At 43.4% G+C, this 71,182-nt stretch overlaps 3 protein-coding genes across 12 annotated transcripts; 2 read left to right on the top strand and 1 right to left on the bottom strand.

The window, feature by feature from the left end:
* The first annotated feature begins 7,448 nt into the window (after positions 1-7,448).
* mgarpa (mitochondria localized glutamic acid rich protein a) lies at positions 7,449-28,316 on the top strand. 4 transcript variants are annotated; one of them, XM_024382921.2, is made up of 7 exons: positions 7,449-7,710; positions 10,597-10,697; positions 10,933-11,038; positions 12,153-12,173; positions 18,169-18,540; positions 26,336-26,384; positions 26,637-28,316. In XM_024382921.2, exons 1-6 carry the CDS (start codon positions 7,635-7,637, stop codon positions 26,353-26,355), a joined length of 696 nt encoding a protein of 231 aa, XP_024238689.1. In that variant the 5' UTR covers positions 7,449-7,634; the 3' UTR covers positions 26,356-26,384; positions 26,637-28,316. The 4 variants fall into 4 exon arrangements, with proteins under 4 accessions (XP_024238689.1, XP_042159019.1, XP_024238690.1 ...); XM_042303085.1 differs by lacking the exons at positions 26,336-26,384; positions 26,637-28,316 and having other exon boundaries at positions 7,451-7,710; positions 18,169-19,818; XM_024382922.2 differs by lacking the exons at positions 18,169-18,540; positions 26,336-26,384; positions 26,637-28,316 and adding an exon at positions 16,866-17,310 and having other exon boundaries at positions 7,452-7,710.
* A 333-nt stretch (positions 28,317-28,649) lies between these two features.
* On the top strand, positions 28,650-34,794 carry LOC112220936 (ETS-related transcription factor Elf-2). Of its 3 annotated transcripts, none has more exons than XM_024382924.2 (9): positions 28,650-28,984; positions 29,662-29,745; positions 30,041-30,263; positions 31,151-31,264; positions 31,469-31,585; positions 31,718-31,807; positions 31,971-32,163; positions 32,404-32,628; positions 32,840-34,794. In XM_024382924.2, the coding sequence occupies exons 2-9, from the start codon at positions 29,671-29,673 to the stop codon at positions 33,630-33,632; spliced, it is 1,830 nt and encodes a 609-aa protein (XP_024238692.2). In that variant the 5' UTR covers positions 28,650-28,984; positions 29,662-29,670; the 3' UTR covers positions 33,633-34,794. The 3 variants fall into 3 exon arrangements, with proteins under 3 accessions (XP_024238692.2, XP_024238693.2, XP_042159020.1); XM_024382925.2 differs by having other exon boundaries at positions 31,154-31,264; XM_042303086.1 differs by lacking the exons at positions 28,650-28,984; positions 29,662-29,745 and having other exon boundaries at positions 30,116-30,263; positions 30,627-31,264.
* Positions 34,795-43,668: 8,874 nt separating this feature from the next.
* Positions 43,669-56,623, bottom strand: nocta (nocturnin a). Of its 5 annotated transcripts, XM_024382930.2 has the most exons (4): positions 48,138-48,569; positions 47,880-48,005; positions 47,302-47,613; positions 43,669-44,934 (listed from the first exon to the last, which is right to left on the bottom strand). In XM_024382930.2, exons 3-4 carry the CDS (start codon positions 47,603-47,605, stop codon positions 44,039-44,041), a joined length of 1,200 nt encoding a protein of 399 aa, XP_024238698.1. In that variant the 5' UTR covers positions 47,606-47,613; positions 47,880-48,005; positions 48,138-48,569; the 3' UTR covers positions 43,669-44,038. The 5 variants fall into 5 exon arrangements, with proteins under 5 accessions (XP_024238698.1, XP_024238694.1, XP_024238699.1 ...); XM_024382926.2 differs by lacking the exons at positions 47,880-48,005; positions 48,138-48,569 and adding an exon at positions 55,978-56,623; XM_024382931.2 differs by lacking the exons at positions 47,880-48,005; positions 48,138-48,569 and adding an exon at positions 48,971-50,135.
* Between the last annotated feature and the right edge of the window lie 14,559 nt (positions 56,624-71,182).

Raw genomic sequence — 71,182 nt, forward strand, 5'->3', positions numbered from 1 at the left:
ACTGGTAAGTGTCTTCATGGACATTTTCAACCTCTCCCTGACCGATTCTGTAATACCTACATGTTTGAAGCAGACCACCATAGTCCCTGTGCCCAAGAAAGCGAAGGTAACCTGCCTAAATGACTACCGCTCCATAGCACTCACGTCGGTAGCCATGAAGTGCTTTGAAAGGCTGGTCATGGCTCACATCAACTCCATCAACACGGAAACCCTAGATTCACTCCAATTTGCATAACGCCCCAACCGATCCACAGATGACGCAATCTCAATCGTACTCCACATTGCCCTTTCCCACCTGGACAGAAGGAACACCTATGTGAGAATGCTGATCATTGATTACAGCTCAACACCATAGTTCCCACAAAGCTCATCACTAAGCTAAGGACCCTGGGACTGGGTAAACACATCTGCCACGCTGATCCCCAACACTGGGGCTCCTCAGGGGTGCGTGCTTAGTCTCCTCCTGTACTTCCTGTTCACCCACGACTGCATGGCCAAGCAAAACTCTAACACCATCATTAAGTTTGCTGACAACAACGGTGGTACATTAGGCCTGATCATTGACAATGATGAGACAGCCTATAGGGAGGAGGTCAGAGACCTGGCAGTGTGGTGCCAGGACAACAACCTCTCCCTCAATGTGAGCAAGAAAAAGGAAATGATTGTGGACTACAGCAAAAGGAGGGCTGAACACCCCCCCACTCACATCGACAGGGCTGTAGTGGAGCAGGTCGAGAGTTAAGTTCCTTGGTGTCCACATTACCAACAAACTTTCATGCTCCAAACACACCAAGAATGTTGTGAAGAGGGCACAACAATGCCTTTTCCCCCACCGAAGGCTCGCTGTTTATTATCAATGCATAGTCACTTTACCCCTACCTACATGTACAAATTACCTCAACTAACCTGTACCCTCGCACATTGACTCGGTACCAGTACCCTTTGTATATAGCCTCGTTAATGTTTTTCATTGTTACTTTTTTTATTTTAATTTGACCCCCTTTTTTCTCCCCAATTTCATAGGATCCAATTATATTAGTAGTTACTATCTTGTCTCATCGCTGCAACTCCCGTACGGGCTCGGGAGAGACGAAGGTTGAAAGTCATGCGTCCTCTGAAACACAACCCAACCAAGCCGCACTGCTTCTTAACACGGAGCGCATCCAACCCGGAAACCAGCCGCACCAATGTGTCGGAGGAAACACCGTGCACCTGGCGACCTTGGTTAGCGTGCACTGCGCCCAGCCCGCCACAGGAGTCGTTGGTGCGCGATGAGACAAGGATATCCCTACCGGCCAAACCCTCCCTAACCCGGAGGACGCTAGGCCATGTTACAGTACTTTTTCTTAAGTACATATTTTTGTATTCTACAATTTTTTTGTGAACTACAATTCCGACACTGTATTTGAACATTTTAGAAATGTCAATCATTGCTTGCGAAACAGGTTTCCAAACATATGCTGATATTCCCCTTATCGTTCATATCAGCGAGAAAGAATCTTTCAAATAAAGATACAGTTTTGCGCAGATCCATACGCTGTATGCCTCCAGTTGACAAACTACATTTCCTCCCCAGTTACGATTGCACACGTGTTCGGCATGCTAGACAGCTAATTAGCACAGGTGGCCGCTTATGTCTTCCGTAAACAAGTGCTGTTCAGTGGCGACCCGTCATTTAGTGCAGGTGGGAGGTGGGGGGGACTTGCCTGTTTTGCTTGTTATTGTGGCATTAATACGTGTCACATATCAGTTTTCAAACAGTATAAAAATATATATATATATATCATTGAGTTAATAAAGCCCCATACAAACATGGTCTCTTTTTTGTTTTCTTGAGTAAGGGAGCTCCAAAATGCAGGTGTTTCAGCCTAACTCAGTGCTTTCTGTGGTGGTGAGGCAAGCCAGCAGAAAATACGGAGCATTAATCCGTGATTGGATAAGTGTTCTGTCACTCAGGGGGACAATACTTCACCGCCAAGTTTAAGGGTAGAGCTAAAAAATGAAAGCCTCTTGGTTGCTGCCATAGAGTTAGAAGTGCCCATCCAAGAAGGCTCAAGGTCATTCGCCACAGATAAAATGACATCAAATCACGTTATATCTACAGTATCGTTGATTGGACTAATCATGTCAACATCATATTTTCCAAATCTTAGCTAGCAGTCATGATCATGAATCAAGTCTACAATCTACCTTTTTAATCCTTGTCATATGAAGAGAAATGATAGATAAAATGTATCGGTGCTCATCGGCCATTGGACATAAACATTGCACAACAAGTTGGAAATTGCAAATTCAGCAATGAGTCGTTTGGATGGAATCAGTTGCTAACTGTAAGCATTGCACATTGCAAAGCAATCATTAGCCTGCTATTCAGTGGAGTAGCTGTGTAGTCCCAAGTCTAAGATTAAGGATCTCTTTTCCTAGTTTAAAATGATAAACAATCAACATCGGCCATACTGTCAATGAAGCATGATTTCTGCCGCGCTCAAAACAACTTAACTCGGAACTGCAAAATCTGACTTTAGTGAGTTCAAGACAACTGGGAACTCGGGAAAAACGAGCTATGACTGAGAAAATACATTTTGAACTTTATTCTAACTCGGAATTGTTAATCAGGAACTCGGCCCTCTTTCTAGAGTTACGACCTGAAGATCACTGACGTCATCATGATTCAACCTTTTTCGAGTTCCCATTTGTCTTGAAAGCACCATAAATCCAGAGAATGGCAGACTTTGATGACAACATTTGCCCACGAAGGACCTCCGCTCCACCTTCCTGTTCAAGTGAGTCCAAAAATGTCTTGTATGCTAATGCATAAATTATGTAATATGCCAGAGAGATATGTATACTGTAGCAAAGAAAGTATTTCTAAGTGGATGTTGTGTAGTAAGCTGTTAATAACCCATGTGCCTTACCCTAATAATTTGGTCTATTTACCCTGCTTAATTTCACCTATTGTTCTGATTTGGTGGTGAACAGGTAGCCTATAACCTGTTTTTGAGAAATGTAATAATCTAATATTGTAAGAGCTTTCATTGTCTGCTTATATGCCCCCTTTATTTATCCTACAGTTCTGAATTGGTGTACAGGGAGAACACTGTAAGAACAGTCCATGTTCTGAATTCTGCCGCTGTAAATGCTGAACAAATAGTTATATTGACTACGTTCATCCTAGCTCGCTCATTAATGTCTTAAACGAAATTACGGATTGACGGTTATCCACTTGTCGTACCCTTATGCCATAGTTTGTACATCACAATTGTAAGAAGAAACCACATTTGTTTAAGCAAGTCAGCCACATCAGCTATGTTTTTTTAAAGGCAGTAAATGAGGCTTAATGAACTGTTTCATTGCCAGACAAGGCTCATCTGAAAGCCAGGTGGAGCAGTGGTAAGGTTTGTGGGCAACAGTTTGTCACCATTATAGTGCAATGAATGTATTGTTTAGTGTTGTGTTGTGTAGTGGCTTTGCTGGCATGCATCCCACATGTTTTGTTTACATGCTAAATTCGCCACTGGTGCAGTTACATGGAGATATGGCTGTGTTGGAACACTACACAGAACCCTATAAAGGTGTGTATTAATTTAACGCCTAGTGTAGGGTTGAGAAGCTACTGGAAGTCTTGTTGAATCCAATGAGTTGCTTTACCATTAGCTGAGGCCCAAAATGACTGCCTCGCCTGGTTCACCAACTACTTCTCAGATAGAGTTCAGTGTGTCAAATCGGAGGGCCTGTTATCCGAACCCCTGGCAGTCTCTATGGGGGTGCGACAGGGTTCAATTCTTGGGCCGACTCTCTTTTCTCTGTATATATCAATGATGTCGCTCTTGCTGCTGGTGATTCTCTGTTCCACCTCTACGCAGACGACACCATTCTGTATACTTCTGGCCCTTCTTTGGACACTGTGTTAACTAACCTCCAAATGAGCTTCAATGCCATACAACTCTCCTTCCATGGCCTCCAACTGCTCTTAAATGATAGTAAAACGAAATGCATGCTCTTCAACCAATTGCTGCCTGCACCCGCCAGCCCGCCTAGCATCACTACTCTGGACAGTTCTGACATAGAATATGTGGACAACTACAAATACCTAGGTGTCTGGTTAGACTATAAACTCTCCTTCCAGACTCACATCAAACATCTCCAATCCAAAGTTAAATCTAGAATTGGCATCCAATTTCGCAAAAAAGCCTCCTTCACTCATGCTGCCAAACATCCTTGAAAACTCACTATCCTACCGATCCTTGACTTTGGCGATAATAATTTACAAAATAGCCTCCAACACTCAACTCAGCAAATTGGATGTAGTCTATCACAGTGCCATCCGTTTTGTTATCAAAGCCTCATGTACTACCCACCACTGCGACCTGTATGCTCTCGTAGGCTGGCCCTCGCTACATTTTCATCGCCAAACGCACTGGCTCCAGGTCATCTATAAGTCTTTGCTAGGGAAAACCCCCCTTATCTCAGCTCACTGGTAACCATAGCAACACCCACCCATTGCACACGCTCCAACAGGTATATTTCACTGGTCATCCCCAAAGCCAACACCTCCTTTGGCCGCCTTTCCTTCCAGTTCTCTGCTGCCAATGACTGGAACGAATTGCAAAAATCACTGAAGCTGGAGTCTTATATCTCCCTCTCTAACTTTAAGCATCAGCTGTCAGAGCAGCTTACCGATCACTGCACCTGTACACAGCCCATCTGTAAATAGCACACCCCGTATATATCCCCATATATTTTTTTGTTGCTCTTTTGCACTCCAGTATGTCTACTTGCACATGTATGACGCCAGTGTTAATGCTAAACTGTAACTATTTTGCCACTATGGCCCATTTATTGCCATGTGTAACTCTGTTGTTTGTGTCACACTGCTTTGCTTTATCCTGGCCAGGTTTGCAGTTGTAAATGAGAACTTGTTCTCACCTGGCCTACCTGGTTAAATAAAGGTGAAATAAAAAAATAAAAAATAAAACGCATCTTAACATGCAAAAACATGTAACACTTTCATTCAATACTCTCTCAGACACAACTAGACCTTCATAAACGGTTTTATTTTATTGCAAAACGTTACAGTAACTGGTTTAAAGTTGTACTTTATTTGAAGAACGCAGACTCTCATGTCGCTAAATAAAATCATACCGGTTTGCAATCGATTGTTCTGTGTTCAATTACAATTATACTAGGCGCTAGTGATGGGTATTCCGGTGCTTTTCAGTGAGCCGGCTCGTTTCAGTGAGCTGGCTCACAAAAAAAGAGCTGCTCTTTTGGCTCCCAAACGGTTCTTTAAAAAAATATATGTTCTGTATTTTTTCAAGTCAGAAAGTTTGCGTTAGTTTGACTATGATTGGTGTTAAAACAGTTCTAATTAAATTATTAAATGAAATCATACTCTACCTTAACAAACCAATGCATTTTTAAATACACTGTGGTTATGAAAAAGAATGCTATTAAACATTTGCATTTAAAGTACTTTTGAGTGTTTTATTTTGAATGTATATAAACAAAGTGAATATAAATATAACCATTCAAAACGAATACAATATGAACAGCATAATAGAATATTGCACCATATCTAAGAAAAATAAATGTGCATAACTGCAGCATCCCACGAATTGAAATGTAGAAAAGATGCTATTACATATGTGCATTTAAAGTATAACTTTAATGTACATAAACAAAGTGCATATAAATGTAACAATTCAAAACGAATACAATCTGAACATAATAGAATATTACACCATAAAGAATAAAAAATTATGTGCAAACTGCAGCATCCCACTTAAAACATTAAACTAGTCCCTCTTTTCTCTCTGTTCATTATTGCCATGCTATAACCAGCAGCACACAGCAATGCTGACCATATTTTGCTTTTATGAGAGATTTGCATTCAGAAATGCAAGCTGCCTCACTTTCGAGGGGCTGATGCGGTTTCTTCTCTCAGTAATTATTGGTCCTGTTTTCGAGAAGACACTCTGAGAGAACAGATTTGGCCACTATGCAGTGTCCTTGTCATGACTTTAGTAAGCCGTGGGTAGACGGAGGCCTTGTTCTTCCACCAACTCAGAAGATCTGCAGATCTTCTTCCTGTTTCCCTGGTGCCTGAGCCAGCGGACTGCTGGGGCTGTCCCTCCCTGCAGCGGTGGTTATTCTTTGAAGTGCCTCATCAATCGCTCTGGCATCACTGAAGGCTAACTTCTTAAACCTGTGGTCAAGTGCAGCAGGTTTTGATAGCATGTGATTATATTCCATTCTGTGGAACTTTGTCTATTGATGAACATAGGGTGTCCATCAAGTCTGTCACATGTCGAGTGGTTACATTTGCTTCTCTCTGGCGGCTGGCTGTGATTCGCTGCAGACCCTTACACAGGAGTATCATTTGAGGATGTCACATAGCTGAAAAGAGAGAACAGTAACTTATTAGTTCAGGTTTATGTTTGTCTACTGATACTACATTCTCATCTACATGTATAATACTGGATTAAATTATGTAGTAATAACTGCTTACTGTACCTCTCTCCACTGATCTCCACAGTGACCTGCTCAAAGGGTTCCAGGACTCTGTACACCTCCTCCTCCACCTCCCATTCCTCTTGGGTCAGATCATCAACAGATGCATTGACAATGGTCAGGGTAGAGATGATGGCATCCTTTGACTCAAGAAACCGCTTTAACATATAACATGTTGAATTCCACCTTGTAGTGCAGTCTTGTTCAGGCTTCAGCTCAGGCATCCCCATCTGGCTTTGTGTAGACTTTAGTGTTTCAGCACCTACTGTGGTCCTGTGGAAGTACTCCACAGCTGCTTTCACTTTGTCCACAGTGGTCTTCACCTTCAGAGCATCTCTTACAATCAGGTGGATTGTGTGGGCAAGACATGGATGATGGGTAAATTGTAAAATGTCCATGGCTTTGGTTATGTTAGCTGCATTGTTGCTAACACAACAGACCTCTTTTCCATCTACTTGCCATTTTCTGGCCACTCTCAACAGTTCCTCTGCCAAGTTCTCTGGTGTGTCTGTCACTGAACACAAAGCAGTCCAGAAGACAGCTAGACATCAAAATCTTCAATGAAGTGACATGTAACCGACAGGTACGAAGTGGTTACCCTTGATGTCCAGCAGTCAGTGGTAAGGCAAGCTGCAGTAGCTTTTTGGACTATTTCCCTCACTGAAGCCTGTGTGCTCTCATACAGTTGTGGAATAAGTGATTTTGAAAGGGGTTTCCTGCTTGGAATTGTGTACATTGGATTTAGACTCTTGCTATAATTTCTAAAAACTATGTCCTCCACGATCGAAAATGGCTGGAAATCGGTGGCAATCGTTTTAGTCAATGAATTAGTTAATTATATGAATGTAAATAATTGATTGTTTTATATTTTTTTATGAATAGATTCGGCACTTCTGATATGCGAGCCGGCTCCCAACGTTCACCTACAAGAGCCGGCTCTTAGAGCCGACTCGTTCACGAACGAGCCATCACTACCACACATCCAGTGCTAAGCACAAGTGAGATAGGGCTCTGCTTCGTTCATCACAGGCTCGCACACCCTGTCATCTCCAGCCATTCATTCTGCCCTCCCTCGCTTCGGCGCACGCTGCATTCCTCTGGTAGCTTTTGGATAGCGCATAGCGATGTTTCTCTGCAGAACGGCCTGGCAAAGATGTGGGCATTTGGCAAGGAAGTCAGCCTACCAGTTATCTAGAGATGGTGAGTATGACAAAATCGGTTCAAATTGATAGCGAAGTCTTACCACATTAAAGTTGTAACGTTACATGATACAAGATGGCAACTGTGTATCCCTGTTGGCTTTTCTTTCCTCTGTATGTACAAGCTAAGGGTAGCCTATGGGTAGAGGAATATTCGTACATTTCAGAATATAACATTTTGTTCTCATGTGGTTTGGCTTTACTGAAACCGTCTCATCCCAAATTTGAAAGATGGCACCTGTTTTACAGTACAAGGGACGTGAAGGTCAATTGGAATGTTGGCCAATTAATTATGTTCTAAATCTTTTCATTGTGTTAATTTTGATATTGGAGCGTTAAATTGTTACATTACACGTTTTAAAGAGACACTTGTTTTCTCCATGTCCAATCCACTCCCTCAAATTATCCAAACCAAACAAGATGGGCCCATGTAATTTTCTTACGAAACGAAGTGCAAGTGTTACTATGCAGACTCCGTGGTGGACTGTGCCAACAAATCTTTAATCCTATCCAATCGTGAATTACTTTGTTTCTTTGTCGGTACCAGCTTGTCACTTTTGTCGAGGACGATGGCCTAGGTGTGCATATCATACATTTTAACTGTAGTTACGAACCACGAGCTTAGAAGGTAACTGGTTACATAACCTTATTGTTATTAAACATTATTAATATTTGACCTTAACTAAATCGGAGGTGGCATACATAAGGTTCCTACTTTGGCTCACGTGGTAGAGAACGTGTCACTGGCGTCTCAATGTATGGACTGGGGAAAAAAGCACGCGTCACCATACAGCGCCCTCTGCGGGACCACGCACCAATGAACTTGCATTCTTCTGAACAGAAAACGGTAACTCATTGCATTTCGACGCCGCTTTAAACCTTAATATAAAAGACATTCAATTGGCATAGATTCAAGAAATCAGACAACCATATGCTGTGCTGACAACTACAGGTAACTGCCAAAATCACGTAAACAAGCTAGAACTGGGCGTTTTTATTCGTGACCTTAAGCATGATGGGATGTAAATTGCTTAATTAACTCAGGAACCACACCTTTTTCCAACATACTTCGCATTAATCAAGTGTTTATTTTTATTTTGGTAGTTATTTACAGGTAAGCTTCTGAGAGAAAAACATACTAAATGATCAACCCCCCCTAGTTTCCCTGTGTGCTTTACCTTGCACTATTTTCCTTCACCTTTCAGTGGAATCTACACACTGTTTGTTGGTACCATGGCGTTCCTCATTCTTTGCTGTAGCCCCTGCAGAAACTGGTTTAGCTACTCTTAGAAATGGCCCAAGGGCTAAGCAAAGATCGCAACATGACATGCCTTGTGCTTTTGCTCCAGCATTCTCCCCACTGACACACACACACACACAAATATGAGCTTGTCCGATGTCCTGCTGCCAAACACCATTGGAGGCATTTTAGGAGATTACGCAACACTGGCCCCTGATTTGCGTTTGTACAGCATACAACTCTACATGCACAAAAGGGACTCCTGTTATCGCAGTGGGACCCTGCCTGTCCACTCCCCTCCCTTGACCAGTACTGAGCCACAGAGCGGGTATCATAGCTTAATCCTATGACATTGATCCACGGCCACTTGTGTTATCACAATCCCACGCCACTATAACCCTGGGACTGCAGTGGGGGTTGAACAGATTAGCTGGTCTAGAGCCTTGTTACAGAGGTAGGGCCACAGTGATTGGATTACAGGGATGAGAACTTTGAGGGTTAAAATTCCCCTGCAGTGACACTCCCTGTTTTATCATTGTGGTGTTCCTTTTTGAAAGGAGAACCTACTGGTGCTCTTCCAATGAAACTAGTTATGTCTAGACTAAAATCTAGACTGAACTTAATTTGAGCCTAAATAACTGGTCCCCCACGTATGCTCACTCAATGTGAAAGGCTTGCAGGCTCTCCTGTTCGTTTGGGGTGTGCTTGTTTGCTGTACAAGTGAAACCGGGGAGTGACTACTGTACATTGTGTCCTCAACTGTAGCTACTTGACACATTTTTATTTTCACCGTGGCAAAGCTGTGACACTGTTTTTGTGCAAGTCTGTCTGCACGATAGCTTTATATGCATGTCTGTCTTCGAAGGGTTTTGTGTGTCCGTCACAAAAACAATCGTCTAGAGGTGTGTGTTTGTGGTGTTCTAAGTGGTGTGTAAGATTGTCTGCGTCTATGGCGTTTGTGTGCCTGTCTGCCAATGAGGGCAGGGCACTGACCAGCAGCATTAGGAAGAAACGCTGACTCTGGTCCAGGTCTTGGCGTAAGTAAGCAAAGCGCCTGGCTACACTGTTTTTTTCTGCCGATGACTGTGCTTTCCCGGAGAGCCATTACAAAGTGAAAGAACTATGTCAAATGACAAAGCACCCCCTTGTGCTGATTATCATAAAAAATATGCTGCAGGAGAAAGATGAAAATTGGTGGTGGGTCATTTGACCTGCTGTTGAATATTGCTATTGCACTGACCTTCTAGGCAAATTTACGTTAGCTCGAATTCGACTAAACATTTGTTTTACACCTAGCCTATTTCATTTTATTCCTTTTGCCTAGTGTTAGTCTGGTTGGCGTTCTACCAGCCGAGCACTGTTTTTCAGTTGGAGTCAAATGAGCTCTGACAGGCATATTCCTGGACACCTAAACCCATTCCACCTAATCCAATAAAAATCCAGGGCTCATGCTTCAACAAATCCTCTGTCCTCATGCTTCCCTCTCACTGCATTAGGTCTGTCCTATTGTAATCTTTTTAAACCAATCTTGTGGGGTCAAGATCAAATGTTGAATATCCTGTGACATCTACCGTGTTTCCTGATTACCTCTGAAGGCCGGGTGACCTTTACCTAACTGGTGACCTTTATTGTTTTTTGTTGTTGTAGTACTGCCACGGCGACAGATGTCGTCGCTCCCCGGTGGTACTGGTGATAACATCATCTATGCCCTGCTGTGTGGTGGGGCCTTCGTTGGAGCTGTCGCCTATGTGAGTCTACACTTGTCCATTTTTTACTTTGATCTGTTTGAGTTTAGATGACGTAGCTCATAGGGGGAAAAACAATACCAGACTGGCCTTTTCCCATAAACCTTGAACTTTATAATGTGCTCTTTTATTCTGTTACATGTCTAAAGTTGCCCTCAGAAGACTGTTATAATGTGTTTCATTGGTAGAGGAAAATATGTAACTATTTTGAGCATTGATCTTCTGTTTCCTCTAACAGACGTACAGCACTGTGACCACAGACCACGCCAGATTCACCGACCGTGTAGCGGATATCAACGCTCGTCCCAAGACCGAGTGGGTTCCCAAACCATGGCCCCCCAAGAGTAAGTCTCACCTCACCCATTGTCTTACCTCACAACCTCACCCATAGTCTTACCTCACAACCTCAACTAACCCCTCGTGTCATTCACCTCCCAGGTTATTGGATTAGACCCTGTTTGGTATGGGGTCCAACGACTGTGACCCCCCTCAGTTCAGTGGCCTCAGCTCTCTCTATTCATGAGTCATGGTTGGCAGTGCAGCTCGACGCCTGTCTGTGTGAGGCAGAATTCCAAGCTAGGGTTTGTGGGACAGCAGGCCTGGATAATCCTCTACTTACGACCAAGGAATGTCACTGAGTGACCACGCACCCCCCCCGCCTTTCTGCTACAGTAGACAGCCTGCTGAGTTCATTAGAATTCACACACACACTGATAGTTGTCTCCGGCCTCCCCCTTTCGTTGTCATAGTTTATTAATAACTGTTGACACAGATGGGACAGCCTAGTCAACTCTGTGTGCTGTGTACTCTGTGTGCTGCAATAACAAGCAGGCAGTACTTTTGGCCAGACCACCATTGACTCTTAGCCAAGCGGGCCAGCCAGCCCCCCCCCCCCACGTTCTCTGGTCATTGCTGTCCAGGCAGCTGTCAGAGCCCTGTATATCGTTCTCAAGTCATCCCACTATCACTCCTCACTTTTGCCATAATCACTTCCTGAAAACACAAACACACTCTCGTCCAATACCATTCTATTTATATGACCAGCTATTATGTCATCCAACAGTAGCCAGGCAGTTAGGTATTAATACTGGGAGAGGTCCATAATTGACTACTTCTGCTGTATAAACAGTTGAGATAAGATGTATAATTACAGTACCTTTTGTTGTCCTGTGGTAATGGATGTTTACTTTGGCAGGCTACAGCATAACCATAAACTCCCAACTACACAGCTTTCACACAAGCGCACGGCTGTCACGCTCATACAAGTGTGTAAAGATAAAACCCACCATGTCTGTATCATATATCATAACTGGGTACAGATCAGACATGCCTACTAAGACAACCAACCTCATTCATATACATACACCATTTATACACGTATCAGCCGGGTCACTATAATCATACACTCCATATAATCCACATGTAAACCTGTGACAATGCGTTTCTGTCTGTTTCCAGGCAGGGATGAGGAAGAGGAGGGTGAGTTCCTATGTGTGGCTTTTATAGCTATAATGTCCTTGATTTATTTGAACTCACAGCTTGTTAAATAACTCTTTCTGAATGACCAATGAAATGTAGTTTTTAGACTGACTAAGCGTACCTTGGCATGGATTTGATTGTTTTTTCACTCTCTCACTGATTGCCTTGAAATGTATCTGTTTCTCTATAGTTACACTCACAAACCTAGGTTTTCCTCTTGACACGTTCAGAAAACGCATTCTGAGAACCAATGTTGGCGAAAAGGAGTGGATTCAGAAATGGGTGGAATCTTCACGTATTGCATTTCAGTGATTTAAAAAAAAAAAAATGCTGTGAAATGCCACGATAATCTACTTTATGGTTATTAGTGACGTCTCCACTCATCATAGGGTTCCTTAATCCTCATTGGTTATTCACTGCGGAGCACCAATCACATCGATTCTTACACCCACGCTAGAAGGTCTCCCTGTTCTGGTTAATAACTGCCTGAGCCATTTGCCTCATCTGATCAATCTTCAGTCAATTAATTGATCAGCAACGAGTTCTAAGTGCTTTTAACCTTTTTAGTCTTTAATGTGTAAATAGGATAACTGTCTGAGATTAACTCATTTATTTGAATGAAACCAGGTTCTACTCTATTAGTTTTCTGGAGTTGCTCTTGGCTTTCTGTCATTAGCTAGGTTTCCATCCAGTTCGCAACAGTCTGCAAAAATATCATTTGGATTTTCCCACCAGAGATGTTTCCATGGGTTAAATTCCCATGTACAGACAAGTTAATTGGGTTTCCATCGCTTTTTCAGATTTTTTTGTGTATATATATATATATATATATATATATATATAAAAAATCGCGCATGTTCCCTCTCTGGTATTGGCATGTGCGCTCTAGTCAACCGCTCACAGATACAGTGCTGGTATAGCCTACATGAGATTATTATGGACAATAGAGCAAGATTATTTTAATTTGTGAAACTGCAGCCTAGCATCAATCCTCATGTCACCAGAATAAGACCCTCAATATTTATTGGAAAGGAGCATCAAGGTCATCACCTTGCACTTTCACCACCCTGTGAAGTTCATAATATATTTAATCTGTAGCCTAATAAACTGCATGCTTTCCCGAGTCGTAGTGGGAGGACCTCACATTTAAAACATTTTTACTTCACCTTTATTTGACCAGGTAGGCTAGTTGAGAACAAGTTCTCATTTACAGCTGCGACCTGGCCAAGATAAAGCAAATCAGTGCGACACCATCAACAACAACACGAGAGTTACACATGGAATAAACAAACATACTGTAAATGACACAATAGAAAAAGTTTTGCATTGTAGAGGAATTGTTAGTGTGTGCAAATGAGGTAGGATAAGGGGGTTAAGGCAATAATAGGCCATAGTGGCCTATTAAAATAATTACAGTATAGCAATTAAACACTGGAGTGATAGATATTCAGAAGATGAATGTGCAAGTAGAGATACTATGGTGCAAAGGAGCAAAATAAATAAATGGCAGTATGGGGATGAGGTAGTTGGATGAGCTATTTACAGATGGGCTATGTACAGGTGCAGTGATCGGTGAGCTGCTCTGACAGCTTGTGCTTAAAGTTAGTGAGGGAGATATGAGTCTCCAGCTTCAGTGATTTGTATGTAGCAGCGACGAATATGTAGTGAGGGCCAGCCATCGAGAGCATACAGGTCGTAGTGGTGGGTAGTATATGGGGCTTTGGTGACAAAATGGATGGCACTGTGATAGACTGCATCCAATTTGCTGAGTAGAGTGTTGGAGGCTATTTTGTAAATGACATCGCCGAAATCAAAAATCTGTAGGATAGTCAGTTTTACGAGGATGTTTGGCAGCATGAGTGAAGGATGCTTTGTTGGGAAATAGGAAATCGATTCCAGATTTAATTTTGGATTAGAGATGTTTAATGTGAGTCTGGAAGGAGATTTTAGTCTAACCAGAAACCTAGGTATTTGTAGTTGTCCACATATTCTAAGTCAGAATCGTCCAGAGTAGTGATGCTGGACGAGCGTGCAGGTGCGGGCAGCGATCAGTTGAAGAGCATGCATTTAGTTTTACTTGTATTTAAGAGCAGTTGGAGGCCACGGAAGGAGAGTTGTATGGCATTGAAGCTCGTCTGGGTGTTAGTTAACACAGTGTCCAAAGAAGGGCCAGAAGTATACAGAATGGTGTCGTCTGCGTAGAGGTGGTTCAGAGAATCACCAGCAGCAAGAGCGACATCATCGATGTATACAGAGAAGAGAGTCGGCTCGAGAATTGAACCCTGTGGCACCCCCATAGAGACTGCCAGAGGTTCGGACAACAGGCCCTACGATTTGACACACTTGCCAGCCGTAAAGAAATTCTTATTGAAATTCTCAATTATCGTGGATTTATCGGTGGTGACAGTGTTTCCTAGCCTCAGTGCAGTGGGCAACTGGGAGAAGGTGCTCCTATTCCCCATGGACTTTAGTGTCCCAAAACTTTTTTGGAGTTTGTGCTACAGGATGCAAATTTCTGTCTGAAAAAGCTAGCCTTTGCTTTCCTAACTGCCTGTGTATTTTGGTTCCTAACTTCCCTGAAAAGTTGCATATCGCGGGGGCTATTCAATGCTAATGCAGTATGCCACAGGATGTTTTTGTGCTGGTCAAGGGCAGTCAGGGATATATCTGTTCCTGGTTCTACATTTTTTGAATGGGGCATGCTTATTTAAGATGGTGAGGAAAGCACTTTTAAAGACTAACCAGGCATCCTCTACTGACGGAATGAGGTCAATATCCTTCCAGGATACCCGGGCCAGGTTGATAAGAAAGGGCTGCTCGCTGATGTGTTTTAGGGAGCGTTTGACAATGATGAGGGGAGGTCGTTTGACCGCAGACCCATTATGGACACAGGCAATGAGGCAGTGATCGCTGAGATCCTGATTGAAGACAGCAGAGGTGTATTTGGAGTAGAGGTCGACCGATTAATCAGAATGGCTGATTTAATTAGGGCCGATTTCAAGTTTTCATTACAATCGGAAATCGGTATTTTTGGATGCCGATTCTGCCGATTTTTTTTTATTTGTATTTTTTAATTTAAAAAAAATTTTTATTATTATTTTTTAAATTTATTTTTTTACACATTTAACTAGGCAAGTCAGTTAAGAACACATTCTTATTTTCAATGACAGCCTAGGAACGGTGGGTTAACTGCCTTGTTCAGGGACAGAATTACAGATTTTTACCTTGTCAGCTCAGGGATTCAATCTTGCAACCTTACGGTTAACTAGTCCAACGCTCTAACCACCTGCCTCACGAGGAGCCTGCCTGTTACGCGAATGCCGTAAGAAGCCAAGGTAAGTTGCTAGCTAGCATTAAACTTATCTTATAAAAAAACAATCAATCAATCATAATCACTAGTTATAACTACACATGGTTGATGATATTACTAGTTTATCTAGCGTGTCCTGCGTTGCATATAATCGATGTGGTGCGCTTTTGCGAAAAAGGACTGTCGTTGCTCCAACGTGTACCTAAACATCAATGCCTTTCTTAAAATCAATACACAGAAGTATAGATTGCATAGATTGTAGGATGGCCGGGGTGTCAAGCACGTCTACGTTTAGGTCACCTAACAGCACGAGCACTGAAGATAGATTGGGGGCAATCAATTCACATATGGTGTCCAGGGCACAGCTGGGGGCAGAAGGTGGTCTATAGGAAGCAGCAACGGTGAGAGACTTGTTTCTGGAAAAGTGGATTTTTAAAAGTAGAAGCTCAAATTGTTTGGGCATAGCCTGCAGAGTTCTGTCTTACTATCCAGGTCTATCTCTGCAGTAGATTGCAACTCCACCCCCTTGGCAGTTCTATCTTGTCAGAAAATGTTATAGTTAGGAATGGAAATTTCAGGGTTTTTGATGGTCTTCCTAAGCTAGGATTCAGACACGGCTAGGGCATCCGGGTTGGCAGAGTGTGCTAAAGCAGTGAATATAACAAACTTCGGGAGGAGGCTTCCAATGTTCACATGCATGAAACCAAGGCTTTTACAGTTACAGAAGTCAACAAATGAGAGCGCCTGGGGAAGGGGAGTGGAGCTAGGCACTGCAGGGCCTGGATTAACGTCTACAACACTAGAGGAACAGAGGAAGAGTAGGATAAGGGTACGGCTAAAGACTATAAGAACTGGTCGTCTAGTATGTAAAAGGAGCAGGTTTCGGGGCACTGTAGAATGCATGTCATCGCGTGACTCCCAAGTTTACTTCCAATATGATGGTTATTATATCAATATTTGCGCATAAAAAACATTTATCACCATTTCTCTAATTAATTGTACAGACACACAAAGATCCCACCTTGTCTAGCGTGTTTTGTCGACATTTGGGAAGTTTAGACTTGCTGTTTCATTCAGGCCTGTCAAACTAATTCTGACATGTACTTAACGTGCATAAAAGGGTTGACTGGAAACCTGGTTAATGCCAGAAAGATTTTTAGGGGACCATAAGCATCTGGTTGGTGTAAAACCTACTGTTGATGGTAATATTTGGAAGGACCTGTTCGGGAATGAGTTTGCCTGCACAAAATATTTTGGTTTCTCAAGATGGTAAACTTAAGACTAATGCTGTTGATGACTTTGATATATAGATTTTATTGGTGATCATTCTGAAAGGAAACTCTTTTTTTTTTTTTTTTCCTATCTGATCCCACCCCACCCAGCTTCTCCCATCTGACCCTAACCTATCCTTTTGTCTGAAATACCTGTTAATCAGAACAGGGGGTCCCCCTCCTTGACACTACTCCTTTCCTATTGGACGATCCATCCCAAAACATGTCCCCCTTCTCTTTCACTTTTAATCCTCTGTCTCCCCTTACCTCTTTAAAACCTGTACCTCTTTATTAGAGGCTCTTTATTCGCTACCAAACAGAGACAACAGGTGATGTCATCTTAGTGCGCCCTTAAGGGGGTTATGCACCTAGAATGCTAACGCACTGTTCACATTATCAGTGCATTGCACAAGCAAGAGAATCACATAGGGAATTGATTATCATATTCTTGGATGTTGAACTTGAATTTTCAATAATGGTGAAATTTTTCTGATTTGAAAGTTATTTTGGTTAAAGGTTCTCTTCCTCCCTTTCCGCTAACGCTCCTATTTTTACTCTTTTCAGTGTAAAAGTAAATTGCCTACACGTCAGGGGACTTTATAGCCTACTGGACTGTTTGGATGAATCTGAAAAGGGGGAAATCTCTTCTACTTTCCTGCTACGTCCCATACATTCAACTATTGTCTGTTTCTGAAAGTTTCTCTGCTGGATTTCTCTCTTATTTCCCCATTTTTGATTTGATGAACTCTTGTATGTGGCCTCTTCCAGGATGGATTAATGTTAATGGGTACATTTTCAAATTAAATGTGCACAAACCACCTTGGTTGTCTCTGTGTTATTGTTGGAATTTCCAGGTACTGGTAGCTTTGATTGGATGGTAAGATTTGCCATCTTTATCCTCTCACCCTCTAGCCTCTGACCTGACCCTGTGTACCTTCACTATGTCACTTTAATTTTGCCTGCCTCCCTCTGTCGTTTTTATTCTTCTTTCCCTCCCTTTCTGTCTTTGGGTTTGCATGTGGTTCTGTCATGAATTCTCCTCTGCAGTGATTTGCTTTGCTGGGGTTTCCCCCTTCTAGGTGGAGTGTGGTATGAGCCGGAGGTGTGGTAAGAGGAATGGCATGGGCATGTGTGACGTGGTGTATGATTGAGTGTGTAGTTGTGCACACGGCAGCTCAGGATACAGAACTAGATCAGAGCTGTACAGATCAGATATGACTTAGAAAAATGACTTTATGTGAATATTCTGTTATTGTAGGTGTTATGTAGGGTAATTCACATGCTCTGTAAATCCACTTATTTCTTTGAGTATTGTGTTGTAGAGCATGGCTTACTCGGGCAGTGTGGTGTTGGTTCCCTTCAAAGATCGATGCCATCTTTACTGATTTATACATTTCCCTCCCTCCTGTTTCAGGTGAGGAAGCAGTAGCCGATGGAGAGGAGGAAGCAGAGGAGGCGGCGGCTGGAGAGGAGCCTGCAGCTGAAGAGGCTGTAGAGGCGGAAAACGTAGCAGAACTTGCTGAAGAGACCGAGGCAGTCTCTGAAGAACCTGCTGTGGAGGCAGCAGTAGAGGAAGTGGCTGTAGTAGAAGCAGAGACTGTGGTGGAGGAGGTCGCAGAGGCTGTCGCCGAGGCTGCTGAAGAGGTCGTTGAGGTGGCCATGGAAGTAGAGGCGGCAGCAGAGGAAGTGGTCATAGTGGCCGAGGCCATGGAGGATGCTGCAGAGGCCATTGCCGTGCCCGCCTTCCCCGAGGAAGCAGTTGCTGTGGTAGAGCCAGAGAGCAATGGTACGGCCACACAGGAGGAGGTAGCCCCCGAGGCTGCTGTTACTGCGGTGTAACGGGCGCGTACACTGTCCTTCACCACCAGCCCAACACGCATACACACTGATAGACAAGCAACTAGAGGAAGGTTAGGTGTGCACTATTTACCCACACCATATAATACAGTACCACCTAAAACTGATCCCACCTTTTCCAAAAAACACTTTAGAGCTTGACTCCTGAGATGTAAAGGTTCTTCTCTGGAAAGAACACATTTTATTTATTAGAGTTTATATAGATGGCAGAGGTGTAATTAATGATATGACTGATTAAGTTAAAGTGAGAAGACTGAGTAGAATATTGTTATTCCCCCCTTCACACTAGAAGCTTCCAGACTTTGTGGGGTTTGATTACTTTATGTAGTTCAGTCTCTCCTGGCTGTGTACAGTATAGTTGTTGTGATTCCTGGAGATGGTAAAAGCACTAAAAAGCTTTCATTGCTGAGGCTGTGTTTTCCTGAATTCCCAATCCAAACAACAGCAGATCGCCACAGTGAGAACCTTTAGGAAGTGGCAGTGATGTCATCAGTGCTATCTCTTGCACAGTTAAGGATGTAATGGTTTCAACCTTGTGTCATTACAGTAAGGATACAAACACACAGCTGCAAATCACTTCTCCCTCCAAACGACCTTTTCACCCTTCTCCCTTCCTCTCAAACATGGCCCACTCATCTTTCACCATTCTGTTTATGATCTCCACTGACCTAGCGTATCAACAATCTTTAACCTCTCACCGCATGCAACCAAAAACAGGAAAACACCTCAAATGAGCCATTTGATTATTCTGTTTGTAATGTGTACGCCCAGTCCACGGCTAACCAATCACTACTACTCAGGGTTTATTTGGGAGATATTACATTTACTGTACTTTTTTAAGCCTCTTTTAATATGCTTCTCTGCCAGATATCACTGAGTTGGTACACGCCGACGTAATGATGAAAGCTTTGTTTAAACCTAACCCGCTGCACATCTCGTGCAGCCGTGTGATAGCTTCTGCTAGTACAGACAACCCTACCTGTGCACGCTCTGTGACTGTAACACAACAAACTGTTGCCGTGTGTTTTATTCTCCACTGTCAAACTGGAACTTTGAGGGAATGACCTCGTAAGGTTAACTTGATGAACTCAACCATGTGGTCATTCAGATGTTGCTCTTTAAAAAAAAAAAAACTGGTTCACGCAGTGAGTAGTTGTGTAATGGGACTTCATCGAGCCAAACAATAAAAGTATTGAGAGACTGGAAAGATCCCCTCCCGTGTTTAATTTGTCTGGATTTGGTTTGCTTGCGCGAATACGCTACGCTTGTAGGGCTTTCGGCTGCAGAAAACCAGTGTCTTTCCAAAACAATGGTTTCCATCACAAGGTCAAATGACAAGACAATCTGCCTTCAGAATGTTAGAAATGTGATAATTGCGTAAATATCAAAACACCTTTAACCAAACGTTCTAATATATTTTTATATAATATACTATAGTTTTACCATTTAAGGACCTGGGGATAAATCCACCACACTGACACGAGTTAATTCATCTCTGCACTGTTGCCCCACGAGTGGACAAATGATTTACTCTAGAGCAGCACACACATCCGAATCTCCCTAGTTGTGAAAATATGTCAAGACCAATGTGTTTCAAATCAAACCATTATCCCATTTGGTGTGTGTGTGTGTGTGTGTGTGTGTGCCTTTGTGATATTTGGCAGGAAGGCATTTTATTTGAGGTGGCCTCTTTTTATAAAGGGTGGTTGGCAACATGCAAAATGATGGTCTTTTACATGTATATTCTGATACACTTATTTTAATGTCTGTATTCACATTTAGAAATGACTCAATCATACTTCTATTCTTACAAGGTATTTTGTGCTGCGTACATGCACTATGTGGAATTTTTATGCTCAGTTAAATGCTATTCCAGACACTAACTTCATCACTTTCTGTACCCTCATCTGCTCAATGGAACAATGTAGTGGTACACGGCAATGCCTTTCTTTGCTATGCCTGCTATCTGCACCCATGTCACTGCTGGTTGGAGGTGCTATAGCAGGACTTGCTCAATGGAATGGAGTCAAACGTGGTTTCCATATGTTTGAAACCATTCCATTCATGCCATTCGGACCTTAATGATTCTGCACCTGTAGGCTCCATCCTAACCCACTCAATACCACCCATTCTCCTGCGGTCACTCAGTGCTCTGGTGGGTACATTCTTTCCATTGTCTGCTAGCCTGCCTTGGTCAAATGCATTTCTGCTTTGCATTATTCACCAAAAATGTGCCCCTCCCCCCAAAAATGTACATGTCTTAGTTGAAATGTGGGAGTTTTGGAAAATGAGATGAATGCAATAGAGGTCAATGCCACTGCATGGTGAAGGTCTATATTCACCTCCAACTGGACAATATAGATGCAAATGCAAGAAATGGTCTCAACCCATTCGGATTGCCTTTTTCTCCCTGTAGAAGCTCTAGCTAATGCCTGTCTTGTCTTTCGTTTTTGCAAAGATTTTTTACTTTATTTGTACAACTCAAACTACCCTTTTCGGATTAGTCTCACTGAGTCTTTCAACTAGCATGGCTTCCCTGTAAGTCATTGACTTCTGTCTGGCTAATGGCTAAGTGGTGTTTGTCTGCACTTGCTCGTATTCTCCCTAACCCATGAAGTCAAGTGATTGTAACGTTTCTGGTTAAACTGCACTTTTCAAACAAGAATGTGTGACCATCTCTTGGGATTTGTACACAAAATACTACAACTTCCATGTTGGCATGGCTAACTGCTTGTGTTTTTCTCGGTCGCCTTTTTACACATCACATTGGTTGAGTGTGGTACGGTGACTTATTCCACATTTTGTTATGTTAGTCTTATTCTGAAATTGATTTTTTTTTTAATGTTAAAAATCTAGACACTACCCCATGATTAAAAACAGGTTTAGAAATGTTTAGAAATGTATTAAAAAATAAACTGAAATATCACATTTACATACAGTACCAGTCAAAAGTTTGGACGCACTTACTCATTCCAGGGGTTTTCTTTATTTTTCCTATTTCCTACATTGGAGAATAATAGTGAAGACATCAACTATGAAATAACACATGAAATCATGTAGTAACCCAAAAAGTGTGAAACAATCAAAATAGATTTGAGATTCTTCAAAGTAGCCACCCTTTGCCTTGAAGACAGCTTTGCACACTTTTGGCATTCTCTCAACCAGCTTCATGAGGTAGTCACCTGGAATGCATTTCAATTAACAGGTGTGCCTAGATAAAAGTCAATTTGTGGAATTTCTTAAATGGTCAAATAAGAAGAGAGAGGACAGTCCATCATTACTTTAAGACATGAAGTTCAGCCAATCCGGAAACTTTCAAGACTTAAAGAGCAGTCACAAAACCTGTCAAGCGCTATGATGAATCTGGCTCTCACGAGGACCGCCACAGGAAAAGGAAATCCAGAGTTACCTCTGCTGCAGAGGATACGTTCATTAGAGTTGACTGCACCTCATATTGCAGCACAAATAAATGCTTCACACAGTTCAAGTAACAGACACATCTCAATATCATATGTTCAGGGGAGACTGTGAATCAAGCCTTCATGGTCAAATTGCTGCAAAGAAACCACTACGAAGAAGTGACTTGCTTGGTCCAAGAAACACAAGCAATGGGCATTAGACCAGTGGAAATCTGTTCTTTGGTCTGATGAGTCCAAATTTTAGATTTTTGGTTCCAACCGCTGTGTCTTTGTGAGACGCAGAGTAGGTGAACGGATGATCTTATGTGTAGTTCCCACCGTAAAGCATGGAGGAGGCGGTGTGGGGGTGCTTTACTGGTGACAATAGTAACCAGCATGGCTACCACAGCATTCTGCAGCGATAAGCCATCCCATCTGGTTTGCACTTATCATTTGTTTTACAACAGGACAATGACCCAAAATACACCTCCAGGCTATGTAAGGGCTATTTTACCATGGAGAGTGATGGAGTGCTGCACTAGATGACCTGGCCTCCACAATCATCTGACTTCAACCCAAATGGAATGGTTTGTGATGAGTTGGATCACAGAGTGAAGGAAAAGCAGCCAACAAGTGCTCAGCATATGTGGGAACTCCTTCCAGACTGTTGCACTCCTCATGAAGCTGGTTGAGAGTGTGCAAAGCTGGCAAGAGTGTGCAAGGCAAAGGTTGGCTACTTTGAAGAATCTGAAATATAAAATGTATTTTGATTGAACTTTTTGGGTTACTACATGATGCCATATGTTATTTCATAGTTTTGATGTCTTCACTATTATTCTACAATGTAGAAAATAGTAAAAAATAAAGAAAACCCCTGAAATGATTAGGTGTGTCCAAACTTTTGACTGGTACTGTAAGTACCTTTTGACTGGTACTGACCCTTGACTCAGTACTTTGTTGAAGCACCTTTGGCAGCGATTATAGCCTTGTCTTGTTGGGTATGACGCTACAACTGCCGGTTATGGGGCCAACCCCCAGGACTTTGGGCCTCTTGTCTGACTTGCTCGCTCCCTCCAGCACCACGACAATGTACTCTGTATTACAGAGAATAAGACAACAGTATTTGGGGAGTTTCTCCCATTCTTATCTGAAGATCCTCTAAAGCTCTGTCAGGTTAGATGGGTTGTGTCGCTGCAAGCTATTTTCAGGTCTTTCCAGAGATGTTCAAGTCCCGACTCTGGCTGGGCCACTCAAGGACAATCAGAGACTTGTCCTGAAGCCACTCCAGCGTTGTCTTGGCTTTTTGCTTAAGGTCGTTGTCCTGTTGTAAGGTGTTCCTTCACCCCAGTCTGAGCGCTTTGGGGCAGGTTTTCATCAAGGATCTCTCGGTACTTTACACCGTTCATCTTTCCCTCGATCCTGACTAGTCTCCCAGTCCCTGCCACTGAAAAACATCCCCACAACATGATGCTGCCACCTTGCTTCACTGTAGGAATGGTATTGGCCAGGTGATGAGTGGTTCCTGGTTTCCTCTAGATGTGACACTTGACATTCAGGCCAAAGAGTTCAATCTTGGTTACTTTTGACCAGAGAATCTTGTTTCTCATGGTCTGAGAGTCTTTTAGGTGTTTGTGGCAAATTCCTTGTGCCTTTTCTTGATTAGTGGCTTCCGTCTGGCCACTCTATCATAAAGGCCTGATTGGTGAAGTGCTGCAGAGATGGTTGTCCTTCTGGAAGGTTCTCCCATCGCCACAGAGGAACTCTGGAGTTCTGTCAGAGTGACCATCAGGTTCTTGGTCCCCTCCCTGACCAAGGCCCTTCTCCCCCGATTGCTCAGTTTGGCCAGGCGGCCAGCTCTAGGGAGAGTCTTGGTGGTTCCAAACTTCTTCCATTTAAGAATGATGAAGGCCTCTGTGTTCTTTGGGACCTTTAATGCTGCAGAAATGTTTTGGTACCCTTCCTCAGATCTCTGCCTCGACAGAATCCTGTCTCGGAGCTCTACAGACAATTCCTTTGATCTCATGGCTTGGGTTTTCCTCTGACATGTACTGTCAACTGTGGGAACTTTTATATAGACAGGTGTGTACCTTTCCAAATCATGTCCAATCAATTTAATTTACCACAGGTGGACTCCCAAGTTGTAGAAACACCTCAAGGATGATCAATGAAAACAGGATGCACCTGAGCTCAGTTTCGAGTCTCATAGCAAAGGGTCTGAATAGTTATGTATTTGTTTTGTATTTTTAATATATTTGCTCATCGCTTTGTCATTGTGTGTGTTGATTGAGGATTTTTATTTATTTAATCCATTTTGGAATTCGGCTGTAACGTAACAATGTGGAAAAAGTTGAGCGGTCTGAATACTTTCCGAATGCACTGTATGTTGATTGAGTTGGAGATATTGAGTCTTTTTGTAACATGAGTGTGAGTGATGTATCGGCGCTTGGTTTTATTTTTCAGTGGCACCAGTCGCTATGGCTGCAGCCTCTGCTTTGGCGGTGACAACAGTCGCTGAAGTAGTTTTAGAAGTCAAGGAGGCTGCCCCTGTAGAGGTCCCAGCTGCAGAAGAAGCCTCTCCAGTTGAGGCCGCACCCATAGAAGAGGCTCCAACTGCAGTCGAAGAAGCTCCAATTGAGGCTGCCGCAGCAGAGATTGTGGAGGCAGACGCTGCTCCTGTGGAGGCAGACGCTGCTCCTGTGGAGGCAGACGCTGCTCCTGTGGAGGCAGACGCTGCTCCTGTGGAGGCAGACGCCGCTCCTGTGGAGGCAGACGCCGCTCCTGTGGAGGCAGACGCCGCTCCTGTGGAGGCAGACGCTGCTCCTGTGGAGGCAGACGCTGCTCCTGTGGAGGCAGACGCTGCTCCTGTGGAGGCAGACGCTGCTCCTGTGGAGGCAGACGCTGCTCCTGTGGAGGCAGACGCTGCTCCTGTGGAGGCAGACGCTGCTCCTGGAGGCAGACGCTGCTCCTGTGGAGGCAGACGCTGCTCCTGTGGAGGCAGACGCTGCTCCTGTGGAGGCAGACGCTGCTCCTGTGGAGGCAGACGCTGCTCCTGTGGAGGCAGACGCTGCTCCTGTGGAGGCAGACGCTGCTCCTGTGGAGGCAGACGCTGCTCCTGTGGAGGCAGACGCAGCGCTGCTCCTGTGGACGCTGCTCCTGTGGAGGCAGACGCTGCTCCTGTGGAGGCAGACGCTGCTCCTGTGGAGGCAGACGCTGCTCCTGTGGAGGCAGACGCTGCTCCTGTGGAGGCAGACGCTGCTCCTGTGGAGGCAGACGCTGCTCCTGTGGAGGCAGACGGCTCCTGTGCTCCTGTGGAGGCAGACGCCGCTCCTGTGGAGGCAGACGCCGCTCCTGTGGAGGCAGACGCCGCTCCTGTGGAGGCAGACGCCGCTCCTGTGGAGGCAGACGCCGCTCCTGTGGAGGCAGACGCCGCTCCTGTGGAGGCAGAGACGCCAGCTGCTAAGGAGTACATTGTCGTGGTGCTGGACGGAGCGAGCAAGTCAGACAAGAGGCCCAAAGTCCTGGGGATTGGCCCCATGACCGGCAGGATTATCCCAGACGAAGACGAGGCCCCTGCTGCTGAGGTAACAGGTAACTTGACAAATTAACAGGATGCAACTGATGAGGTAACCTAGCCTAGCAGGTAGCCTAGTGGTTAGAGCGTTGGACTAGGAACTGAAAGGTTGGAAGATCGAATCCCCGAGCTGACAAGGTAAAAATCTGTCATTCTGCCCCTGAACAAGGCAGTTAACCCACTGTTCCTACGCCGTCATTGAAAATAAGAATTTGTTCTTAACTGACTTAACTAGTTAAATAAAGGTATAAAAAAAATGTCTGATCAGTTGGATGAGTAGATTATAAAAATAAAAAAAATAAGACTGACACTCTTTATATATGCAAACACAGGCATTCAGGATTTTGTTGAAAAGGATCTATTTGAGCTAAATGTAACCGATGATGCGACCAGTCATACTGGTACACGTAGTTGTACAGAGGTAGGATCTTAATTTGACCGGTTTCTCACAGCAGGAAAATAATCCCGCAGCAAATGGAAATGTGGATTATAATTCATGGACGTTTTTGGTAGGGGTTGATACATTTTTAGTTGGGGCAAATTAAGTCTGAAATGTTTAAAAAGAAATTACAAACTTCAGAAGCCTTTTCTAAGCCTTTTAATAGACGACACGTTTGCATTTCCTGCGTTGCAGTTTTTTGTCCTGCAACAAACTGGGTGATCCTGTATCTGAAACCTAGATTAACAGGCTACTGCTATTTCAGTGTTAGTCAGAGTATTGTGATCTAATGTGATCTCACCACGTTGGTCTTCAGGGCAAGCGACGGCTGCTTAGGATACAGATGCTGTTGAACCAACTGACAGGTATTGAACTTCTGTAGTCACTTCTCTAAGTAGGCATCTATTCACCAGGGGAAAACACTACACAGGTTTAGGTTAGATTACAATACACAAGGAACATTTTCCTTTTGGACATAGTGTAACCTAAAACGATAGTGTTTTCCCTTGGTGATTAGATGCATACTTGTTTATTACTTTTTCTGTCTGGTCTGTCATGCACCAGTCTTGATACCATGTGTTTTTATTTAACTTTTCTTCTCATTCTATTCTTCACAGTAAGCACTTGGAGCCCCTGGATGATATATCTACTCTGAGGAAGACAAGGGATGTGCCTTCCCCCACACTTGAACCCTTCAACACGCTTTGACCCCTGACATTCTACCCTTGATTTTTATCTGTAGTATAAAACTTTTCTCCCTGTCTTGCATCGGCGAATTGTCTGTGTATATGTTCAGATAATGCTTGCTTTATGGAAACAAACATCTGATATATTATTCTAATGTACTCCACCTGTTCCAAGAAGAGGTACATCTTCCTCTTGTATCACATTGGAGACGTTTAGAAATGGTCCATCTATGTAGGCTTCACAACCGAACCTAGTACAATGTAGTACATAGTACAATGTAGTACATAGTACAATGCATTACTCTTCTCACCTTTTTAGATGCGCACAGTCACAAAACAACTGTGAGTTTACTACTGGTTCATCTGCACAACCTTTGAACGGAGACTGTCTTTCTCTCAATGGGAGTTATATTTTCTTAGTATTCAGTATGGTTGCAGCTGTGAAGGCTAAGGATACTCTCACAGCATAGTATGTCATAGTTTACTTCACCCAAGAAACCTCACACTAGACTCACTCCAATGGTGTCTTCTGATTCTCACCATCCAAGGCAATACTACACATCCGATGCTCAGCCAGCAATTGCCTCATGGCCGAGTAGGAATGTGACCAGCATTTTTCAACTATCCTCATGTTTTAACTCTTTGGGCTGATTCCAATGTGCTTTTGGAAATCAAATCAAATCAAAAAATCACTCTATTTCTGAGTCACTGACTTGTTTTTGGGAGACCAGATCAATTAGGCTACCTTACCAGCTCAGTATTCCTCCAGCTTGTGATCCACAGACCTTTTTATTAATGCAGTATTACAGTTGAACAAACCTTTGCAGTTGCATGCCAGACATGTGATTCATATTGGGAAAAGAGCATGACAACGAATCAGTCAGGTTTTTACAGTCGGTGATGTCTCTTCAAGCTAGACTCCATTGCGTAGTCCATGATGTCGCTCTTCAAGATTTCATAAGGCAGACATTTTCATCTCTCTTTTAACTTTCTCCCTCCCCCTCTGTTGTAGAGCCTTTCTGTTCGATAGTCCATTTATTTATGTGACCCACTATAGCTTATTGTGGTGAAAAGCTGTATCTGAAATAGGAAACGCCATGATTTGAGTGTATAGCATGTTTTCCTAGGCTGGTATAAACAGTTGTGTTGTGCTTGTTTTTTTTTTACTCTGCAGTCAGGCTTGTGTGGTGGCATACATTCAGCTTTTCAAATTAGATGATTTACTAGTTAGTTTAGATTCCTAAATACATGTTCGTAACTTTGTCAGAACCAGTTAAAATAATCTGCAGGCCCTACAAGGCTTTCACTGTAGACATACTCTACATATTTGTTGTAGGACTAGTTCTCTTCTCACTTTCCTCACAAATTTTATTTTTGATATGTTAGGCATATTTGAAACGGTACCGAGACCGTTGATAAGTGAATGTAGGATCATTCCTAATTAAGGAATGGGATAATTCGGGGTGTATGTCCTAATGTTTGCAGGCAGGTTTTGAATGGGCTATATAGTGGATGGCTTCACGCTGTGCATCTGGCCTAGCATGGGCTACAAACTGTGACTATTTGAAACATTTCTGTTTTTCTGAAATAAAGGAATATTTCAGTTTTGTCTACAGCTTTATTTTGTGTGTGTGTGTCAACTTTGAAACCTCTCTGCTATTGAAAATACACCATGACAAATTATGTCCTATATATGAGCATTCACTATCGTCGTCGTAGTAAACCCCAAAACCTCATTGCTACCATATATATATAGTTAAAATTGTGAAATCCTCAGGCAGTTATCCAGCAATCACAAATGATGTATTCATGCAGCAATTTCTATTTACAGAAGTGTGTCTGAAATAATTTATTTATCGATAAATGACTTTTTGTAACGCCAGGGCCACGTTTGGATGGGTCCACTGCCAGGGGACAGTAGCGCGATGCTCTGACGTCATCGCGGCCAATGTGTCATCGCTAGCGGGCTACAGAAGGTTGGCCCGATTTCCCCCAGCAAAGAGACGGCGCGCAGGAAAGTAGTGAGATCGAAACATCCTGTAAAATAGGACTAACTTAAAACAAATGCAATATACGGAATTTCAGTATTGTTTTGTCGGTGAAAATCAACATAAGAGCACATAGCAAGCTATTTGGCTGAAATATTGTGCTTGCAAACAATTGAGAGTATTCAAATTAAGGAGCGCGTCGACGTCGGCCTGGTCAATTTGGCTAGCCAGCTAGCTTACAGAGCTAGACTTATCTTGAAGTTATCCACTGCAGGACAAGCAACATAAGAGGTAAGGAACGTTATTTTGCCAAATTTGACTTAATAACATGATTGGATCTGTGGAGTTCAACGGGCAAGGATGGCCATATGACAGCCAACCGTAGCTAGTTGGCGCTGCTAACTATGTAGCTAACAAGCGAGCGAAGTTAGCCGCTAACAAACTAACTAAAATATTATTAAGCATTTCCTGTGTAGTAGTTAGTTCGGCAAGTTAACTTAACGTGTCATCTCTCTGATAACACAAATTGGAACACACCTATCTACCAATCAATGTACATTAAAGCTACAATGTAGAACCTATAGTTAGCTAGTTCGCTAACGTTACTAGTTAGCTGGCTAATGAAGCTACAACAGATACTGTACAAATGATGTAAACATTGGGGTCACGCTTGTGAACGTGAAGTGCTTGTGAACGTGATGCGCAAAAAGCAACTATTGCGTTCTACAGAGTGTAGAGTTTCCTCAGCCCTATTGCTGAACATGGTAAAAAAATTTTTGCCAAATTGACGTTTATGTTCTTGTTACTGTTGCAGTGTAAGCTAGCTAGTTTCGTTTCTCCGTTAGCTGTGATGAGTACGCTAGTGCATACTTCAGAAATCAGGGCCCAATACAGAACTGTTCCTAGTCTGTGTGATGGACTGTGGTTGGGGAAGAGGCTGGCTCTGATTCCCTGTTTTATTTCCATAGGAATGAGTGATGACCTCTGTTGTGGTGGCAGACGGTGGAGGGAATATGGTGGAGTACGTCACTGTCATGGAAGAGACTGAGCAGGTAAGAGACAATCGGCCCTAACCTTCCCTATGCAACATTTAAAGGGTGTTTTGATTGCAATACCAGTGCCACACACAATCCCATTCCAAGCTTAAAGCTGGGTCAGGGCTGATAGAAATATCTTATTGACATGAATAATATTGTGAAGTGAACCAATGAATAACATGTTTTTCTCATGACATTGGCATTTCTGTTATCTCAACATTATAAATGATTCAACAAATGTTCAAATACACACAACACATGATGTATGTTTCAACTTGCGCTTCCTTCAATGTATCTGTTCATTCTCCAGAGTCAGGAGAACCTCGGTGAGGAGGGGGAGGTGGTGCAGGAGATAGTGGAGACTGTAATAGGGGAGGAAGGGGAGGAGTATCCTGCTGTGGTGGTGGAAGAGGTGCCCAGTGCCCAGTTGGAGCAGTGCTACGCTGCCCAGGTGTTGGTCTACGATGACGGGACCTATCTGATGCAGGACGTGGGAGACGAGCAGGAGGTGGTCACCGAGGTAGTGGAGACAGGTGAGAGGGAGGGTGGTGCAGGACTGGACAGCAATATTTTTTTGTTGCTGTTAGAGGGTTTGGATAGTGTTTTTTTGATTGAGTGATTGCTTTAGAGGAGTGTGGGTGTAAAAGGCTCTAGCCCTGTACTGGCCCTCCCACACTCACCTATCGTCAAACCAATCATGTCCATGCGGAGCTATACGGAGCCCTCTGCATTGTTACAAAATTTGGGAGGTGCACAGCGATGCGGTGCTCGAGTTGGCCTCCGGAAGCTCCGCAATTGTGTCACCCCACGTACAGAGCCTCTGGATCGCATTGCCTGAACAAGCATAAATTGGCTTTTAGACTTTCCAATATATCACAAGTATTATTTTCTTCTAGGACCATCTCAAGAAGGACATCTAGTGGTGTATGAACTGAGCCCACTGGAAGAGTGACAGAAGTCATGAGGTTTGAGGAAGGGGACAGCTTTTTAGGATGTTGACCAATGACCATCCTCAAGATAGGTCTTCTCTGTAGGCAGTAGTTACTATGCACAACCGGATGCAGGAGGGTTGTGAATGAGTGAGATAAAGAGCGGCGAAATAGAAGACTTAGGGTGATAGCTGGTACAGGCTACGTCTCTCCAACGCTACACGGTTTACTATCAGTGTCCCAAAAGTACAGGTTCACTTAGCCTAACCTCTCATTATTTAATGAAAGAAACATCCATCTTGCCCAGCTAACTGCTTCTAAGGGTGAACGTCTGTGGTATCTACTGCTGTAGGGCCTCAGGCATAGGAAGATACGGTTGAATACTCATTGAAACAAAGTAATTGAACGAACATTACATTGAAATGAAATGTATTTTCGCCACTCCTTTAACCTACCACCCCCGTCCACCCCCGTCTCCTGTGTTGTTGTAGTAGAGGTGTCGTCACACGGGGGCATGGTGTGCTTTGATAAGACCTTTGAGGCGGCCGAGGCCCTTCTTCACATGGACTCCACCAGCAGTTTCCATGGAGACCGCAACAACACAGGTAACAACTCAACCCCTCCTCCATTGGCCTTGCCGGGGGCCAGGCATTATAAGTGTGTGGCGGGCCATGATGTCGGGCTGAAAAATATGATGGTAAAATGTGTCAAAGTTTGTTCTACCACAAAGTTACCATTTGGCAGTCTGAGTTGAATCTTCATACTGCTCTGTGGCTGTAATGATGAACTATTGTCTGTCTGTGTCTCAGTGGAGGATGTGATGATGGAGACGGTGGTGGAGGTGTCTACAGAGTGTGAGCCCATAGAAGAGGACAGCTTCCCTATACCCCCCGACTATGAGCCTCCGTCTGCCAAGAAGAAGAAAGGTCTGCCTCAAACACAACCACATGCGTTCTTGCCATCTGTCTCTATTGGTCACTGTGTGCAACCCAGTATTAAAAGTTAAGTTGTATATTATATAAAATGTACGAAGTTATGTTTGGTTGGTTTCCTTGCAGGGGGACGGAAGCCGAAGACACAACAGCCTCAGCCTGACACCAACGGCAACATTGACCTGGGGATCAGGCAGAGACCCAGAGAGGGAAAAGGTACCACACACACAGCGAGGGCTAGGGTTTGTCAAGCCCATGAAGGGATTCTCCTCTACGTAGAGCAACTCAAGATGGGGCCATATCCCTTAAGTAGATAGCCGGTGTGTGAGCGATCCTCTGTATGAATGACGTTGGTCTTCTCTCTACCTCCGTCCTCCAGGGAGCACCACCTACCTATGGGAGTTCCTGTTGGATCTCCTCCAGGATAAGAACACCTGTCCCAGGTACATCAAGTGGATGCAGCGGGACAAGGGCATCTTCAAGCTGGTCGACTCCAAGGCCGTGTCCAAGCTGTGGGGCAAACACAAGAACAAACCTGACATGAACTATGAAACCATGGGCAGGGCACTCAGGTAACTATGGGATACCATTCTACTATATTGGCTAGCCAATTCCTCACTATAGTTAGTGTGTAAGGCTTACTGTTGACCCAACATATCTTTACTATTTTTATGCTAAGGAATGAATAATGCAATTTTTGATTTGTCTTTTTTAAAATGCATGCATTTAACCCTTAAGTTCCCCTCTTAAAATGCATGCAGCGGTATGCCACTTAGGTTAAGTAAACTGAGTGTACGGTTGTTCCTGTCCAGGTATTACTACCAGAGGGGGATCCTAGCCAAGGTGGCGGGCCAGAGGCTCGCCTACCAGTTTAAAGACATGCCCAAGAACATCAGGGTGATCGACGATGACAGGGAGGAGGAGGGAGAGGAGGGGGAACCCTCTGAGCACCACCAGACACTGATTATTGACCCTGCCACCTCCACCCAGACACAGCAGAGCTACGTCACCGTCATACCCACCTCGTCCGGCAACAGGTGAGAGGCATGATTGGAGAAGTCATGAAATAATGAATACATTTTTGTTGCAAATTTTTTTCCCCCCAAGAGAAAATCTGTGGTATTTATTTGAAAAAGTGTTAGGAGCAGCAGACATAAGAGAGAACTTACATGTGTGAGTCTGTCTGTGTCCATTTTCATCCAAATGCACTGTGAAGTAGTTACATCTTTGTTTCTGTCTTATGTACAGGACCATGCGTTTGGCCATGCCCATGGTCATGACGACGACACTGGGTCAGATGACCCTCAACTCCTCCACCGTCTTCACCACCCAGGCTCCCATCACCCTGGGCAACGCCCACGCTGGCGGGCCCAAGCTGGTGATCCAGACCCTGCCCGCCATGATGCCCGCCGGGGCCAAGAGCGGAGAGAAGATCACCATCATCACCATCCCGGCGGCCCAGCTAGCTCAGCTAACGCAGGGCAACCTTTCAGCCCAGCTCTCAGGCCAGCTAGCTCAGCTCATACAGGCTAAACCAGTCACCCATCTGGTGCAGGCTAAACCAGTCACCCATCTGGTGCAGGCTAAACCAGTCACCCATCTGGTGCAGGCTAAACCAGTCACCCATCTGGTGCAGGCTAAACCAGTCACCCATCTGGTGCAGGCTAAACCAGTCACCCAGCTGGTGCAGGCTAAACCAGTCACCCAGCTGGTGCAGGCTAAACCAGTCACCCAGCTGGTGCAGGCTAAACCAGTCACCCAGCTGGTGCAGGCTAAACCAGCCCCTCCACTCATACTGGCAAAGCCTGTGACTGTGACCCAGCAGCCACCTGCCGCCTCCCCTGTAGGTAAACCACAGCTCCCTCCCTCCACCACCATCACAATCCCTGTACCTACCCCCTCTACACACCCTGAAAAAGAAGCCATCTCACCCCACACAGCCCTTCCAGAGTCCACCCCTCCAGTGAGCACGGAGCTCCCCCAGTCTAGCCCGGGAGACCCCTCTGACTCGGCAGTTGGCACAGAACCCAGTGGACCCTGAATCTTGAACTCGAGGCCAAGGGGCCCGACAGCTACTGACTCCATATTGACCCTGTGTTTTGAAGTGGAGTCTTCCCTTCCCATCCTCCAATCACTGGGCAGTGGAGCTGTAGGACCATACAGTGGAGGAGAGCTCTGAACCTCAGCTATGGAGCTCCTAGTTACCAGGGAGCTAGTCTTCAAACTGGAGCTGCAGTGCCATCCCTCCCTCCACATCAGAAAACCAGGAAAAGAGATGAGGATAAAGGGACTTTGTATACATAGCTACACTCTTCTACGTATTGATTTAGACAGTGAAGCTAAAACTTTTAATTTGGCTCTCTACTCCAGCATTTTGGATTTGATGAATTATTTCATGTGAGGTGACCGTACAGAATGACACAGCCAAAATAAACTGCAAATGCATCCAACAAGTTTGTAGAGTCACAAGCTGATGTAGTCATTGCATGCCAGGAATATGGAACCAAATACTAAACTTATGTATATTAAATACTTATGATACTTTCAAATGGACTGTTTTCATTTAACGGTAAAACAGATATGTAGGAAAATACCCTCAAAACAGGTGACATTCTGAACGGTCCCCTCACATGAAACATTTAATCTCACATTTTAAATGCTGGCGTATAGAGCCAAATTAAAAGTTTTAGCTTCGCTGTTCAGATAAATATGTAGGGGAGTGTACATGCTTTAGAAGCTCTTTGGATCTCAAACGATGGGCAAGCCTTAGATTGTACATTGAACATGCTTCTTTTAATCAAAAACATAATATAAAGGAAGCCTGAAAGATTTGTGTAAACTTTTTGATACTCTTCAGCAGGTTACGTACGATGTATTCTAAGTTCAATGCAAGTGTAGTTCTTTTTGTCTCGTAGTTGAAATCTTTGGGTTTTCCTCTTGACTGGTTGGTTCCCATCATCTGGCTATGGAAAGTAGTCTAGTCCTCCACAGCACTGTCCCTCCACACTCAATGTTTTTTTTTGTGTTATTATATATATTTTTTACTGTTCAGAAAAGGGAGCGAAAGGATGTTTGTGTTAAGAAAAGACAGATCCAGATGGTATATTCCCACATTTTGAAGCATATGCTATTTTCATGTACTCTCAAAGTGTATTGATGTAGATTTTACTGAAGTATGTATTATATAAAAACATGAATTGAAACATCTTGTCTTGGTCAATACTTGTTGGCACTGAATCTCTTTCAGACGGAGTTGAAAAACATAAAGGACTAGGCAAACCAAAACCGTGTGTGGTAGATGGTGACGTTTCACCAAGTAAAATCATCAGAAAATGATAGCTGGTGTTCTGTGGTCAGTCGTGGAAAAAGTACCCAATTGCCATACTTGAGTAAAAGTAGAAATACCTTTTTAATAGAAAGTTACTCAAGTGAAAGTCAGCCAGTAAAATACTACTTGTCTAAAATTATTTGGTTTTATGTATCGAAAGTAATTAAAATTGCTCATATACATTTAAAATTCCTTATTAAGCAAAGCAGGCAGCACCATTTGTTTTGTCTTTAAAGTGTATGGATAGCCAGGGGCACACTCCAGCGCTAAGACATTATTTACAAAAGATGCATTTGTGTTTAGTGAGTCCGCCAGAGTCAGTAGGGATGACCACCTGTTCTTTTGATAAGTGCTTCAATTTGACTGTCTTGCTAAGCATTCAAAATGTAACTTTCGGTTGTCATGGAAAATGTATGGAGTAAAAAGTACATTTTCTTTAGGAATGTAGTGAAGTAAAAGTTGCCAAAAATATAAAAAGTAAAGTACAGATACCCCAAAAACTACATAAGTAGTACTTTCAATTATTTTTTACTTTACACCACTGTAGAATGGCAACCCACAGCTGATGTTTGTATTGGTCTTCAAACTCAGCTGGATACCTTTTACTGTCAATAGCCTTGTATTCTATATACAGTGTATTTAAACTATTCAGATGCCTTCCCTTTTTCCACATGTTTATTACATCCTTATTCTAAAATTAAAAACATTTGTCAATCTATGCCCCATAAGCAAAAACAGGTTTTTTAGAAATGTTTACAAAAATTGTATACTGACAAGATATCCTTATTTGGTAAAAGAACTAGTCCATATTATGGAACAGCTCAAATAAACAGAGAAATAACAGTCCGCCATTACTTTAAGACATGTAGGTCAGACAATCTGGAAAATGTTTGCAGTCACAAAAATCATCAAGGGCTATGATGAAGCTGGCTCTCATGAGGACCACCACTGGAAAGGAAGACCCAGAGTTACCTCTGCTGTAGGGATTAAGTTCATTGGAGTTAACTGCACCTCAGATTGCAGCCCAGAGTTCAAGTAACAGACACATCTCAACATGAACTGTTTAGAGGAGACTGCGTGAATCAGGCCTTCGCGGTTGAATTGCTGCAAAGAAACCACTAAAGGACACAAAATAAGGAGAGACTTGCTTGGGCCAAGAAACACAAGCAATGGACATTAGACCGGTGGAAATCTATACTTAGGTCTGATGAGTCCAAATGAGATTTTTGGTTCCAACCGTCATGTCTTTCTGAGACAGAGTAGGTGAACAGATGATCTCCACATGTGTGGTTCCCACCGTGAAGCATGAAGGAGGTGTGATGGTGTGGGGGTGCTTTGCTGGTGACACTGTCAGTGATTTATTTAGAATTCAATGCACACTTAACCTGGCTACCACAGCATTCTGCAGCGATACACCATCCTGGGAGAGCTTGAGAGGATCTGCAAAGACGAATGGGAGAAACTCACCAAATATAGTTGTGCCAAGCTTGTAGCGTCACACCCAAGAAGACTCGAGGCTGTAATCACTGCCAAAGGTACTTCAACAAAGTACTAGGTAAAGGGTCTGAATGCTTAAGTAAATGTGATATTTCAGATTTTATTTTCCAAAATGTCTAAAAACCTCATTTCACTTTGTCATTATGGCTTATTGTGTGTAGATTGAAGAGAAAAACAAACAATTGAATACATTTTAGAATAAGGCTGTAACGTAACAAAATGTGGAAAAAGTGGTGTGAATACTTTCCGAATGCACTGTACATGTCCTATCCTGGCCTCAAGAACATCTGAAACTACTTGACACATGAATGGTATGGTAATGCACACAATATTGGTAGTAACCCATCCAGTCACATCACATTTACTGTCAAAGTGCCTATTTATGAGGATCATTTTTTATTTTACCAGGTAAATTGACTGAGAAAATATTCTAATTAACAGCAACAACATGGGGAATAGTTACAGGGAGATGAGGGGGGGATGAATGAGCCAATTGGTGCAGACATTCTGTGCAGTCGTATACCCATCATTGCAGATGGAGGAGAAATGCTAAGGACTTGGATCACTGCACACTGTGCTATTTGGTATTCATTTACCTGCTGGGCTCCGTCATCTGTTATTTCCCAGTGTTATGTCCTCTGACAGTATGGCCTGATGGGATTGGAAGGGATCAGGTGAGATCAGGGTTAGAAGCCCCATGTAACTTCCTGTCCACCTATTCCCTCACACTCATCCTATTCTGACTCACCATTGTGTCCAGAGTCATGCTCAAGGGCAGCAGACTTAAGGGCTAACCAGCTGAGGGGTCATTACCACACACACGCACTTACCTATGGTCAGCCTCCGATGCAACTAAATGTTTTCTTTATTATCCATCTCTGTGTTGTCCACTGCCCCTGTGTGTCTGTAATAAACATGAAGTTGTATATTATATGAAGTGTACTAACTTATATTTGGTTGGTTTCCTTACAGGGGGAAGGAAGGAAGCCGAAGACACAACCTCAGCCTGACACCAACGGCAACATTGACCTGGGGAGACTTGGAGAGGGAAAGGTACCACACAAACCCGATTACTTATGCAGGGTGTGGGGGTCTTTCTCCAGTCCCTGTGGTGCTGGTTGGAGGGCTGTGATGGTCTCAAGTCCCTCTCAAAGTACCCAGTTTCACACAGTGACAAATATCCCTGTGAACAGTGTACAAAACTAAGAACACCTGCTATTTCCATGACATACACTGACCAGGTGAAAGCTCTGATCCCTTACTGATGTCACTTGTTGAATCCACTTCAATCAGTGTAGATAAAGGGGAGACAGACTAAATAATTATTTTTAAGCATTGAGACAATTTAAACATGGATTGTGTATGTGTGCCCATTAGAGGGTGAATGGGCAAGACAAAAGATTTAAGTACCTTTGAACAGGGTTTGGTAGTATGTGCCAGGCGCACTGGTTTGTGTCAAGAACTGCAATGCTGCTGGGTTTTTCACGCTCAACAGTTTCCCGTGTGTATCAAGAATTGTCCACCACCCAAAGGATATCCAGCCAATTTGATACAACTGTGGGAAGCATTGGAGTCAACACGGGCCAGCATCCCGTTGGAACGCTTTTGACACCTTGCAGAGTCCATGCCCCGATGAATTGAGGCTGTTTTGAAGGCAAAAAGGGGGTACAACTCAATATTAGGAAGGTGTTCCTAATGTTTTGTACACACACATATAGATATACAGTGGGGCAAAAAAGTATTTAGTCAGCCCCCAATTGTGCAAGTTCTCCACTTAAAAAGATGAGAGGCCTGTAATTTTCATCATAGGTACACTTCAACTATGACAGACAAAATGAGAAAAAAAATCCAGAAAATCACATTGTAGGATTTTTTATTAATTAATTTGCAAATTATGGTGGAAAATAAGTATTTGGTCAATAACAAAAGTTTATCTCAATACTTTGTTATATACCCTTTGTTGGCAATGACAGAGGTCAAACGTTTGCTGTAAGTCTTCACAAGATCCTCCATGCAGATCTCCTCTAGAGCAGTGATGTTTTGGGGCTGTTGCTGGGCAACACAGACTTTCAACTCCCTTCAAAGATTTTCTATGGGGTTGAGATCTGGAGACTGGCTAGGTCAATCCAGGACCTTGAAATGCTTCTTACGAAGCCACTCCTTCGTTGCCCGGGTGGTGTGTTTGGGATCATTGTCATGCTGAAATACCCAGCCACGTTTCATCTTCAATGCCCTTGCTGATGGAAGGAGGTTTTCACTCAAAATCTCACAATACATGGCCCCATTCATTCTTTCCTTTACACGGATCAGTCGTCCTGGTCCCTTTGCAGAAAAACAGCCCCAAAGCATGATGTTTCCACCCCCATGCTTCACAGTAGGTATGGTGTTCTTTGGATGCAACTCAGCATTCTTTGTCCTCCAAACACGACGAGTTGAGTTTTTACCAAAAAGTTCTATTTTGGTTTCATCTGACCATATGACATTCTCCCAATCTTCTTCTGGATCATCCAAATGCTCTCTAGCAAACTTCAGACGGGCCTGGACACGTCTGGCACCTCAGGATTTGAGTCCCTGGCGGCGTAGTGTGTTACTGATGGTAGGCTTTGTTACTTTGGTCCCAGCTCTCTGCAGGTCATTCACTAGGCCCCCCCGTGTGGTTCTGGGATTTTTGCTCACCGTTCTTGTGATCATTTTGACCCCACGGGGTGAGATCTTGCGTGGAGCCCCAGATCGAGGGAGATTATCAGTGGTCTTGTATGTCTTCCATTTCCTAATAATTGCTCCCACAGTTGATTTCTTCAAACCAAGCTGCTTACCTATTGCAGATTCAGTCTTCCCAGCCCGGTGCAGGTCTACAATTTTGTTTCTGGTGTCCTTTGACAGCTCTTTGGTCTTGGCCATAGTGGAGTTTGGAGTGTGACTGTTTGAGGTTGTGGACAGGTGTCTTTTATACAGATAACAAGTTCAAAAAGGAGCCATTAATACAGGTAACGAGTGGAGGACAGAGGAGCCCCTTAAAGAAGAAGTTACAGGTCTGTGAGAGCCAGAAATCTTGCTTGTTTGTAGGTGACCAAATATTTATTTTCCACCATAATTTGCAAATAAATTCATTAAAAATCCTACAATGTGATTTTCTGGATTTTTTCCCCTCATTTTTTCTGTCGTAGTTGAAGTGTACCTATGATGAAAATTACAGGCCTCTCTCATCTTTTTAAGTGGGAGAACTTGCACAATTGGTGGCTGACTAAATACTTTTTTGCCCCACTGTATATATAGTACCTGTCTAAAGTTTGGACACTGTCTACTCAGAATTCCTCTGTCCAGTGTGTGTTCTTTTGTCCATCTTAATCTTTTCTTTTTATTGGCCAGTCTGAGATATGGCTTTTTCTTTGCAACTCTGCCTAGGTCAGCATCTCAGAGTCGCCTCTTCACTGTTGATGTTGAGACTGGTGTTTTGCGGGTACTATTTAATGAAGCTGCCAGTTGAGGACTTGTGAGGCGTCCGTTTCTCAAACTAGACACTCTAATGTACTTGTCTTCTTGCTCAGTTGTGCACCGGGGCCTCCCAAGGGTTTTCTAGTGATCAATTAGCCTTTTAAATGATAAACTTGGATTAGCTAACACAACGTGCCATTGGAACAAAGGAGTGATGGTTGCTGATAATGGGCCTCTGTAAGCCTATGTAGATATTCTATTTTTTTTTTTAAATCTGCCATTTCCAGCTACAACAGTCTACACTGTATTTCTGATCAAGTTGTTATTTTAAATGACAAAGAAAATGTGCTTTTCTTTCAAAAACAAGAACATTTCTAAGTGACCTCAAACTTTTGAACGGTAGTGTATGTAATATGTATATATATATATATATACACACACAGTGCCTTGCGAAAGTATTCGGCCCCCTTGAACTTTGCGACCTTTTGCCACATTTCAGGCTTCAAACATAAAGATATAAAACTGTATTTTTTTGTGAAGAATCAACAACAAGTGGGACACAATCATGAAGTGGAACGACATTTATTGGATATTTCAAACTTTTTAGCAAATCAAAAACTGAAAAATTGGGCGTGCAAAATTATTCAGCCCCTTAAGTTAATACTTTGTAGCACCACCTTTTGCTGCGATTACAGCTGTAAGTCGCTGGGGTATGTCTCTATCAGTTTTGCACATCGAGAGACTGACATTTTTTCCCATTCCTCCTTGCAAAACAACTCGAGCTCAGTGAGGTTGGATGGAGAGCATTTGTGAACAGCAGTTTTCAGTTCTTTCCACAGATTCTCGATTGGATTCAGGTCTGGACTTTGACTTGGCCATTCTGACACCTGGATATGTTTATTTTTGAACCATTCCATTGTAGATTTTGCTTTATGTTTTGGATCATTGTCTTGTTGGAAGACAAATCTCCGTCCCAGTCTCAGGTCTTTTGCAGACTCCATCAGGTTTTCTTCCAGAATGGTCCTGTATTTGGCTCCATCCATCTTCCCATCAATTTTAACCATCTTCCCTGTCCCTGCTGAAGAAAAGCAGGCCCAAACCATGATGCTGCCACCACCATGTTTGACAGTGGGGATGGTGTGTTCAGGGTGATGAGCTGTGTTGCTTTTACGCCAAACATAACATTTTGCATTGTTGCCAAAAAGTTCCATTTTGGTTTCATCTGACCAGAGCACCTTCTTCCACATGTTTATTGTGTCTCCCAGGTGGCTTGTGGCAAACTTTAAACTACACTTTTTATGGATATCTTTAAGAAATGGCTTTCTTCTTGCCACTCTTCCATAAAGGCCAGATTTGTGCAATATACGACTGATTGTTGTCCTATGGACAGAGTCTCCCACCTCAGCTGTAGATCTCTGCAGTTCATCCAGAGTGATCATGGGCCTCTTGGCTGCATCTCTGATCAGTCTTCTCCTTGTATGAGCTGAAAGTTTAGAGGGACGGCCAGGTCTTGGTAGATTTGCAGTGGTCTGATACTCCTTCCATTTCAATATTATCGCTTGCACAGTGCTCCTTGGGATGTTTAAAGCTTGGGAAATCTTTTTGTATCCAAATCCGGCTTTAAAACTTCACAACAGTATCTCGGACCTGCCTGGTGTGTTCCTTGTTCTTCATGATGCTCTCTGCGCTTTTAACGGACCTCTGAGACTATCACAGTGCAGGTGCATTTATACGGAGACTTGATTACACACAGGTGGATTGTATTTATCATCATTAGTCATTTAGGTCAACATTGGATCATTCAGAGATCCTCACTGAACTTCTGGAGAGAGTTTGCTGCACTGAATGTAAAGGGGCTGAATAATTTTGCACGCTCAATTTTTCAGTTTTTGATTTGTTAAAAAGTTTGAAATATCCAATAAATGTCGTTCCACTTCATGATTGTGTCCCACTTGTTGTTGATTCTTCACAAAAAAATACAGTTTTATATCTTTATGTTTGAAGCCTGAAATGTGGCAAAAGGTCGCAAAGTTCAAGGGGGCCGAATACTTTCGCAAGGCACTGTATATATATATATATATATATATATAAAAAAAAAAAAAGGAATTCAGTCGGGTCTCAACCTACAGTTGAGTTAGTAGTAGAATACACAAGGTGCAATTTCAAAATGTGCATTTTCTTATGTCAGTCACTCAATTAGCATGTAAATTCAATATTAGGAAGGTGTTCCTAATGTTTGGCACACTCAGTGTATGCTGTCAAGCTGTTAGTTCTGCTTTCTACAGTACATGGCAGTAGTGTTAATAGCCTGCTGTTGTTGCCTGATAGTCCACAGCACCAACTGCCCAACCAAAGGCTGCAGAAGTGAAGTGGGAAGCTAAAGTCGTGCATGTTTTATTCTCAATAGAGATTTGAGGGGGAGGCCCCAAGACAACGTGGCGCAGAACAATGGAGACTGAGCTCCAACCATATATATATATATAAAATCTGTTAAATTGTCGATGGCCACAACATCATCAGCAGAGCTGGGTCACAGTGGAGAAGATGGCCTGAGACCGTCAGAAGTGGAGAACAATTGTTGCTAGCCTATGCACTAGCCGGAAAGACGGGGGATGAGTGAGAGAGATTTTTCTGAATGTTTGTAGTTTGTGCTTAAGCATTTAGTAAGTACACTGGGCAAATTTGACATCAAGGACATTGTCACAAACAATATTAACAGGGCTGGGAATCTCCAGCGACCTCACGATACCATCACGATCCTTAGGTGCCGATACGATATGTATTGATATTCTCGCGATTCTATACTGCGATTTGATGTTCCAAACATATTGCTCATGATATGTCTGCTGCCGAGAGACATGACAAAACTAGTTTTAAATCAGTCATGGAAGTATATGCTGAAAACATGTTGGCTCACAAAAAATAAGCAAAACAAAAACAATGGTCACATACATTTGACTGTTTCAAAGGGTCAGCCATAGCAGAGCTACTGGATATAATGACCAGATGCTTGTGTCGCCGCCCTAACAACGGGATTCGTTGTCCACAGAGCAGAATGGTGGGCTGTCAAACTCCTGCCTAGTCCTCTCTTTGGATTGGTGGATACATCTTGTTATTTTAATATTTGATGAGGGTTGTTGACGTCAACTGCCTGTAAATCAATGGAGAGTGAGATGTTACGCTACCCTCCTGAATATGCATAGACTGTCTCAAATTACAACATGTTCATCTTAGATATGAAGTGTTGCCGGGATGTCACGTGCATCACATTTATCAGGACAGTCGTAACAACCTAAGGATTGCAACATTTCTATTAGATCAAATAAGAAATTCATTTTTATTTTTGACTAAATTCGACACATTGCCCCCGCATACAATAACTTAATTAATGATCTGCCTAATGTGGACAGATCTTGGGCGGAATAAACCCTCTCGCGGCGCCCCTGGAGCAAATTAGACTTAAGTGTCAAAGTGCCATGCTCAAGAGCACATCATATTTTTCACCTTGTTGGCTCGGGTATTTGAATCAGCGATCTTTCGGTTACTAGCCCAATGCTCTAAGATGGAGAACAAGCTATAGGATGAAAAATACCAGAGTTTTGGCCCAGGGAAAGCAGACCAGCGCTAACTAAAAAAAAATAGTATTTTTACAAATTGATATTTGTAGTCAAAGTATTGCATTAATATCGTCCAAAAATAATTTGAGATATGTAACTGTATCGATCCCCCCCATCACTAAATATGAACATACAGAACTAACCAAAGTATTAAAACACTAAAATAAAGAAGTAAACATGACATGAACAAAAACAAGATGTCAGAATGTAAGTATTTTATTTTGACATGCTCATTGGCATTCTTGTTGCCACAGCACTGAAAATAATAGCAGTTACAGTATTGAAAGGATCCTATTCTCCAATTACTTTAAACCAGTTATACACCTCATATGAAGAAAAACGATCATGAGGGATAACATCTCACTTGACAGAAAACAAGTACTGGTTTAAAAAATAAATAAATAACTACTCTCTGGTGTCAAATCTGCAGAATCAAATTTCAGCACCAGTTCAAGTAAAATAAGCATTCACTTCTCCAGTATCACACTCCCACATGTTGTTTGATCCAGTCGATTCTTCCAGGACTGTCCTGAACTGGGACCCTATTGCACGAAGCCTCGGATAGGTAAACTACATCAGCCTATGAGGTTGATCCCGTGGCTCCCTGAAGCTGACATCACAGAGCAGTGAGAGGTGGTCGGAGGGGTAGTGGTAGGAGGGCAGGCGGTCAGGTCCTATCTGTTCCTCAGTGGGTATGTCCAGCAGGGTGTCCACAGTGAAAGCACCGTGAGAGTACCAGATGTAGTCCAGGGTACTGCAGCTCTCCCCTGAGGGACGGATCTTCCAGGTAGTGTAGGCCGGCTCCGTCTGCCCATCTGCACTCAGCAGCTTATAGGCGGAGTCCAGACCCAGGGGGGAGGAGATAAAACGCCTGTACACGTCCTCTGAGGGCTCAGCGTTAAAGTCCCCACACACTATCAGAGGCACCCCCTCTGTCCCACTCCCTCCCCCAGGTCCCCTACTGACTGGGTCTGACCCAGCCGCCCTCGAGGTGATAGCCTTTAGGCTCTGCAGCAGGTCAGCCCCTTGGGCCCCCCTCAGCCTCTCCCAGCCACTCCGCGCCTTCAGGTGGGTCACAGCCACGCACAGCCTCTGGCCCGTCTCCCGGCAACGCAGCATCTGCACGATGGCCACCTGATTGGTAGGCAGCATCATGGCAGAGAGGCGCAGGTGGGAGGTGTGGAGGAGGCTGAAGCGGGCACGGCGGTAGAAGAGCGCACAGCCATCAGGGCCGTTGTTGATGGCCACTTCCAGACAGGGGGACCAGGGCTTGGGAAGGAATGTGCTGTGGTAGCCCAGGCTGGCCAAGATGGGCTGGAAGGTGTCGTAGTAGTGGTCCACTTCCTGGAGACACAGGATGTCAGGGCGGTAGGTGAGGATCTCTTCCAGGATCAGGTACTTCCTCTCAGCCCAGTTCAGAGCATCCAGAGGACATTGTACAAAGCCATCCTTACCCTCCCCTAGAGCTGAGAGGGGGAGAGAGGACGGTTACCAGACATTAGCAGTAGACATTACTGTATAGAGTTGAACACTTCTCCCAATTTCTGATCGAAAGCCATTGTGAGCACTGAGCAGTATCATGGTCTGAAGTCTTGAGAGCTAGAATCTTGGATATTCATAGAGTGTACAAAACATTAAGAACACCTGCTCTTTCCATGACATACTGACAAGGTGAATACAGGTGAAAGCCCTTATTGACACCACTTGTTACATCCACTTCAAATCAGTGCAGATGAAGGGGAGGAGACAGGTTAAAGAAGGATTTTTAAGTCGAGACAATTGAGACATGGTTTGTGTATGCGTGTCATTCAGAGGGTGAATGGGCAAGACAAAATATTTAAGTGCCTTTGAACGGTGTATGGTAGTAGGTGCCAGGCACACCGGTTTGTGTCAAGAACTGCAACGCTGCTGGGTTTTTCACACTCAACAGTTTTCCATGTGTATCAATAATGGTCCACCACCCAAAGGACATCCAACCAAACTCAATACAACGTGTCAACTGTGGCAGGCATTGGAGCCAACATGGGCCAGCATCCCTGTGAAACGCTTGACACCTTGTGGAGTCCATGCCCCAACAAATTGGGGCTGTTCTAAGGGCAAAATGGGGGGGGGGTGCAACTCAATATTAGGAAGGTGCTCATACAGTACATGTTCTGCTCTGGTGGTCTTCTGTATTCTATAGTACTCTATCATCTATCAGAGATCTACAGTGCCTTGCGAAAGTATTCGGCCCCCTTGAACTTTGCGACCTTTTGCCACATTTCAGGCTTCAAACATAAAGATATAAAACTGTATTTTTTGGTGAAGAATCAACAACAAGTGGGACACAATCATGAAGTGGAACGACATTTATTGGATATTTCAAACTTTTTAACAAATCAAAAACTGAAAAATTGGGCGTGCAAAATTATTCAGCCCCTTTACTTTCAGTGCAGCAAACTCTCTCCAGAAGTTCAGTGAGGATCTCTGAATGATCCAATGTTGACCTAAATGACTAATGATGATGAATACAATCCACCTGTGTGTAATCAAGTCTCCGTATAAATGCACCTGCACTGTGATAGTCTCAGAGGTCCGTTAAAAGCGCAGAGAGCATCATGAAGAACAAGGAACACACCAGGCAGGTCCGAGATACTGTTGTGAAGAAGTTTAAAGCCGGATTTGGATACAAAAAGATTTCCCAAGCTTTGAACATCCCAAGCAGCACTGTGCAAGCGATAATATTGAAATGGAAGGAGTATCAGACCACTGCAAATCTACCAAGACCTGGCCGTCCCTCTAAACTTTCAGCTCATACAAGGAGAAGACTGATCAGAGATGCAGCCAAGAGTTCCATGATCACTCTGGATGAACTGCAGAGATCTACAGCTGAGGTGGGAGACTCTGTCCATAGGACAACAATCAGTCGTATATTGCACAAATCTGGCCTTTATGGAAGAGTGGCAAGAAGAAAGCCATTTCTTAAAGATATCCATAAAAAAGTGTTGTTTAAAGTTTGCCACAAGCCACACCAAACATGTGGAAGAAGGTGCTCTGGTCAGATGAAACCAAAATGGAACTTTTTGGCAACAATGCAAAACGTTATGTTTGGCGTAAAAGCAACACAGCTCATCACCCTGAACACACCATCCCCACTGTCAAACATGGTGGTGGCAGCATCATGGTTTGGGCCTGCTTTTCTTCAGCAGGGACAGGGAAGATGGTTAAAATTGATGGGAAGATGGATGGAGCCAAATACAGGACCATTCTGGAAGAAAACCTGATGGAGTCTGCAAAAGACCTGAGACTGGGACGGAGATTTGTCTTCCAACAAGACAATGATCCAAAACATAAAGCAAAATCTACAATGGAATGGTTCAAAAATAAACATATCCAGGTGTTAGAATGGCCAAGTCAAAGTCCAGACCTGAATCCAATCGAGAATCTGTGGAAAGAACTGAAAACTGCTGTTCACAAATGCTCTCCATCCAACCTCACTGAGCTCGAGCTGTTTTGCAAGGAGGAATGGGAAAAAATGTCAGTCTCTCGATGTGCAACACGGATAGAGACATACCCCAAGTGACTTACAGCTGTAATCGCAGCAAAAGGTGGCGCTACAAAGTATTAACTTAAGGGGGCTGAATAATTTTGCACGCCCAATTTTTCAGTTTTTGATTTGTTAAAAATGTTCGAAATATCCAATAAATGTCGTTCCACTTCATGATTGTGTCCCACTTGTTTTTGATTCTTCACAAAAAAATACAGTTTTATATCTTTATGTTTGAAGCCTGAAATGTGGCAAAAGGTCGCAAAGTTCAAGGGGGCCGAATACTTTCGCAAGGCACTGTATGTACCTTGAGCTAGGATGTTCCATGTCATGACCCGTATAGATGGTGTTTGCTGTTGCTCATTGTTCCTGTATTGATGCTGGCGTTTAGGGTCTACAGGGTAGACCAGGTCCCTGTGTGGCCGGGCCGGCCGGTTCTGGAGGATCTCCTCGCACTCCCTGAGCAGCTGGTCTGGGTCGGCCTGCTCCAGGCCCTCCGGGTCCTGGTCTGAGTCCTGGTGCTCTGGGTCGTAGTCCTGCTGGGCCAGTGGAGCACTGTTCAGGGTCTGGGCCAGGGTACCAAACAGCCTGCTGCTGCTACTGCTGCCCATCAGACACACTGAGGACAAGGAGGCAACATATTAGAGAAATACAAAACACTGCACACATATAGTGTGCGCACATAATCACACGTACACACACAGTAAAACATGAGTCCTGTCATGTTACCCTGCAGTCAGCAGAGACTGTCTCTCTCAGGCTCTCACATGAAAGACCATGTCTGAATCAGACTAAATAAATCATCTGTCACCACTTGTATATGTGGCATGCAATATGCTCTTAGGTGGACGAGTCAACAGCGATACATTATTTTGCTCCGTTTACCAAAACAATGCCCACAGATTAAGGCTAGCACATTCACAGGACGACAGACAGGCAGACACTCCCTCGCGAGTTAGGCTCCGACTCATCCTCTGCGTTCCTTGGAAGCCATTTTGTGAGCGAGAGCAGCTAGAAAAAGAATAGTTAGACAGAGTGGATCTAAAGAGAGATATACATAAATAAGCTTGATAGAACTGTGGTCAAACCGATCATCTCCATCCTTAGACTACGTACGTCACTGTGGTTTAGTGAAATCCTCACCACTGTTTTGTCTAGGTGTCGGAGAACAGCAGCACTACTCTCTAGCTCTATTCCTCTCGCTGTTTTGATGACTCCTTCACTGTCTTTCTCCTCCTTGTACTTCAGTTTCTTCTGATTTTTTTCCCCCCTCAGTCGTTTTTCGGACAATCCGAGTGCTTCCACTTTAGTTCTCTGCTGCTTTCAGTTTGTCGTACTCAGTCTCTCTCCCCCTCTGTTTCTGTGTCAGTGGGACATTCCAGCTAATGACAGCGTAACTGTTTAGACACAGTCTGTGTGAGACTGATGGGAGGACAAGGGAAGGGAGAGAAAGGAAAGGAAGGGGGAGGGGAGGATATGAGGTCATCACCATGGCTTGTCATATGTCAGGTGGAGCTGACAGACTGATGTATCCGGATACTTGGAAAACACACAGGGGAGTGAAAGGTGGACAGTAACACACTTGAGTCCCCCCCCACACACACACACACAGAGGTTTGGAGTGCAGGGGTGCAAGGGTTGGCGAGTTACTCAATACCCAGGACACAGTGTTCTAGTGCAGGATCATGTTTACACACCATAAACTTCTCCAGAGAGAGAGAGAAAAGCAGGGAGGAAGAGCACAGTATTTATTTGCCACCATTTGCTGACCTCTAGCTGCAGTTTTGATTCTGGAGTTATTACTTATTCTCATCTGAAACATTTTTTTTTTAACCTACAGACACCTTTCAGATGTGAACACATATCTTCACATCTTACAACTATTTCTTAGAGCTCTCTTAAATATGGTCCAGAAAATTCTCAGTCGAACACTCAGTTTTTCCGATTGAGTTGAGAGATGATAGACAGTTACTCACAAAAAAACGTAGTCGATGGAGAAGAATCACACACGCCCTCTTTTTAAAATCTTTCTTTTTGACTCACTCTCGACCCAGTGTCCAGGCTGTCTCCATGGAGCTATAGAGCACTCTCTCGCCTCTCCTCTGTTTCTCTCTCCTTCTCCAGGGGTTCTTTCTCCTGAGAGAGATTGGACTCTTCTGAAACTGATGTATTGACGTGAAAGAATGTTCGGGAGCACGCGGATGTGACTGGATTGCTCGGTGTGTGTGAGAGTATAAGAGACTGGACTGTTCTGTGTGTGTGTGTGTGTGTGTGAGTGAGAGAGTTTTCGAGAGATGGGGATTCTGCGAGCTACCGAGCATTCCTGAATAGACCAGTGTCAAACCCAGTCTCCTCTCTCCATCCCCACACTGCTCATTTGGCTGCCACAATGGCTTATTATAACTGTCCCGTGAGGGTCACACACATGGCATACAACCACTCGCATAGAGATATGGCACACAAACACCACAAATGACCAAATTAAATGAGATTAGTGTGGCTTGTCCTTAGTTAATCTGTGTGATAGAGGAGAGACTCAACTGAGTGGAATGTGATTCAATAAGCTGACTCAGTCTGCTGCTCATAGAGCACATACACTGGAATGCTTCAGGGCCCCATTCAGCACGAGTATTTTACATGTACACTATGTAGAATGTACATACGGTATGTGGCATCAGAGAGTAGGTGTTTCCCAAACATAAGGTTAAAAATAGCTGGAAACACCAGTGGAGTGGATATTATGTTTCTGACTCAACTGAGAAAGAACATGATTGTATCTGTGTTTTCAGTTGGCTATACTTACCATCTCCCTAGAGGACAAAAGCTAAAAGAAAGGAGACGAAGGAAACCGTTTCAATAATTGGTATCTAGGCCTACTCAATTATACTGTAAACCTAAAATATGTTGTTCTCCAGAAAAATACTGCATTGACAGCACAGCAGGCCAGGCCTATCTACGGGCCTACATTTAAGCATCAGCGTTGAATGAGACAATCACATGACTGCTCCAGGCAATTATCAAATGAAGGATGGGAGCATGACAGAGGCTAGGTAGCCAGGTAGACTAAAATTAAAACATTTGGGAAGCAGGGGGCCTTGAACTCCTGTCCATGGAGGGAGATGTAAGGGGAACAGCAAAATAGCCTGGCCCCCTCATTTTCAGAGTGTTTCTGAGCGTGTGCGTCTGAGTGTGTGCTTGTTTCAAAGATTGTCACTTGCACAGGATACAGCAGGTGTAAAACAGTACAGTGAAATGCTTACTTGAAAGCTCTTTACCATCAATGGAGTAATAAAACTAATAATATAGGTAAGAAAACACAAGAAATATGAGACAAAAAAACGAACTGTGTGCATTCTTAAAGCTGGACTCCTTAATTGAAATAAAGTGGTCAACCGGCCTGTGTTTCGGTAAACAGCTGAGGGATGAACCTGGAGAAATATTCAAAGTGAGAGCTATGTATGCAAGAACTGACCATCTATGATATCACAATTATAGTTTTGACCATGTTTTGGAGGCAACAGTATTTGTTTACATTTACTTTGTTTACAAACATTGGCGTATAACAATCTTATATTTTGGGTTCTGATAAGGTACGACAGTTGAACTAAGCTCATGAGACATTTAAGTTAAAATCTTCAAGAACCAAAGTCCAAAATGGATATAGCAATTTAGGATTCTAGCTTTAATAAGGAAACCTCTTGAGTCGTAACACAGTTATGCACCACTAATCTCATTAAAACAGGCAGCACTCCAAGGGAGAACCCAAATTAAGCTATTTTGGTTTATACTTTATACCCCCATCATCATTAGATAAGTTTAACCCACTGGTGGAGTCAAACCAATAAAATCATTTAATGGTAAATCCTCGGGAATAGTGGGTTAATTTAGATGAAACCCCCTCATCCACACTCTAGACATTAATATATCAGTGTACTATTAGCTGAGAGGTACAAGGGCTTCTCTCACCATGACCTGATTTTACAGACATGACAGAACCTAAAATAACTCAACCCTTCTGATCTCCTCCTCAGTCACCATGGGTAGGAAAATGTGTGCTGCCAGTTTTAATGAGATTAGTGTTGCATAACTGTAATGAGGTTTGTAATGAACTTTTTGTCTTGTTGGAGCCATTTAGCGGAGTGGTTGAATAGAGATGGCCTAGGAAGCATACCTTTTTTTATACTACAGTAAATGGTTATAGGCTAGACCGGGGGTCTTGAGCGGAGGGTCAGAACATCATAAATCATTTGTACACTGCAAGTTGACTGCAAGTAGCCCAAACAGATATAGTATGACAAAAACAATGATTTCAAACATGCTTACATTGGGAACAGATTTCCTAAATTAAAATCACTGATCTGATTTCCTGGTGATTTTACAGTCTTAAAAATGGTAGGAAGCATGAGTTTGCACTATACACCATATGGAGAATCTACTCTGTGCTCCTAAATTCATATGCTAACTCTGTAGCTAGCTCAAGCGCTTCACGGACTTTGTGGCTGTGTTATCTAATGGGAACTCATTAGCACGGCAGGCTCTTGTGCCTTCTTGCGCTAATTGTGTAGTACCTTGTCTTTTCTCTATTTTGTTTTGTCAACTTTTTGGCATGTTCTCTTTGAAGTAGGCTATGGGAGATCTGTAACCTTTCCCACCTTGGCTTAGTGCTAGTGCGCTTTTGACTGACATCTGGAATCTATCTATTTTGGTTCTCTCTCACTGTATAGCTATTGGATTTCCCTCACCGACTCAGTGCTCGGTTGTCTCCACCAAGTCTGTCCACAAACAATTTTATTTGCTGGTTTTAAGCATTATCTCTTCGTTGACTGTTGCGAGGTGTTATCATCCTTCATCAGCACTGGCCTGTACCCTACCTGCCCTAAGCTCTCTCCTGGCCCCACACACTAAGTCTGAATTTGTCCTGCTAGGTGACCTAAACTGGGACATGCTTAATTAAACTACCTGACCAAGTCCTAAAGCAATGGGACTCCCTAAATCTTTCTCAGATTATTACCAATCCCACAAGGTGACTCCAAACACCCAGAAAATGCTACTCTCCTCGATGTACCTATCATGATTATTTGTGAGGATAACTAGTCTGGTGTTTTCTGTAATGACCTTAGTGATCACTGTTTTACAGCCTGTTTGTGTAATGGCTGCTCAGTGAAACACCCTGCCCTGATTTTTCATAGACACTTGCTAAAGAAACTTTCATAAGCAAGCCTTCCTTCATGACCTGGCCTCTGTAAACTGGTATAGAATCAGCTTGATATCTTCAGTGATATTGTTAACAAACACGCCCCATAAAGACATTTTTAATTAAAAACAGGTTCAGCCCCTGGTTCGACCGTGATCTGGCAGAGTTACTCCACCTCAAGAATTGCATTTGATGAAAGGCTTGGCACATGCATACTCAGGCAGACTGGCTCTCGTTCAGGCAAATGAGAAATAAGTGCACTCAGGCTATCCGGAAGGCAAAAGTTAGTTACTTTAAGGAGCAGTTCTCTCTCTGTGGGTCTAGCACCAAGAAGTTCTGGAAAATGGTTAAAGATCTGGAGAATAAACACTCCTCTTCTCAGCTGCCCATGTCCCTTAAAGTTGATGGTTGTTACTGACAAGAAGGACATGGCTGAGCTCTTTAAAATCACCACTTCATTAAGGCAGGATTCCTATTTGGCTCAGCCATGCCTCCTTGCCCATCCAACATTTCCTCATTTCCCACCCCTTCTAATGCGACAAGCCCTGATGCTCCTCCCTATTTTTCCCCTGCCCTACTACAAAGTTTCTCCCTGTAGGCGGTCACTGAGGAGCTCCTTAAACTTGACCCCAAAAAAACATTGGGGTCAGATGATTTAGACCCTTTCTTCTTTAAGGTTGCTGCCCATATAATCACCAAGGCTGTCTCTCCTCTCTGGGGAGGTTCCCATTGCTTGGAAGGCAGACACCGTTAGTCCTTTATTTAAAGGGGGAGATCAAGCTGATCCTAACAGTTATAGGCATATTTCTATTTTGCCCTGTTTATCAAAAGTGTTGGAAAAACTTGTCAATAATCAACTGACTGGCTTTCTTGATGTCTATAGTATTCTCTCTGGTATGTAATCTGGTTTCCACTCAGGTTATGGATGTTTCACTGCAACCTTAAAAAAGGTCCTCAATGATGTCATCATTTCCCTTGATTCTAAGCAATGTTGTGCTGCTATTTTTATTGACTTGGCCAAAGCTCTTGATACAGTAGACCATTCCATTCTTGTGGGCCGGCTAAAGAATATTGGTGTCTCTGAGGGGTCTTTGGCCTGGCTTTCTAACTACCTCTCTCAGAGAGTGCAGTGTACAAAGTCTGAATATCTGCTGTCTTAGCTACTGTCTGTCACGAGGGTGTACCCTAAGGCTCTATCCTAGGCCCCACGTTCTTCTAAATTTACATCAACAACATAGCTCAGGCAGTAGGAAGCTCTCTCTCATCCATTTATATGCAGATGATACAGTCTTATACTCAACTGGCCTCTCCCCGGATTTTGTGTTAAATGCTCTTCAACAAAGCTTTCTTAGTGTCCAACAAGCTTTCTCTGCCCTTAACCTTGCTTTCAACACCTGCAAAACAAAGGTCATGTGGTTTGGTAAGAAGAAGGCCGTCTCCCCACAAGTGTAATTACTACCTCTGAGGGTTTAGAGCTTGAGGTAGTCACCTCATACAAGTACTTGGGAGTATGGCTAGACAGTACACTGACCTTCTCTCAGCACATATCAAAGCTGCAGGCTAAAGTTAAATCTAGACTTGGTTTCCTCTATCGTAATCGCTCCTCAAACACCCCAGCTGATAAACTAACCCTAATTCAGATGACCATCCTAGATTATGGAGGTAAGGGTACTCTCGAGCAGCAGGTAAGGGTGCTCTCGAGCAGGCTAGATGTTATTTACCCTTCGGCCATCAGATTTGCCACCAATGCTCCTTATTAGATCACATCACCGCACTCTATACTCTTCTGTAAACTGGTCATCTCTGTATACCCATCGCAAGACCCACTGTATGTTGCTCATTTAGAAAACCCTCTTAGGCTTCACTCCCCTTATCTGAGATATCTACTGCAGCCCTCATCCTCCCACATACAACACCTGTTCTGCCAGTCACATTCTGTTGAAGGTCCCCAAAGCATACACATCCCTGGGTCACTCATCTTTTCAGTTTGCTGCTGCTATCGACTGGAACGAGGTGCAACAAACAAACACTATCTCAATCTTTTCATTCAAAGACTCAATCGTGAACACTCTTACTGACAGTTGTGACTGCTTTGCCTGATGTTTTGTTGTCTCTAACTTCTTGCCCTTTTGTGCTGCTGCCATGTTTGTACCCTGTTTTGTGCTGCTGCCATGTTGTGTTGCTATCATGTTGTGTTGCTGCCATGCAATGTTGTCATTTTAGGTCTCTCTTTATGTAGTGTTGTCTCTTGTCGTGATGTGTGTTTTGTCCTTGTAAAAAATAATTTGTTATTAACTGACTCTACACTGTAGAATAATAGTGACGGGATCAAAACTATGAACCCATATGGAATCATGTAGTAACCAAAAAAATGTTAAACAAATCAAAATATATTTTATATTTGAGATTCCTCAAAGTAGCCACCATTTGCCTTGATGACAGCTTTGCACATTCTTGGCCTTCTCTCATATCACCATAACCCTAATTGCTCAATGGTATCTTGAAACATACTAGACAGGTGATACAAAATCAATGAGGCAGAGGCAAACCTGTACGCTAGGAGGAAATAGCCTACCCATACAAAATGTCATTTTATTTCTATGGAATACCCTCGGTGAACAAGCTGTCCAGGACAAGCAGCGTGAGGGAGAAAGGCCACAGGAAAGGAGACGCCGAAGAGGGTTGACCTCTTCGGCGTCTCCTTTCCTGTGGCCTTTCTCCCTTGATTCATTACCGTTCAAAAGATATGACCCAAAATACTAGCGCTACGTTTTTTTTCTGTCTGTTGTGAATTGGCGTGCCGCATTTTACATTTATCCCAGACCATTTTAAAACTAGGCTACTTGCGGATCGGACCGCTAACCATGTTTAGGCTACACCTTGTTCAGCCATGTTACCTCATTAGATAGCTATAGCTAACAACCTGGGGCTATTCAGCAGGATGCAATGTTTTGTAACATTCAGGTTTAAGCTACATAGAACAAACATGCCTCTCTGACATGTTGAATAAGGAATAACTTTGGCTCTACTCATGGTATTTCTATCTGCAACTTTTAATTAAGAATGGTTTGCAACTGGTCGTGGTCCCAGTAACATTACCAGTAGCCTATATGCAAACATTTGGTGGCACATAAAGAAAGAAAAAGGGATAGCTAAAATGTTTTGACTAAATTCCTCTTGCCACTACACTAACTTTATTTTGAGTTAATGTGGAGCCAATGACTCAGACTTGAGCACTGGGACTCGGACTTCAGCCATAGGGACTTGTGACTCAAGCACAGGAGACTCAATTCGGACCAAGGTTTAGTGACGTGACAACATCGCTGTTCATTAGCCCCATTCTACCTTTGGACATCAATAAAATAAATAAAAAGTGCCAAAAATTAAGTCTTGAACTAACTTTGTTTGCCCCATGTCACTTCCATAACAAACTAAAAACAATCCAAAAAACAAACCAGTTCTCCCCCTCCCTCTCTCTCTCACACACACACACACACACACACACACACACACACACACACACAAAATGTGGTAATGATTCAGCCTCTACTACATATTTACCACGTTCTGAATGTCTGAGGATGTAGAAGCGCATGAGACTTCACATAGGCCTAATCGGTTTGAATAATAATTCTGGCCAAACAAGAGAAATACACCCCTCCCAACCGTAGGCTATATCGTTCCGAATGTTATTTAAACATAATCCAATACAATTATATAATTGTCATTTTTTTAAACAGACACGAGAAAGGTCATATAAGATGCCTCCTGAACACTGAAAATGCCTACCTGGTATAGAGCTCGCTGACGCGGGCGATGAGCCGCGTGATTTCACCTGTGGCTTGCCGCCTTCTCCTCCGGTGTGACAGTGCCGTGGAGCCGGGAGGGATAATTTCTTCGGGGATGTCTGTTTCTTAGCTGCCGGCCCCAGGGAGGAGAGACACAACGCTGCCAAGTCTCGGTGAAGGAACGAACACCGACGAGCCGGATACATGTCTCGCGCCGGTTCTGTCACAACTAGTGTTGCCAAATGAACGAGAGAGCGGTGAGAAGCTACTCTAACAGCCTCACTTCAGTCCCAACACTCGATTGTCCTGTCAAATAATAACTATTTGCATAAAAATAGAGATATCATTATACGGACACAAAATGTTGGTCACTGCAGCATTCTTTCACGTTTGTATCAGTAACAAAGTAGCCGGCAAATGTTTCATCATATTTCTGACAGGCTCTTTGAACTAGAGTTTCGAGGGTGGATAACGAAGAAGGAGGATTTCAAAACCCTAAATACAGAGGCTGGAAAATATCTTGTCAATACAAATATATCCTTAGTAATTATTAGTTTAAAGATACCCGTAATCAAACCACATTCCGCATTATATTGAGAGATTTAAAGCAACATCCCCAAAGAATTCCCCTGATTCAAACTGCCAATGGATTGATCTGTACAGTAGAGTTTTCATGACAAACCAGGAAGAGGGCGGGTTTAAGGGTAGAGGGAGGGTGTGGTCTCACCTCTGATCTAATCAGAGGCCAGTGCGCGTATTGGAAAAACAGCATAATGACGCAAATCTCTCCAAACAAAACGCCACCTCCCACGCCCACATGCTTATGCAATGTCCTGTTATGTCAGCAACTGGACGTTTGGACTAGGCTAATAGCTTTCTAAAAACAGATTTATCCACAACATAACCTACACAAGCATTGTAATACAAATAGTGAAATAAACAATATCAAATAAGGTAGGCCTAGTGAGCAAAACAACTGTTTTACAAGGCATACTTAGGGCTTTTGCATTCAGACATTTCCTATCAGTAAAATATCCATTAAAGTTGGGCATGCCACATAATCTATGACATTGGTTACCAGACTTGTGGTCGGTACCCCATGTGCGGTCCCCTGATAATTTAAATGTTGCCTGATTGAGAAAATCTGTAAATTATCAAACAAATGAATAACCGTTTTCCTCTTTAAATGGGTTGACACCTTTTAGTGTCAACTAAGGACCTCTTAGACTATTACAATATGCTTTCATGTCATGATTATCTGTTGGGGCAGCCTGTGGGACCTAAAATGGAGTAAATATGCCCTAACAAAGTGGAATTAATAACTTATTATCTAATGTTGTTATATAACTTACCAGGTGTGTCAGGGGTCTTCAGTAGGCAAAGTTTACTCCAGTTAATCATTGATCAGGGGGATCATTTACATACACACCACCCGGACAGGATTTTCTAGTGCAGCAATTCTGCCTCGAAATATCTGCATTTATGTAACATTGTTATGAACAGCAGAATAGACCAAACAACAACAAATAACAGGTTTCTTGTTGCCTGCACATGTACAGTACGCTTTGCTGTAGAGAACAGGAGCTAATGTAGAGACAACGTTCTGTACATGTTGGCACATAGGAGATGGATGAGCGTTATATATTGTGTGTGTGTGTAATGCTGACAGGTTTGCGGCTGAATTAAGACACATGCCCATGTCTCAGGGCTGCAGGTGGTAAAACTGATTACATTTTAATCTGGTTTCATTGAGGGGGACAATGGCTCTGTAAATACAGCCGCTTGGCAGAAAGAGACTGAGATTAAAAAGAAAGAGAGGAAAATCTCCCCAGCGATAGTATCTCTCTCAATCAGGCCTATTAAATTATGAAATTAATGGGTTAAAGAGGAGAACACACACACACACACACACATTTCCCTCAATGGAACATGAGTGAACCTTAGCCCCAACCTGCGTACCATCTGTACAAATGTACGGTGCATTTGGAAAGTATTCAGACCCCTTGACCTTTTCCACATTTTGTTACGTTATAGTTTCTCTCAAGCTATGTAGGGTTGGATGGGAGCATTGCAGCACAGCTACAGTGGCAAGAAAAACTATGTGAACCCTTTGGAATTACCTGGATTTCTGCATAAATTAGTCATAACATTTGATCTGATCTTCATCTTAGTCACAACAATAGACAAACACAAAGTGCTTAAACTAATGACACACAGATGATTGTATTTTTCTTTTCTATATTGAATACATCATTTAAACATTCACAGTGTAGGTTGGAAAAAGTATGTGAACCCGTAGGCTAATGACTTTTCCAAAAGCTAATTGGAGTCAGGAGTCAGCTAACCTGGAATCCAATCAATGAGACGAGATGGAGATGTTGGTTAGAGCTGCCCTGCCCTATAAGAAACACACACAATTTGAGTTTGCTATTCACAAGAAGCATTGCCTGATGTGAACCATGCCTCAAACAAAATAGATCTCAGAAAACCTAAGATTAAGAACTGTTGACTTGCATAAAGCTGGTTTTCAAACGTATCTCCAGAAGCCGTTGATGTTCATCAGTCCACGGTAAGATAAATTGTCTAAAAATAGAGAAAGTTCAGCACTGTTGCTTACTCTCCATAGGAGTGGCCGTCCTACAAAGATGACTACAAGAGCACAGTGCAGAATGCTCAATGAGGTTAAATTACGAAGAATCATTGAGTGTCAGCTAAAGACTTACAGAAATCTCTGGAACATGCTAACATCTCTGTTGAAGAGTCTACGATAAGTAAAACACTAAACAAGAACGTGTTCATGGGAGGACACGACGGAAGAAGCCACTGCTCCCCATTAAAAAACATTGTCGCACATCTGAAGTTCACAAAAGAGCACCTGGATGTTCCACAGTTCTTCTGGTAAAATATTCTGTGGACAGATTAAACTAAAGTTGAGTTGTTTGGAAGGAACACACAACACTATGTGTGGAACAAAAAATGCACAGCACACCAACATCAAAACCTCATCCCAACTGTAAAGTATGGTGGAGGGAGCATCATGGTTTGGGGCTGCTTTGCTGCCTTAGGGCCTGGACATCTTGCTATCATCGACAGAAAAATGAATTCCCAATATTATCAAGACATTTTGCAGGAGAATATAAGGCTATCTGTCCGCCAATTGAAACTCAATAGAAGTTGGGTGAGGCAACAGGACAACGACCCAAAACACAGAAGTAAATCAACAACAGAATGGCTTCAACAGAAGAAAATCTGCCTTCTGGAGTGGCGCAGTCAGAGTCCTGACCTCAACCCGATTTAAAATGCTGTAGCATGAACTCAAGAGCGGTTCACACCAGACATCCTAAGAATATTGCTGAACTGAAACAGTTTTGTAAAGATGAATGGTCCAAAATTCCTCCTGATCGTTTTGCAGGTCTGATCCGCAACTACAGAAAATGTTTGGTTGAGTTTATTGCTGCCAAAGGAGGGTCAACCATTTATTAAATCCAAGGGTTCACATACTTTTTTCACCCTACACTGTACATTTTTACACAGTGTGTTCAATAAAGACATGAAAACGTATAATTGTTTGTGTTATTAGTTCAAGAAGAGTGTTTTTGTCTATTGTTTTGACTTAGATGAAGATCAGATCATATTTTGTGACCAATTTATGCAGAAATCCAGGTAATTCCAAAGGGTTCACATACTTTTTTTGCCACTGTATTTTCAGGTCTCTCCAGAGATGTTAGATCAGGTTCAAGTCCCGGCTCTGGCTGGGCCATTCAAGGACATTCAGAGACTTTTCCTGAAGCCACACTTATATTGTCTTGGCTGTGTGCTTAGGGCTGTTGTCCTGTTGGAAGGTGAACCTTCGCCCCAGTCTGAGGTCCTGAGCGCTCTGGAGCAGGTTTTCATCAAAGATCTCTCTCTACTTTGCTCCGATCTTTCCCTCAATCCTGACTAGTCTCCCAGTCGCTGCTGCTGAAAAACATCCCCACAGCATGATGCCACCAGGCTTCACCGTAGGGATGGTGGCAGGTTTCTTCCAGATATTACACTTGGAATTCAGGCCAAAGAGTTCAATCTTGGTTTCATCAGACCAGACAATGGTCTGAGAGTCCTTTAGGTGCCTTTTGGCAAATTCCAAGAGTCATGGTCCTTTTACTGAGGAGTGGCTTCGGTCTGGCTCTTCTACCATAAAGGCCTGATTGGTGGAGTGCTGCAGAGATAGTTGTCCTTCTGGAAGGTTCTCCCATCTCCACAGAGGGTCCTTGGAGCTCTGCCAGAGTGACCATCGGGTTCTTGGTCACCTCCCTGCCAAGGCCCATCTCTCCCCATTGCTCTGTCTGGCTGGGCGGCCAGCTCTAGGAAGAGTCTTGGTGGTTCCAAACTTCTTGCATTTAAGAATGATGAACGCCACTGTGTTCTTGGGGACCTTCAATGCTGCAGACATTGTTTTGGTACCCTTCCCCAGATCTGTGCCTCAACACAATCCTCTCTGAGCTTTACTGACAATTCCTTCGACTTCATTGTTTGGTTTTTGCTCTGACATACATTGTCAAATGTGGGACCTTATATATCTATACACAGGTGTGTGCCTTTCCAATCATGTCCAATCAATGGATTTTACAACCGGTGGACTCCAATCAAATTGTAGAAACGATCAATGGGAACAGGATGCACATAAGCTCAATTTCGAGTCTCATAGCAAAGGGTCTGAAAACCTGTTTTCACTTTGTCATTATGGGGGATTGTGTGTAGATTGATGAGAAAATGGTATTTAATACCTTTTAGAATAGAGCTGTAATGTAACAATATGTGGAAAAAGTCAAGGGGTCTGAATACTTTCCAAATGCACTGTATGTTAACCCATGGTTTGACCATGCCCCACACATGGCTGTCCTCTCATCACCTCCCCACTGGGCACAGTGTAACGGTTGTTGGTGGAAGAAGGTGAGGACCAAGATGCAGCGTGGTAAGTGTTCATCATTATTTTAATAAACTGAATACTAAATACAACAAGGAACAAAAGCAACAACCGAAACAGCTCCGTCAGGTGCAAAACACACTAAAACAGAAAATAACTACCCATAAACACAGGTGGGAACAGGCTACCTAAGTATGGTTCTCAATCAGAGACAACGATTGACAGCTGCCTCTGATTGGGAACCATACCAGGCCAAACACATAGAAATACAAAACATAGAACAAAACAGAATGCCTACCCCAACTCACACCCTGACCAAACCAAAATAGACACATAAAAAGGAACTAAGGTCAGGACTTGACACAGACATAATTTTAACGTCTAGTTTTGATTTAGTTTAGTCAGGTTGAGTTATCAACTAACGTGAATTAAATGTGAAATCAACAAAAAATATCACCGTCATTGGATTTAGGTTTAAAGTTTGGTGAAAAAAATATGAATTTCCCTGGCATTTGCAAATCCAATCAGTATTCCACATTGAGTTACCGTCATCACATTTAATTTTGTGGTTGAAAGGATGTAGAAACAACATTGAATCAACCCGTTTTTGCTCAGTGGGTCACTTCTCTTTCACTTCTACCCCCTCTCTTTCTCCTGCAATCTCTCTTCCATTCTTTCCTGCGGATTTAGGGAGAGAACCAGCTAAAACGAGAACAAGCTGTAAGTGAGATTTATACCTCGGTCTCACCTTCCCTTTCCCTCATCACAGGATGAGCAGGCAGAGCTCCGCTCCCCTCAGCATGCTAACAGCTTACAGTACCTGAGCAGAGCTTTCTGTAATTAGTATCTTTTTGAAGCCTGTCTGGGAAGGATTGCTGCTGTGCTGAGTAGGAGAACAAGAGGACTTAGAGGGCATACAGCAGATCCTTACCCTAACGAGCACGCTCCACAGCACTGACTCCAGCAGAGAAACCTGCTACCCGCAAAATGTGTGTTAGGTGTTTGAAGAATGTGTTTCCTTTGAAAAGAGAGATTATGGTTCAGCCACTCTGTGCTAATTATTACTTGTCGGTTTGACACGAGAAACATGCATTCATTCTTCTTCTTCTGTCCCAAAAGAGCTTTTAGATCTTAGGAAAAATGTGTGGGGGGGGGGGAGAGAAGGAGAGAGATTCCTGTAATTGATGAGGAAAACATTTTATTTAATACATTATAGAATAGGGCTGTAATGTAACAAAATGTGGAAAAAGTCAAGGGGTCTGAATACTTTCCGAATGCAATGTATGTTTTCCCATGGTTTGACCACGCCCCTCACATGGCTGTCCTCTCATCACCTCCCCACTGGGCACAGACATCAGTTTAACGTCTAGTTTTGATTTACGTCTGGTTTTGATTGACATTACGGGGCGGCAGGTAGCCTAGTGGTTAGAGCATTGGGCCTGTAACCGAAAGGGTGGTTGATCGAATCCCTGAGCTGACAAAGTAAAAATCTGTTGTTCTGTCCTTGAACAAGTCAGTTAACCCACTGTTCCTAGGCCGTCATTGTAAATAAGAATTTGTTCTTAACTGACTTGCCTAGTTAAATAAAGGTTTAAATAATAATAATTCAAGGACCTAATTTATCTTCATAAAGAGGTTGTGCATGTAGGTACAGAACCAGACATGCATAGGGTAGCTACCTAACATGTGATTGAACAAGAGAAAGATTCAGCTTGATAAATGACAACAGCTAACATCAAATGTTAGGCAGTGTCAGCATGGTGAACAGTGTGAGTTTTTGACCTTGGATTCTAGTGAGTGGTTTATGACCAACCTGTTCTAGCCTGCTTAACATAAGAGCATTTCCTCATGATTTTCCAAGCCATTGCCTTGGACATGCTGCTAAAGCAAAAATGGCTTATTGTGTGTGTGTGTGTGTGTGTGTGTGTGGTCAATGGCCATTGACTTGCCCCCTTGTCTGACACTAACCTTCTGGTTCATTAATCATAACAGGTCCTCAGTCATTTAAGTGGAGATTTAGTGGACCCCATTTAGATCGATACACATTGAATGTGATCTGACATTAGTATTAGAGATTTGGTTGACTTATAACAACTAACATTAGCCTAAATGTATGAAAAAGAGGAACTGAGCATCTAACCATTGAATGAAGAGCTTACCGTCTCTGTATGAGTAGAACGGGTGGTGTTCAGTGGTGGTTATAATTTGCATGGATAACAGCGATCACAAATCACACTTAAAACTGCTAGACTGTGTGTCAATTTTGATATTTGATATTTTATAGATGATTGAGCACTGTGTGTGTGTGCCGCAGTTTACGTGCAGTTTTAGAAATTATACAGGTTATATCTATACTCAGCACTGGGTGGCGCTCCAACCCCACATTTGACTAACGTTCTGATAACTGCTCAGAAAAACAGAAAACACTCTTGCATTATCAAGTGCCACACCAGAAAAGGGTGTTTCCTACATAACTATTCCATGTGGTATGCTCTTTGTCAAATTACAAAGTAGGCCTAAAGTCTTGATATGTGTAGTTTGAATTGACAGGAACATGAACACCCACCTGATATGTACTTCCAGGACTGAAGCTGTGTCTGTGGCACAATGTTCATATCTATCTATCTATCTATCTATCTATCTATCTATCTATCTATCTATCTATCTATCTATCTATCTATCTATCTATCTATCTATCTATCTATCTATCTATCTATCTATCTATCTATCTATCTATCTATCTATCTATCTATCTATCTATCTATCTATCTATCTATCTATCTATCTATCTATCTATCTATCTATCTATCTATCTATCTATCTATCTATCTATCTATCTATCTATCTATATCTATCTATCTATCTATCTATCTATCTATCTATCTATCTATCTATCTATCTATCTATCTATCTATCTATCTATCTATCTATCTATCTATCTATCTATCTATCTATCTATCTATCTATCTATCTATCTATCTATCTCGCTCTCCTCTATAATTCCCTGTATTACTACCCCATCGCTCTGAAGACGTCTGAGATCCAGAGAGAGATCAGACATCTGTTCATCACACACAGTGGCATAGATATGGAATAAACTCAATTCAATATGAACATAGAAACAGTAATAAAAGTGATGCCCTGAAGCAGCTCTCCTAACAGACACAGATAGCTAAGGCATACGTACAGACAGACACAGGATTGTACTGTGAGACTATCGATTATTTTTCTCTCCGCTGTTAGACATTGCCTGCATTGATTAATTCTGCCTGTGCAGCGGAGGTGTTGGCTGAGTGAGGATGTTGCCTGAGGGAGCGGAGAAGAAAAGATTCAGAAACAGAAAGCAGCCATGGGTGCCTACTCCTATCTCCTGTTGAGATGTGGTGTGGCCTGACGAGACTAGAGTGGGCTGCCAAGGTCGCAGGGGGACACTTCGTAACCTTTCCACACCGAGAGATGGATAGTTTCTGAATTCAAGAAAGCTTTTTGGAAGACAACACAGATGCACTCTCGGCTTCTGCTATCGCCTCTCTCTGCCTCTCTCGCCTCTACATTTGAACGTGTCTCTTCTCCTGCCGTTCTTCTCTGGTGGAGAAGTTCTTAACCCAGAGGTGCCTGAAAGGAAGATGACGTGTTGTGTTGTAGCTCAAGGCTGGAGGCTACAGAGGCTCCTTCCAGGACAGACTCAGCTCCTCGTACATACACTCACAACCAACAGTGTTTTGATGAGTTTGACGTCTTTCCGCTTGACATCTAAATCAAAAGGGTTGAGCGCTCTAAAAGCTCAGGCAGAATCCACAGGGGATAACTTTGATCTTTTTGTGTCTTTCCACCTCCTCTCTCTTTTTCTCTTGTTTCCTTTTTTCTCTCCCCCTCCCTCTCTGTGATTGATTGATTTTTCACTGTAGTGTGTGCAGGTGCTAACACGACCCAACCCATCAACCCTTTATCCTGTCCTGCTCCCCCCTCTCTCTCTCTATCTCTCTTTCTCCCTCCCTCTTTCTCTTTCCCTCTTAACATGGTTCCTGTTCTCCTCATCTGATGCAGAGAGCTGAGAGGACAGGAGGAACAAACAGGGAAAAAAAATCAATGCTGGAGTAGATTAGCTATGAACAGTGTATGTTTCAAGACATGTGTTTGTTTTTGGTGTGTGCGTGCGTGCAGTGGAGTTGAGTGGTGAAAAGGTGTGAGGGACAGCTCAATGAGTGTATTAAAAGGGGAGAATGAATATGTCATAGTATATGTATGTGTGTGTATTTGTGTGAAAGGTGAATGAACAGCCTGGTCACCAGAAACACACGCCGATTCCGGATGTTTCAACCCGGTAACCATGCAAAATGAACCCTGTAACCACGCAGAATTAATGAATGGGTTAGAATTAGACGTTCATCCACATTACGTCAAACTTGAAGCTATGAGATCAGGTTGCAGCGAAATGAACAGAAGAGAATGAGTGCTGTTTAACTTTGACCTCTGATGCTCTCTGTGCTCTGTGCTTTGGCCTTCAGATGCTGGTAAGGAAGAGGATTGTCAAAGAGGAGAATACACATTAGCAAGTCATTTATTTTCCAAAGTAGGTGACGCTCTGAGGCATTGACACTTGTACAATTTCACACACAAGCACACACACACACACACACACACACACACACACACACACACACACACACACACACACACACACACACACACACACACACACACACAACCAAACCTACATATTCAGAATAGAAACATCTCTCTTATCGCAGACCAGGATCCCAGCTCATATTTCCTCCTTCTCTCCCTCATCTATCTCCTTGTAAGGTATTATGAGCCAGTGTCCTGTGGGCTCTGGTCTGGCTGCCCTCTGTTTTGTATTCAGGGTTGTTGTAAATGAACCAGTAGAGTATGTTTTTTATATAACAGCCTCCATGGGCTAATGAGAGAGGACCGAGGACCGATGTACTCACACATAATGCATGCTCTGACGCAATAACATTTTCTCTCAGTTTTACCTGCAGCCTGAGTAGGCTATTTATCAATTAACATTATAACTGCATTTTGTTCCCCAAGAATAGATCATCTTCTAGGTTTACAGGAAGAGTAGCAGATACGCCATTGCTCCAGGCTGCTTATATATTACGGTAAACTAACCACTACTCGTCTTGCAATCATCTCAAACTCACTTTTATCCTCAAGCCTTTCTTTCTAGAGTACCCTCCCTCTCTCCGTTCCTCTCCTCTTCCCTGCCTCTCTCTGTATCCTCTCTCTCTTATCCTCCTTTACCTCTCTCTGCATCTTTTCTCTCCATTCAGGGAAAGGAAATAGCACATAAACACATTCAGTGTTATGAATTAAATATGTAAAATAAATAATGTATTCTTCTGTTATTGGGTTTGCTTGTCATCCTTTTATGCAAACTGTGTTGTGAGGCGACTATTGAGTTGTGTTGCAGGCCCATTAAATTTGATTGTTGCCGCAGTTACATGACGTTTATTAAAATGTCCCTGGCTGGCTCTGCTCTGGCATGTGTTAAGTTGGTTATTTTTAGAGGGTGTTAATGGCTTACAAATTGTAGCGGGTTGTGGAACAGACGGCAGAACTTTGTAATAAGACTTAATGGAAGATGAACCTTTCAGATTTGCTCTGGTTTCAGAAGTGCTGTGTGATCCCCTCTCTCTCTCTCTCTCTCTCTCACTCTCTCTCTCTCTCTCTCTCTCTCTCTCTCTCTCTGTCTCTCTCTCTCTCTCTCTCTCTCTCTGTCTCTCTCTCTCTCTGTCTCTCTCTCTCTCTCTCTCTCTCTCTCTCTGTGTGTTTGTCTATGTGAGTGTGACTAGGTGTGCCATTCTCTTTGATCCTGCTCTCTCCCTTTTCTCCTCTTGCATCTAGATAAGTAGCTGTTTATCAAACCAACTGGATGGAGAAAAAGAATGATACTAACATAGAAATGACTGTTAGCGATTTGGGAAAGAGGGGAAAAGTTTTATTCCTCAGAACGCTGCTCCCATAGGGCGGCGCACAATTGGCCCGGCATCGTCCGGGTTTGGCCGGGGTAGGCCGTCATTGTAAATAAGAATTTGTTCTTAACTGACTTGCCTAGTTAAATAAAGGTTAAACACAATTAAAATAAAATTAATGTTTGCAGGAAAACATAAAGACGGCACGATGCTAGATCCTCATTTGAAAGCGTCACTCAGAGATGTGGATGTTTGTCTGGCACACGTATGCCAGACAAACGAAGAAGAAGGCTTTTTAGGACAGGGACTCTGAAGAGGTTGTGGCCTTTCCCAGTCTATTGGTGATAACTATTGGTCAAGCGTAAGGGACAAAATCCTTTTGATAAGAGATGCCATTGAATGTTTTCAGTACATCCTGTAGCATAACACAGCCCAACGCATTGCCTCACAAATATGAAAGCTGACACAGTAACAGATTTCCATTTATTTGAAGTTTCCTCTTCTCTCTATGAGCTTGCCCAGCCAGCCAACTGCCCTTGACTCCAACACCTTCATTCTGTGACTGTTCGGGCTGCTTTCCTTCTTTGTCAAACATTGAAATGTACTTGTGCTACAGAAGATTGTTATAAGTATGAATTCAAAGATTTGTTTGAGTGATTCGGCCTCTCCCATTCCTCTCTTTCTCTCTCCCGTCATATCCATCCCTCTCTCCCTCTCTCTCACACCTTGCTCTTTGTCTCTCTCCTGCATCCTCCGTCTCTCCCCCTCTCCATCCATCTCTCTCTCAGCAGGGTGCAGCCAGGCTGGTGGGGTGATATCTGCTGTGGAGCTGGCTGGCGGATCCTGGTGTGAGGTAGAATGAATGCGAACACAGAGAGAGCACAGTGTGTTTGTCTCTGGCTGCACTCTCATCTACGTGAGCCTCTGTAGCATTACAACAATAACACACCTCTCCTGCATTCATCAATAACACTGAAGACAACATGGCACAGATGTCAAACCATAATATTTATGATGAGACCGTGTTGAGATAGACTCAGGGGCCCTGCAAATGGAAGTTCAAAGATTTTCATTTTCATTTGACATGAATACATTGTTTTGAAACGTGAACCTTGACTTTTATAATCAGATGGCGTGTCTTTGTATTGGTGAGTGTCCTGTGTGCGCACACACACACACACACACACACACACACCCTCCCCCCACCACACACAGACAATCAACTCCTCTCTGTTTCAGGTGTCTGTTGTTTCTCCCTCTGAGTTTCCAACTCATTTAACTTGATCAGTTCATTAAGGCCCCCTAATGAGTGCTTAATTCTGAGAGAGAGCAGATTGCCTCGACTGGCTCACAATCTAATTGGGAGGGGAGAGAGGGCAAACCAAAAAAGAAGAGAGAGAAAAAGAGAATGGGAGAAAGGGGAAGTGAGTGATGTGAAAAACAACTTTCAGAGATTCTCAGAGACATGCTGATTGAAAACCAAGCAGACTGTGTTTTCGTGTGTGTGTTTGTGTGTTTTTTTGTGTGAGAAAGAGAGAGAAAGAGAGATATGAGCTCATGCTGTGTGTGTGTGTGTGTGGTGTGGGAGGGTGTTTTTAGGAACATATTGGTTCTCGTGAAATGAAAACATTCAATGAGACCATTTTGTGGATGGTTTCTATTCAGCGGTAATTGACCCTTGAACTAACTTTCAGAGAACCCTACCCGTTTCTCAGATACCAAGGTCACCAACGTCACACACACACACATTCAACTCTGGACCCCGTAAGGTCAGAGTTCCACCCCCCACTAAAATAAAAATAAAAATAGAATGCATCAGCCAGACAGCCACTCACAAAGAATAGACTACTGATTGCTGTCCATGGTGCTGAAATTGCTACATGTCTATGCGGCTGCCTTTCAAATCGATGAAAGGCTTTCTGTGGTGCCAGGGCATGTAGCCTATCGCTTTGCTTTTGCTAATGGATAAATATTTATTGGTAGAACTATTTGAACATAATTTTCATTTTCATGTTATGCCTAACATTTCATAAAGCTTTAAATGATGTTGCCAGTCTGCCATTTAGACTGCTGTCTGGCAGCAATAATGTCATTAATGTTTCAGTAATTCAAGTTGGAAATTGAAACATTGCAGATTGTAAAATGTATTTTTGATGCAACAGCATATTAATCAGCTACGGATAGATAAAAAAAAAATCATATACAACTGTCCTGTACAGAACCTGCATGTTGTGAGCCTTCCTTCCACTCTCTCCCAGCTTGGATAAAATGGTTTTATGCACAAAAACAATCTTTTAAAACTCGATGTCTGTGGTCTCATGGAAATCAAATTAGCATATTTAAAAAATCTGTCAGTTTAAGTTAGAGATATATAGATATTTGTTTGCATTGCTTAAACACCCAGATCCCACAATATCCTTTGTGGTGGAGGTGGACGCTTCAGAGGTGGGTGTGGGGGCATTTCTGTCTCAACAACAAGGTAATCCACAGAAATTGTATCTGTATGCGTATTACTCTAAGAAACTGTCCCCTGCAGAGAGGAATTAAGAGGTTGGTGACCGAGAGCTCCTGGCAGGGAAGTTGGCATTAGAGGAGTGGAGACGCTGGCTGGAGGGCGCCAAGGACCCATTCATCATCCTCACTGACCATTGGAACCTGGAGTACATACGGACAGCGAGGAGGCTGAATCTGCACCAAGCAAGGTGGTCTCTTTTCTTTACAAGATTTGACTTCACGCTGACCTATTGCCCAGGTTCAAAGAACACCAAAGCCAATGCCCTGTCCCGTCTCTACAATTCAGGAGAGGGTCCAGAATGCACCCATAGTCCCTTCCTCTCGAGTCGTAGCCCCTGTGGTCTGGGATGCAGATGTGGACAGACTCTGGAGAGGGAGTCCGCACCCACAACCTGTCCTCCTGTGTGCATCTACGTTCCCACAGGGCGCACACAGCTGTCATCGCTGGACATCTAGCTATTTCTCTCACTACCCAATCCATCTCCGAGAAGTATTCGTGGCCTACCTTGGCGCAGGACGTTAGTCGCTATGTCAACTCCTGTTCAGTATGTGCTCAAACCAAGTCCCCCCGTCACGCTCCAGCAGGGAAACTCCTTCCCCTGCCTCAGCGTCCCTGCTCTCATCTATCCATTGACTTTGTCACTGATCTCCCCTCCTCTGATGGTTTCACCACCATGTTGGTGGTTGTGGATAGATTTTCCAAATCCTGTCATTTCATTCCTCTCTCTGGTCTCCCTACTGATCTCCAGATCACTGAGGCACTATTCCAGCAGGTCTTCCGGCATTATGGCCTTCCGGGGGACATTATCTCAGACCGTGGGCCCCAATTCACATCATGGGTATGGAGAGCCTTTATGGAGATGCTTGGGATCAAGGTCATTCTCATTTCTGGGTATAGGCCTCAGTCCAACTGGCAGGTGGAGAGGATGAACCCGGAGCTGGGGAGGTTCCTGAGGAGTCACTGCCAGGACCGGCAGGGAAGGTGGGCCCGATTCCTTCCATGGCGGAGTACGGCCAGAATTTGTTACGTCACTCCTCCACCGGGCTGACTCCCTTCCAGTGTGTTCTGGGTTTTCAGCCAGATCTGGCTCCCTGGACCTCGGGCCAGACCGAAGCTCCTGCGGTTGATGAGTGGTTCAGGCACACAGAGGAAGTGTGGAGCGAGGCTCGCGTGAGACCCCAGCGCACCGTTCACAATCAGAAGGAGCAGGCAGACTGCCACCGCAGTGAGGCGCCCGTGTTACATCTTGGGGATAATGTCTGGCTCACTACCAGGAATCTCCCACTCCGCCTGCCCTGCAAGAATCTGAGCCCCCAGTTTGTTGGGCCATTCGAAGTTCTCCGGGGGTTAACGAGGTGATGTATAGGCTACAACTTCCCAGTGACTACCGTATCTCACCTTCTTTTCATGTCTCAGGCCGGTGGTTCCTGGTCCCTTGGCTGATGCTGTCCCCCACGACACCTCTCCTCTCCCTCAGATCCCTACTGGACTCCCAACATCGTGGGGGTCGGGTCTAGTACCCAGAGGAGTGGTGTTGGATTCCAGTGGAGAACATTCTGCATCCCAACATCATCCATGATTTCCATCTTCGCCTGGACCGGCCCGCTCCTTGTCCTCGGGGCCGTCCCCCTGGCTGGTGTCATCCTGCGGCTGGAGCCGCGCGTCAAGGGGGTACTGTCATGACTACTCCCGCTCCTCCCCTCCAGTGTTTGACGTCGCTGATTTACCAACCACCAGTCCTGGGAACCATCATTACGCACACCTGGCTTTCATCATTACACCCACCTGCGCTTCATCTGTAAGCACACCTGGACTCCATTACCTCACTCATTACCTCCCCTTTATC

Source organism: Oncorhynchus tshawytscha, linkage group LG21 (genome assembly GCF_018296145.1).
Source record: "Oncorhynchus tshawytscha isolate Ot180627B linkage group LG21, Otsh_v2.0, whole genome shotgun sequence".
NCBI lineage: Eukaryota > Metazoa > Chordata > Actinopteri > Salmoniformes > Salmonidae > Oncorhynchus > Oncorhynchus tshawytscha.

Bases quoted from the DNA above. Each gene is read 5' to 3' on its own strand.
- mgarpa (XM_042303085.1), top strand. From the start codon at position 7,635: ATGTTTCTCTGCAGAACGGCCTGGCAAAGATGTGGGCATTTGGCAAGG. The intron at 10,698-10,932 runs GTGAGTCTACAC...TTCCTCTAACAG, and splicing joins TCGTTGGAGCTGTCGCCTAT to ACGTACAGCACTGTGACCAC. The intron at 12,174-18,168 runs GTGAGTTCCTAT...CTCCTGTTTCAG, and splicing joins CAGGGATGAGGAAGAGGAGG to GTGAGGAAGCAGTAGCCGAT.
- LOC112220936 (XM_024382924.2), top strand. From the start codon at position 29,671: ATGACCTCTGTTGTGGTGGCAGACGGTGGAGGGAATATGGTGGAGTAC. The intron at 32,164-32,403 runs GTAACTATGGGA...GTTCCTGTCCAG, and splicing joins ACCATGGGCAGGGCACTCAG to GTATTACTACCAGAGGGGGA. The intron at 32,629-32,839 runs GTGAGAGGCATG...TCTTATGTACAG, and splicing joins CCCACCTCGTCCGGCAACAG to GACCATGCGTTTGGCCATGC.
- nocta (XM_024382926.2), bottom strand. From the start codon at position 56,182: ATGTATCCGGCTCGTCGGTGTTCGTTCCTTCACCGAGACTTGGCAGCG. The intron at 47,614-55,977 runs GTAGGCATTTTC...CCTTGTCCTCAG, and splicing joins GTCAGCGAGCTCTATACCAG to TGTGTCTGATGGGCAGCAGT. The intron at 44,935-47,301 runs GTACATACAGTG...TCCCCCTCTCAG, and splicing joins ATGGAACATCCTAGCTCAAG to CTCTAGGGGAGGGTAAGGAT.